Source organism: Barbus barbus, assembly GCF_936440315.1.
Source record: "Barbus barbus genome assembly, chromosome: 10".
In the NCBI taxonomy this organism is placed as follows: domain Eukaryota; kingdom Metazoa; phylum Chordata; class Actinopteri; order Cypriniformes; family Cyprinidae; genus Barbus; species Barbus barbus.
The window spans coordinates 11,899,776-11,960,723 of record NC_136738.1 but is presented as its reverse complement, the minus strand read 5'-3'; the positions used below and the strand labels follow the sequence as shown (position 1 = coordinate 11,960,723).

Genomic DNA, 60,948 nt, shown 5'->3' with positions numbered 1-60,948 from the left:
TGCGCTTGAAAGGGACCTCGATGATGGGGAGCGGTATCAGCGGGCTGGGGGGAGGCATTCTGGGCGAAGTCCGTTGCCAGGTCGGGCAGGCTTGGCAAAACCCCTTCACGTCGGCTTCCAAACCCGGCCAGTGGAAGCAATCGCGGATCCGTTGGATGGTGTTTGCGGCTCCGAGGTGCCCTGCCAGGGGATGGGAATGTGCCAACTCTAGTACCGTCTCCGTCTTTGTGCGGGGTATCACCAACAATAATTCTTCCTCCCCCCTCCGCTGAGCGACACAGTAGAGCAGGCCGTTTTGGACAACGAAATGTGGGAGTGGATGAGGGCCAGGCTGAACTTCCTTGTGGGAGTGGATGAGGGCCAGGCTGAACTTCCTTGCCCTCGATGACTCGTACTTGGGTCCAGCAGTGCTTCAGCGGGAGGGGGACAGGTCACACGCTGCTATCTGCGAGAGGAAATGAGACGGCGAGTTAGTGTGGGTTCTCATGGAGAAGATTCTCCCTGTATGCTGGGTCTGGGTCTATAAACAATAATATCCTGGCCAGAGGACAACTGGCCCCCCGACTGAGCCTGGTTTCTCCCAAGGTTTTTTTCTCCATTCTGTCACAGAGGGAGTTTTGGTTCCTTTGTTGTGGAGAAGAGTACGTAGCACTCGTTTATGTGTTTCTTTCTACAAGGGATGCATCTATTTTGCGGTTCACACCGTACCTTTGCTAATACGATGCTTTAAAAACACTCATAAGTTTCCCATCTAAATCCATCACCTGGCGGTCTGGTTTCATTTGTACACTGTCAGAAAAAAAGGTACGGTGAAGGTACAATTTTGTTCCTAGGGGGACAAAACATATAACTGTACCTTTAAAGGTACACAATAGGTTCTTAAGGTACCCAAAAAGAGTCATGATGGTACAATCAGATGTGAGAGGTACATTTTTGTACCTTTTGAAATTTTACAGACTTCTTGGCTTCAGTCAATTCTTAAGCAGTGAATTTGTGGAACTGTTCTGACAGAACTTCACATGAATTACAACGCAGAGTGTTTTTTGGAGTTCAGCTCATCAACAGCTTTTCCTGCAGTTTTTGATGTTCTAAAGTTCACTTTTAATGTTCAGGCTAAGTTGGACCTAAAGGAGTGCAGGATTTCAGCAGCACATAGGAACAAAATTATTAGAACATTGTATGGAAACATGGCTCATTACAAGAAGCAAGTATTCCTCATTAACTGTGCCAAGGTCTTAATGACTTGCATTGCTAGTTTTAAACATTTTAAGCTGTACTCATATATTTAAAATATTTCTGTAGGTCTTCAACTAATGAAGAGTATGTTCAAATGGCTAAGGGCCTGACTGAGCTGAGGTACCTCTGTTTTAAAGACATGGATATGTAAGTAGACAGGTTTCTTATAATGTCCTACTCTTGGTTCTGTTCATGCAGTTTATTTTGTGTAATTTTTTGTTTGTTTGTTTGCCCAAATGTTATTCTAAATAGCACACATGGTGCATGTCTCTGAAACACAAGTTTAAATTGAGGATGTTGAAGAAGGAAAAAGCCTACAAGATTTCAAGGCCTTTTTTTCAGTGCTAGGCCTACCTGCAACCAGTGTATTATTCTCAAATTTATTACAAACCTTTTAATCATTTTCATGCTTAGATATGAGAAATAACTTGCTGTCTGATTGTTTTTGTGTTTGTCTATGCACAAGGACATTGATGTTGTTGGGACAGGTAAAAGTCCTGCAAGACCAGTACAGAGAGACAGCCTGATACCCACTTTGTTGAAGAGTGAATAAGGAAGACCTTTGCCTGTAGGTGAAAGAAGATTACTAGTAAGATGACTGTTGAAGATGCTGTCAACAAAGGATACATCTTGAAGAGTCCATCAGAGGTTAGTGTAGAATTATAATTCTAAAATTACACAGTGGATACTGAAAACAAAAAAAAAATCTTCTGATTTACTTACGCTTGTGTTTTTCTTAACTATTTGTAGCTTCATCAAGAAATTGGTTTCCTGTATTAATCTGTTAATCTATGCCACCACTTTCAAGAAACATTGCGTCTAGTGTGCTACGGCTTGCTCAGGGGAAATCTCTATCAACGCTACACAAAGAGGCAAGAGAGGAATCTCTCAGTGAAAACCATCTTGGTAATTGACTTCAACTTTGTCCTCATTATCCGATTCTATCCTTGGATGGATTTCTACATATTTATTTGTATGTAATGTCTTGTGTTTCAGGAATCGTTTGAAAAGCAGCACTTCTCATGTTTCAGTCTTGTTCAGGGAGAAGCTCAAACACTGCATTGTACTTGAGAAGGTGAGCATATTGTTCTCTGTCTGATTTATATGCCTGTAATGTTTTTTTTTTATAATTCCTAATGTATTTAATGTGCCCACATACAAATGGTATACTGTAATAATTATCTTACACTTTATGTATGTAGAGTATTTTTGACTGAGCTAAAATCTGATTTGTGTTTTCTCATTTAGAGCAAACCATATTCACCAAGTTTAAGTACAGGAAGTCAGTGACTGAAGAACTTTCTGTGGATGTGACAAACCTCTACTTACTGCAGAAAAGAGTAATCAAACTCTTACATTAACACCTGCAAAAATGCCCTGCCTTTTCTGTTTCACTAAATGCTCTTGGACAATCTTCATGATTGTCCAATGAATATAGCACATTGGTCCTGTTCAAGCTTATGAGCTAAATTTTTCAACAACATGTGATCTGAATGACAGTCAGAGAACATTTTCAAATTATGAAACTTTAGATGTCATGTTTACCAAAAGCAAATACATACGGTGTTGCAATAGACTGTGTTTGATGATCCTCTGCTTGTGGAAGTTAAAGAAGAATGTCATAATGAAACTGTTGCTTTATGTTGTGATTATTTCTGTTTGCAATGTGAGAATGAATAATGGACTGTACTCTCTCCAGCTGAGGAGGATGATTATCAGGTATAAGATACCTACAGAGTTTTTTATAAGCACTAGGTATTCTTGCTGAAGACAAACAGCTTTATACTCTAAACCTGAAAATATGCTGTACTTGATGTAGCCTTTTTAATAAGGTTTACATCAATGTTAATCTGTAAAATTTTATTTGTATTTGTCCAACTGATATGGGTGATATGACCAAAATCTTACATCACGATATGAGTAATTTTATTTCACAAATTTTATTTCATAATTCTTGTCACCAGTGTCAGTATCACAAAAAACGTATAGTCTTTAAAAAAAAAAGAACAAAGCACAGAAATGTCACATGAGTGTGTAAGCGCAATAGAGACAATAGTCCAACATCTCTACTGGTTGTCAAATTTCTACCAGTTAATCATGTCTACCTGTATATCGCCTACCTTAGACAATTTCTTGTACTACTATTAAAGGTTTTACTGTTCTAAATGACTGCTTTATGCTTATGAGTATGTTTATTATTGATTAATGTCTGATGTGTTTTTCTGTGCACCGAACATCTGTTTTTTGAGACTTGCTGTACTACGGTGTGATGTAATTAATTCTCTTTTATTTAAAAGAGAATTCTCTTTTTAATTAAAAATAAATAAAACTGCATAACTGTAAGCCAATTTCTGAAGTTTTATTATTATTATTTTTTTAGCCTCCCCAAGGAAGAAAGGTACAATTTTGTACCTTTACAATGTGCACAAATGTTCCTTGGGGTACAAAATTGGCCCTTAAATGGTACAAAGTTATAAGGTACAATTTTGTACCTCACAGAAGAGGTACAAAACGGTACCCTTTAGGGTACCACCCCAGTGACGGCCACTTGTACCCTAAAAGGTACAGTTTTGTACTTTTCTTTCTGCGAGTGTAGGCGGTCCGGATTCAGTGCTAAGGCTTGTTTCATTTGGGATATCCAATATTTTTAAAGACTGATTGAGGTTTGTTGCACTATTTTCAAATTCAACATTATTTACAATTATTTTCAAGTCGTAAACATAAATGTGGGTGGGACATACTAACTGAAACTGACAAAGATCATTTCGACAAGCGTAGCCTATGCACCTACAGGAAGAAGGAAAATTAATGAACTGCCTGTAATTGACCATATACTCACGTTAAATATATTTTAAAGTAAATATATGACGTTATAGGGAAACTATACGTTTATTATTATTATCCTTTAATAAATATCATTAATTTGGAAAAGTACCAACTTCTGATTGGGTGGGTCACGGCTGAAAGTGGGTGGGCCTTAGTTTCGTCACTGAGCGAGTCTCCAGTGAACTGAATTCACAAGAACTGGTTGATCTTGTGCGCGTGCGACTGATGCTGCCAAAAGTAAGTTACTAATGTCGAATTTTAGGACTAATTATTGTAACTGAAAATCATGTTTAGATCATGTTTTCAAACTGTCAGTTTTGTGTGAACTTAATCTGATGTAAAGTGTGAACTATTTAAGCCCAATGAAATACTTGAATGCTGACAGATCAACATCATGTTTTAGGTAAAAAAAACGAAACATTAAAATAGCACAGATTATGTAAAATAACACATGCACTTCGTATTCCCCGCTGCTGTAACGTTAGAAGTTTTGTTAAAATGCTAAGCATTTAGCCTTGTGTGACGTCTGTTTTTATATTGTTTATCAACAGTATACATTTTGTATAGTTTAGATCATCTAGCCGAGTTGACACACATGGATGTTTATTCATAACCATACTGAAAATAAGTAAATATTGTTAGCTGATGCTAACTGTCTAGCTAACAAGCTTGCTGGTGTTAAGTTGAGGACATTTTTAGATATAAAGTCCAAATATTTTTATTCAACCACCTAATAGATTACATCTGAGGGAAAAAGAAAGGCTGTGACGTTCAGAACATAATTACAGTAATTAATCAAAGTGGGAAGTGATGCATTTGGCCAGAAGTGTTTTTACACCACAGACAAGGTTTGAGAAGGAAAAAAATCATTATGGAAATATAATTATATTTTCCTTAAAATGTTCTTCCTAACCACCAGGTCTTCCAGGGGCCTGTTTCAATAAGGAGTTTCAACCAACTCTGAGTTTAAACTTGAACTTACCGTGAGATGGGAAAATCAGAGTTTTCGGTTTCAGAACAGCTGAATTGTGTTAGTTTAGTCAACTCTAGGTTGACTCTGAGTTTAGCGCGTGCACCACGACACAGGCCTTATTCTCATGTCATATATAACTGTGACGTTATGCAAAGCAAAAAAGTTTTAAAACACTTTTTTTTTACTGGTGAAAATTAGATGGTCAAATCTGTTTTCTCTCAGGTACATCGCAGCGTAAGCTTCACATTGAACATTACAGAATTAGAATTAGAATGAGCTTTATTTCCAGGTATGTTTACGCATACGAGGAATTTGTTTTTGTGACAGAAGCTTCCGCAGTGCAACAGGATGACAGTGACAGAACAAAACACACAGATAATAAAAGAGTAACAATAGAACAAGTAAATAGGGAATAACAATATACAAACTGACAGCTGTATGTACAGGTATATCATGTGCAAATTCGAAATGTAAACCCATGTGTATTAGATAAATAAGTGTATAAGTGTATAATAGTGTTGCATGTTCCAAAATTATTGTCAAGTGTTCATGAGATGGATTGCCTGAGGGAAGAAACTGTTCCTGTGTCTGGTCGTTCTGGTTCTCAGAGCTCTGTAGCGTCGACCAGACGGTAACAGTTCAAAGAGGGAGTGTGCTGGATGTGAGGGGTCCAGAGTGATTTTACCAGCCCTTTTGCTCACTCTGGATAAGTACAGTTCTTGGAGAGTGGGGAGGGTTGTACCAATGATTCGCTCAGCAGTCTGGACTACCCTCCGTAGTCTTTTGAGGTCAGATTTGGTAGCTGAGCTGAACCAGACAGTTATTGAGGTGCAGAGGATGGATTCAATGATGGCAGAGTAGAACTGTTTCAGTAAGTCCTGTGGCAGGTTGAACTTCCTCAGCTGGCGAAGAAAGTACAGCCTCTGCTGGGCCTTTTTCACAATAGAGTCAATGTGATTGCTCCACTTCAGGTCCTGAGAGATGGTGGTGCCCAGGAATCTGAATGACTCCACTGCAGTCACAGTGCTGTTCATGATGGTGAGTGGGGGGAGAGCAGGGGGGTTTCTCCTGAAGTCCACGATCATCTCCACAGTTTTGAGTGTGTTAAGCTCCAGGTTGTTAAGACTGCACCAGACAGCCAGCTCATTAACCTCCTGTCTGTAAGCAGACTCCTGAATGAGGCTAATCAGTGTGGTGTCATCTGCAAACTTAAAGAGCTTGACAGAGGGGTCTTTAGATGTGCATTCATGTGCAGTGTGGAGAGAACGCAGCCCTGAGGAGCTCCAGTGCTAATCGTACGAGTGCTGCATGTATATTTTCCCAGCCTCACTAGCTGCTGCCTATCTGTCAGGAAGCTGGTGATCCAGCTGGTTTGGGCAGGAGGAGGTCTGGAATGATAGTGTTAACCCTCTGGGGTCTGAGGGGGTTTTGGGGGCCTGGAGAACTTTCGACATGCCCTGACATTTGTGCTTTTTTCAGTTGCTTATAAACATATAAATGGCTAAAGTCTAATAACACTGTAAACAGCACAAACTGATCTACAATAATATGTTAGCAGCATTTATGTACATGATTGTGTTTTTGAGATAGCAACGTTTATGCATGGTTAGTGAAAAATGACAATTTTGAAGTCACTGAAATAAGGCCATAAAACACATATATTTACACAGAATATTTATTCACAATAATTTTGAGAACTGGGTCTTGTAGCCTAGAATTTTTTCTTCAAAATGATCTGAAAATCATCTTACTCACTCATTCAGAGAAAACAATATATTGATTTAAAATTTCTAAGTGACTTTTTGAGTAGAAAGGGTCTATGCGAGAGGGCGTGAACTATCATTATCAGTGATTAAGCCTAATACTGGCTTAATCTAAAGCCCTGTCTGTGAAACCAGGCCTTAATATTTCTACATTCAAAATTGTATATTTAAAACATTAACCTCAACATGAATTTATGAATTTAATTGCACTTATGCAACCTCAATACACCTACAAGCCACTTGTGTTCTTCTGTGCCACCTCTGTAGTAAAAATGTATTTCTTAAATACTGATTTCATTTGATTGGTATCTTATTCTACTTGTTTTTATTCTGTTGTTTTCATTAGAAATGATAAAAAAGCTTATTAATATATATTTTTTTGAATTTGACAAAAGATCACATACTTTTAATAAAGTTAGAAAAATGCCGTTACAAAGGTAAAAACTAAATTCCCTGTAAATCACTTTAAGGAGTCAAATATCACCTCGTAATGGGAAGGTTAATTTTTGATCAGAATTTTTTTTTATTATTTGATGCGCTCCTGAAAAGAAAAGTAAGCGCACTTTTTACTATGGCAGGGCCTGCCATCTTGTCTTTTTGGCTTGTTGTTTCTGATTGCACTTTAACCCCAAGGGGGAAATCCAGATTAAATCCCAGAAGGGAAACTCAAAAAAATATGAAGTTAAAACTTGTTTTAAACAATTTCTTTGTCATCAGCAGATTGATTTTAAGTAGGGGGAAAATAATCAATTTAAATCGTAAATCGGGCAATCCTTCCTGTTGTCTGTAAAAACTGTACGGTCTAACAGAGATGTCACAGCATCATATGACAGTCCATGGCCTGTTGGAAAGTGGTTCTTTCCTGTGTACACAGCAAAATCTACAGTATATCCATTTGATGAGTCCGCAAGAACAAACAACTTGAAGCCCCACCTGGTTGGCTTGGCTTTCATGTACTGAGTCATTCCTGTGTTTGCTTTGCATGCCACCATTCTTTCATCCACTGCTAAATTTTTTCTTGGATGATAGATGGCCTTACATGCAAGCCTGATAGTGTTCATGAGGGGTCTGACCCTGAAAAGACAGTCGTGTTCAGCTGTGCCCCTCTTTCTGTCATTGTCCTGGTCTGCATCTGGGTGTCTCATGTGGAGATTCCATGAAATGGTGCGGTATCTGTCCCTTGACATGATTGTGGCTGGAAAAGGAACAGAGAAAAGACTGTCCTGCCGCCAGTAGTCGCTGATGGATCTCAGCTTCACCAAGGCCATGTAGAAGAGTAGCCCAATGTACCAGTACAGCTCACTGATGCTGACGTCTGTCCATTTATATTTATGGCCCATTGCACGTGCCCTGGCAGCCTGGGCATTGGTGTTTTGACACAGAATGGACACAGCGGTTTCAGAAAAAAACTGTTTGAATAGTCTCATGGGAGTGTGTGCATCACATGGTCTTAGCTGTGGTCCAGGTTCCTGTGCGGGCAGAAATCTCAGAGCCTGTGGAGCCATGTCAACATCAGTCTCTGTTTTCCATGATCAAGTGGGCTGTTTATTTGATTTAGCTCTCTTTGCTACAGGTTCTTTTGCACGGTTATTCTCACATCTGAAAAAACTAAGAAAAAACAAAAGCATGCCGTTTACACTAATAAACTACATTATTACCATTATTGTGTTACAATATAATGTACAATTACACAATTATTGAATGGAATTGAAAACTGAACAATACCTGTGTCCCCTTCCTGTGCGAAATGCAGGTGAAGGCGAGAGTGGTGTATTTACAGTCCTAAAAAAGTGTTGCAAACAACTGTTAGCATTTATTTTTCACAGTAGGCTACCTTAGTATTTGCATACTTGATGAGAAAACAGAATGCCAATAACAAATTAACTATATTTTAACACTATCAACCACATATAAAAATAATATTATAAAATAATAATACTATAATATATACAGTATAATCAACTTTACCATAGTAAATACTATAGTGTTTTTGAACCATACTATAGATTACTATAGTATTTTTTTCATGTGTGATACAGGCATAACAAAAGTACAATTTCTATAAACCCATACAGGAAGATTTTATTATTGTGTTATCCCAACGTTTCTTAAAAAAATTTAACTAACATCTGTAAAATACTGAATGTGCACTTACTCATTGTGATTTTCCAGCGAACTCAAAACTGAACGACACTTGCGTGCCTTTCTTGTGCAAGATGCCGGTGATGCAGCCACAGTCCTAAACGAAAATTGAAACGATTGTTAACAATTACCAGAAGATGCATAGCTGATAATTGATAAGAATGGACGTGCGTATATGTCTGTCGATGGTCCACTTATCGGTAACATTTACAGCTTTCTGATACATTTACACCTAGGACGATCGAGAAAGCCAATGACCGGGTATATCGCATTCAAAACAATTACCACATCAGATATTCGCGAACAAAAGCTAGTTGGTGAACAATGTCACCATTTGGAAACATATAGTCTAAACAATCCATAATGTGTAAAAAAAAAAAAAAAACTAAAACCACGGTTAAGTTTTGTAAGTAAGATATATATCATAGCATATATACCTATAGCATTATATATTTATCATTACATAGGCTATATATCGTTTATACAGATATTATATATCTTTATACAGGCCTAGTTATATACGCACTTTGTAGAACATAAAGAAAACCTAAAAACAAAAAACATGCAAATAAGTTCAAACATCTATTCCATATCTATTATTTCCTGAATATTACTGATGAACTGATCAAAAAGTAGGCTACTATAAGTGGCCTGTAAGGAGATAATAATTCATATTTCAACTAGGGATGTGCACGAGTACTCGATTAATCGATTACTCGAACGCATCAGCGACGATCGAGCATGAAAACGATGATCGATTGGCTCTAAAAATGCATAAAAAAAAAAAAATTAAACTACTTTCATTCTTTCTGATTGGTTATGCTGGTATTTGGGCGGTAGTCTGATATTTGATTGGTTATGGCTGCCAGAAGTTGCAGTCTAGAGACAAGACCAGAGCGAATATGGCTTCTAAAGCGCGCAGCGATGTCTGGCAACACTTTGAAAAACTTGACGAAAAAACAGTCAAGTGTAAGATGTGCAGCGCCACACTCGTCTACAACTCCACAACAAGTTCGATGCGTTACCATCTTGCACATAAACACAAAAAAGCAGATGATGCCGATGCCACTACCAGCAGTCAGACGAGCATGAGAGATTTCACCATCAGACAGAAATGCGACAGGCAGGGCAGAGAAGATGACGCAGCTAATAGAAATGACAGCAGAAGACTTGCTGCCTATTAGTTTTGTTGAAGGTGAAGGTTTTAAACGTTTAATGAATTACGTTGAGCCCCACTATACTGTCCCATCGCGCAAAACGGTCACTGCAGCGCGGGTGGCTATAACTACGGACTCGTGGACCTCGCTAACCACTGAATCGTATATGACACTAACCTGTCATTACATAAATGAATGGAAAATTCGCACAAGGTTTCGAGGAAAGACAACTTCTGTGCCTGCTGAGCGTGTTTTTTCCACCGCCGGTCTAATTGTAAATAGACTCCACACTCGGCTTTCATCTGAGCAAGTAGACCGACTGATCTTTTTGAATAAAAATATGTAGTCCTTATATTAAGTTTTATTAGCCATGCATGGTAAAATATTCAGGCTGTTTTTGTTTTAAGTTTAAGCAGCATAGTTAAATTATGCCGGCTTTATTTTATTTACCTTTACCAACTGATCATTTTGAAAGAAATGTTATGTTACCTAATCTTTAAGTTTTATAGCTGTGGTAAAAATATTCAGGCTATTTTTATTTTAAGTTTGCGCAGCCAAATTATGCTGGCTTCTAATTTTCGTTAGGCTATGGGCTACTTAACAGTCGTTTGGTGAAGTTGTATTAAACTTTATTTTTGCAAACCTTTTACAAAAAAACTTTTTTGATCCACAGCTGTTGTGATGCTGCTGAAGTAAAATATTGTTTTGTTAAAAATAACAGTTGAATAAAATAACTGAAAAGCAGAGTAGCTATCATGTGTGTTTTATTTGTTTTATAAAACATAGAAAAAGGTAGGTTATCTTTTTAAAAACTGATCCAAAATATTTATAAAAATAAGACACACACAGGGATGGGGATAATACTGTAAAATAACTGTGTTTTTTTTTTGTTTGTTTTTTTGCGGTTGCAAAGTTGCCGTTGTTTAAAGCGCCCTGTAATGGGAGAATCGCATCCACTACTTTCTGGTTGGCACGTAGTTCAAGCTCACATGTATTTTGTGTAGATAAATACAATTTGTAATATAACATTTACATATTGTATATCTAGGCTATGTGATTAATTTTATATACAATGCGTCATGTAGAAAAAGCGCTTCAGCTTCACCTCATGCTGTTATTTCTTTTAAATGTTTAATCGAATTAACCACTATTGATGGTGATTTTTAATAATCTCTGTTAATTTAATTATTTTCTGAATCCTGTCATAGTTTTATCAACAACGTTTTTAACAGGGCTTTAATTAAAATATTTTAATTGTCGCTATGACGCACACGCCCCGCCCCTTGCTTAAGCTCCACCCCCCGATTAATCGAGTACTCGTTTCTCAAACCTGTGGATTACTCGAAATGAAATATGATCAGAAATGCCCATCCCTAATTTCAACCAATTTTACTCTGAATAGCTGATTTTAGTCTGACAATATGTAATGTACTGTAAGTCTCGCCTCGTAGGGGGAAAATTAGAACATTACCCTGGAAGACTTAAAAGCAAAAGGATCTTAGTCCCTGCTTTAGTGCTTTGAGCCTCAGTATGCAATATGTTATGTATATGTTTTACCTTACACTATTTTATACTACAGGATAGGTAGTGTAGGCTTCAGGTAAGTATGTCGACACGGTGGCTTCCTGAAGTGTATGTGGTGAAAAATACATTTAAATTCACATCCCCACCCACCTGATCCTAACAGTTCAAGTGAGACGCCCCTACCCCAAGGTAAATTCAAAAATAACTGTCAAATGTCTTACGTTTTAACAATTAGTAATTTATTTTCCTTCTCTTTGTAAATTATATTTCTGCTGGAAGGATCTGTTTCAATATCATAAAATACCAAAAAGTAACAAAAAAATTTAATAAAATAATAAACAGTTTAGAGATTTTCTTGTTTTCTTGAAAGACCTTCAAATAGTTAACACTTTCAGAACAAACCTCTTTTAACACCTCAAAAGTGTTTCCCCAAAATTAATGTCAGTATTGGGCACAAACTTATTTACAGGCAACACTGGATGTATATGACTCTTATAGTTCAATCCAAATGATTCACTTCATAAACTCACTCCACCCAAATGACTCACTTCAAATAACTAATTTCAATATGTAGATAACCTTGAGATCACTTAAACGATTCCCATGAATCAATTTTATGATTCAGTTTCCAAACAACTCAGTTATCACACAAACAGTTCAAATCTGTGACAAATCAAATCAAAAAGACAGTTGAAACCCTAAGTTCGTTCAAACCAAGCGGCAACCTCCCGCTCCCTCTAGTGAAACCAACACGGAAGTGATTAAAACTGCAATTCATCGACTAGCCGCTGGAGGCTGGCTCCAAAAGGGAGTCAATCACATTGACTCTCCATGTTAAAATGCCCAACTTTACAGTAGAAAAAAACATGTTTACAGCCTGGTACAAAAATTTATTTTGGTCTATATAGCTAATTTTGCCCTTCGTGACAACTGTGAGGGGGGTGAATTTTTTTATAACTCATCCATTTAAATTATATTAAGCCTTAAACTTCTGCATAATTAAGGGCGTGGCCACTTGAGTGACAGGTTGATTGACGTTGCTGTCTCTATCTGCTGTCTGTTAGCCGTCACGTTACCTCAGCCGCTGAACTTGGCATCTCTGCCATGTTTCTGCTTTTGTTTTATACAGTCTATGGCTTTTTTCTTTATTATTTCTTAAAATTATTTAAGAAAATGGCTTGTTAATTGTACTAACAGACCGTCCAAGTCTAGGCTCCATTTTTTCCGGTGAGTGATATTGTAATGTAATTTTATTTATTAATTTATTTATTCTTTATAATTTTATTTAAAACTTAACTACACTCCAGAATCCGACAGACTGTGATTGGCTGTAACGTTAGGCCTGTAATTAACGTTACTGGTTAAGCGTTTTCCTCCAATAGAAAACTGTTAGGCTATAATACAAACTCTGTGGCTTAAAGAATTAAAACCGATTAAAACTGTTTTTAAAAGACGAAACTCAGTGAGAACATAATTAATAAAGCATACTACAGACAACCAGGCACCTCAGTTCCGCCCACGTCCCGCCTCATTGCCCATTTTGGATCATCCGGGAGTGACGCGCGGTGACGCGTTGCCAAGATGGCGGCGGTCGGCTCCGCCCACTTTAGGCTTCAAAAACGTTCTTCAGAAACCTACGAGTGACGTCACGGACACTACGTCCATTTTTTTTTACAGTCTATGGTTCAAACACTCAGTTCGGTTCACACTATATCAGTGAAGTGTCCGTGTGTGCGTGTGCGTGTGTATCGAACTGTTGTACCAGTCTGTGGCAACGACAACTTTGATGTGATGACTTGCGGTAACTTGAGATGACTTAATGAACAGCTGAGACAAGATAGTGAGATGTCGAAAGGATGGCAGGGCCATAAACAAAAAAACACAGAAAAGTTTCAGCGCGGCCCAGGAAAACTAAGGAACTTTCAACAAAATGGTGCAGCTCAGCCCAGCTCGCACGCGGCACGCATAAATCAAATGATCTGGATCACACAAAAAAAAAACGTCTTTCAAAAACAAATCTTCACCATTGACGATCGTCAGTCTCCCAAAAACGAATCACTCCTTCAAGATCGATCGATCAGCTCACATAAGCATTCTCGCGCACTGAAAAGTGCACTCAAATGATTCTCAGAAAAAAATGTCTCTCGTTCCAACACGGCCTGTAGATCACCCAGAAAAACAGCAGGACGCTCAAAAATATTTAGTCAGACTAACGGAAAAACAAGTGTTCTGAATGAAACTCACGGCTCTAGCAACTCTCTCTCATGCTCTCAGCCAGTCTCCAACACCATTCTTCGTCCGATGACGCAATCGACCGAACCTCTGTTTCAACTGCGTCTACAGTTTCACATGACAATGTTGATGTACACTAAACTCACGAAACTTAATCCAAACGTGCACCACTGTTTTACATTACAGCTTCAACGGAAAAATATCGACCTCTTGTACAGCAATCATGGCGTGTCTGCCTTGTAAAACTATTGCGCTCTCTTCTCCTTCCCAGACGTCTTTGCATCTCCCGCGAGCACGCCGGAGAAAGAAAAACCCGTCAAAATAAAAGTCCCCATAGAGAAAAATACCTCCGTTACATTCCCCCCTGCTAAACCCTGCCATACCATCGACATCTCCAGACAGCCTGCCCCTGGAACATAAACAGAACACAATTTAAAAGTGCAACATTGTACAAAATACATTCTTTTCAATCTCAAACAAGTTCAAACACAAGTTCATACATATTTCTCATCACAACCTCAGTTAATGTTTTTCTTCTTTCTACCTTATTTCATCAGATAATCAGCTCTATACCTCACAGGTAATTTACCACGATTTTGTCTTTGAGAGCGTCTGAGCTCTGGAACATTTTCACATTCCTCATCTGAAATGTCAGCATCATCAGAAACTTCTTGTACTCCCAACTCTACTTCAAGGGACCACATCTTGTACTACATTCTCCTGTTCTTGTGTTACACTCCCTCTTTGTTCTACATATTCTACACTATGTGTTCCTCCATGCTCCCATCCCATGTCTGAGCTGGATACACACGATTACTGTTTTGTTTGGGGGAAGAGTACGCGGTTCTGGCTATAGAGAAAGGCGGGTGCGAGCATTGTGACCAGTTCACAGTTAAGATGCTTCGCTCCCGTCTGAACTATTTCCAGTCTATTTCCTGCTTGACTGGCCACGTGAACAAGAGACCCCCAAACGTAGTAAGCTAGAGGATATGGGTAAAGCTTTCCAAGATGCAGGTCAGGCTGGTGCTGCGCTGCACACTATGGCACTGTTACAGGCATACCAGGCTGACCTGTTGAAGGATTTGAGTATGGGCAGTACCATCGACGAGGAAGCGTTCTCTGAGCTTCGTCGAGCCACAGATCTGTCTCTCCGTGCGACCAAGCAAACGGCCCGTGCCATCGGCCGTTCAATGAGTGCTTTAGTCAGCACGGAGAGGCACCTGTGGCTGAATCTGACAGGTATTAAAGAGAAAGATCGTTTGTTTCTGTTAGACTCCCCTGTTTCTCCCTCTGGTTTGTTTGGCGACTCCGTGAACACCGTAGTGGCCAGGTTTAAAGAGGTGAAGAAACACAAAGAACCATTCGTTCAGTTCATTCCTCGCCGCACTCAAGGGGAGGGGCCGTCTGCCACCCAGCCCCGCGCCGATCCTTCAAAAGCTAGGGAGGTTAAAAAGCAGAGCGTGGCGGAGCGTGCTCCCCCTCGTAGAGACTGGGGACAGGCTCGCCGCGCTCAGCAACCTCCCAAGCCAGACCTCAGGACTATTATTAACAAGAAGCGAAAGTCCTGATGGTCTGGCGCCCAATCTGGTGGGGGTAGTCCCCCGCGGGATGGGGCGCGTTCAAGATCTCTTCGCCCCTTCCCGCTACCCTCACGAAACCACTCCAAGCGTACCAATTTCGGGTTCTTCCATTCGGCCTAGCCTTGTCACCCCGCACATACACAAAATGCATGGATGCAGCACTGGCTCCATTACAACTCCAGGGCATTCGCATTTTGAATTACATCGACGATTGGTTAATATTAGCACAATCGGGAGAGATGGCGCTCCAACACAGAGACATCGTGTTAGCTCATCTAGTTTCTCTAGGGTTGAGACTCAACACCAAGAAAAGTGTTCTTTCTCCTGTCCAGAGAACGACTTATCTCGGGATCGTTTGGGATTCGATCACGATGCGGGCACAACTATCTCCCGCTCGTATCGAGACCATTCGGCAGACCATGAGCAAAGTCAGGCTAGGCCAAGATCGCACTGTTCGTCAGTACCAAAAGATGTTAGGTTACATGGCTTCAGCATCCACGGTGATTCCTCTGGGGCTGTTGCACATGAGACCGTTTCAGTTGTGGCTGAAAGCCAGAGGATTTCATCCAAGATCCAATCCTCAAAGGCAAATAAAAGTGACGCGCTGTGGGCTTCGTACACTATCTCTGTGGCTCAGACCCCGGTTCCTCGCCTTGGGTCCCACTTTAGGGGCGCCGTGTCGTTGCAGACTGCTAACGACGGACGCCTCCTTGATGGGCTGGGGAGCGGTCTTAGATGGCCGTCCAGCTCAAGGGGAATGGGAGGGCCATCAGCTCGATTGGCACATCAATTGCCTCGAGCTGATGGCTCGTATTTCTGGCTCTGAAATATTTTCTCCATCAATTGAGGGGCTGTCATGTCCTAGTGCGGGTGGACAACACAGCAGCAGTCTCTTATATAAATCACCAGGGAGGTCTGCGCTCACGCAATCTGAACAGAATAGCGAGGCAGATTTTTCTCTGGGCCCAGGACAAGTTCCTGTCACTCAGGGCAGTATACATTCCAGGGCATTTGAATGTGGGAGCAGATTTACTGTCCAGGCAGACACTACCGACGGGGGAATGGAAACTCCACCCGGAAGTAGTGAAACAGATTTGGACAAAATTTTACAAAGCGGAGGTGGACCTCTTCGCCTCACTACAGACAGCGCAATGTCCCCTCTACTTCTCTCTGAGTCACCTAGCTCCACTGGGTCTGGATGCGATGGCCCAAGATGCGCCTGTATGCGTTTCCTCCAGTTTCTCTGCTCCCGGGAGTTCTAGCCAGAGTTCGCCAACAAGGGTCTTGCCTCTTGCTGATAGTGCCACGTTGGCCGAACAGAGTGTGGTTCTCGGAGATAATATCTCTCCTCGGCGGCTCGCCATGGGCGATTCCGGAGAGGAGTGACCTTCTGTCTCAGGCGGAGGGCACGATATTCCATCCCAGGCCCGACCTGTGGAATATTCACGTTTGACCCCTGATGGGAACCAACTGAGGTACACTGGGATTTCGCCTGCCGTTATTGAGACCATTCTGAGTGCTAGAGCTTCCTCCACTAGACAAAGTTATGCCAATAAATGGGGTGTTTTTGAAAGGTGGTGTGTTTTACACAATGTAGATCCAGTAAACTGCCAGGTTGCTTCAGTTCTGGACTTCATGCAGGAGAAATTATCAACAGGCACATGCCCTGCTACTCTTAAGGTTTATGTGGCCGCTCTTTCGGCTTGCCACGCCTTGGTAGACGGGGCGCCACTCGGGAGACATCCTCTGCTCTCTCGCTTCCTTCGGGGGGCCAGGCGACTGAGGCCTCCTGTAAAAACCAAGATCCCTTCATGGGACTTAGCTACAGTTCTCGGGGGTCTGGTTGAAACCCCCTTTGAACCTATAGAATCAGTGTCTGATAAACTTCTGACTCTAAAAATGGTTTTTCTCATGGCAATAACTTCCTTGAAGAGAATTGGGGTGGAATGGTGAGTTATTTTGCATCCACATCCTGATTACCTGCCTAAGGTTCCATTTTCGGTTGTACATCCGGTCATTCTAGAGGCCTTCTGCCCTCCACCGTTCACAACGCCGGAGCAGGAGAAATCTCATAGACTGTGTCCAGTCCGTGCTCTTCAGGCTTACATCCACCGCACTAGCCAGTGACGTAAGTCAGAGCAACTGTTCGTCTGTTATGGTGGTAGTAACAGAGGAGCAGCTGCCACCAAGCAGACCATGTCTCATTGGGTCAGGGATGCTATTGCTCTTGCTTATGAGGCGCGCGGTCAAGCTTCGCCTATAGGTCTTAGGGCTCACTCCACCAGGGGGGTCCCCTCCTCTAGTGCTTTGGCAAGGGGTGCCCCCTTACAACAGGTTTGTGATGCGGCAGGTTGGTCCTCTCCGCACACATTCATAAGATTTTATAGTTTGGATGTTCATGCCACTCCGGGCTCTCATGTCCAGTACCGATACATCACTTAAAATGTACTCAAGTAAAAGTAAAAGTCCACAATTTTTAAACTACTCAAAGTACAATTACTGATAAAAACTACTTAATTACTGTAACGTGAGTATTTGTAATTCGTTACTTCACACCACTGATGGGGATGAACTCAGAAACAATGCGCACATTTCTGTGTGAGTTTGTTGTGATCGGAAGGGATTTAAAGTCTGCTAGTGGGTGATCCTCAGTCGTTAAGTGTATGATACCTGGTGTTTTAAAAAAATGTGTTCACATTTTAAAAGTCATGTAGTGTATTCCAGCCTTTAATTGCTTTTTGATCTGATCTTATACAGCAGGTTTCTGATGGACGACATGCCTCTTTCATCATTGGGCAAAAACAGTTATGTATAGATTGTTACATATAGTTATGTCTGGATTTTCTCATCTTAAAGCTGTTAAAATAAGTCATTAGACATTTTATAAAGATTAACTTAAAGTGATAATCATCAGTTAATATTTAAAGTCTATTTATGAAATATTTACATAGATGTTCAATGTGGAAGAGCTTAAAGAGAGCACACTGAGCTTAATTGGAGCAGCAACAATTTTTAATACCTTTCATGTAATATTTATTAAAATAACAAGATTTTGCTAAATAAATAATCTAGTTCATGTACTAAGTTCAAACATATTTTAATATGAACAACTATTATTAACGATATCTATGAAATTATTTACAAACCCTTTTCTTATTGATGTCACACTGAAGCTGTGTGATTTTCATAGTAGTGCACCCTTTAAGCTCACCTTAAAATAAAATGAAATCTTTAGAAATTACAGAACTGTAAAACCATAGACCAGCAATAAACTGTCAGTTTATAATATTATGGATGTAAAAGTACAAGCCAGTAATGCCTGTGAAGTAATATGTTAGCGTAGAGCACAATCTAATACAGCTAGTCAGTTAACTGTGTTCTTTAGCATCTGTGTTATGTTGCTAAAACTATCTTTTGGATATAATGTAATTATTTCCCACATCCAAGTTCCAGGTTATAATATGCAAAAGTCTAAACATTAATCTCTTAATTTTACAGTAAGTGGTGAAACTTACCCAAAATAAAGGCTTAAACATCTAAAATACGCACATTGAAAGGGCTCCTGTTTTGGTGAAAGTAATAGCTGCCAGACAGTGTGAACACATAGAGACCCATATCTCAGTGTGTAATGATCTGACTGACTTGAAATTACAGGAGGTACTGTATGTAGTAACAAACACATCAATTGGTTAAAATAGTAAGTAGGATAATAAATTATTTTTTCTTTTTATAATCCGAGCTCAAAAATGAATGTGCTTAATGGGTATGTGAGCTTAATAGGTACGTTTACCCTAGTGGTTATTTTGGGAAAATCTCAGGCATTTTGAGCAGTAGGATTATAAAAATATTATTATACTTAATATTTAAATTAAATTAAGTAGCCTATAAAATTGCAAGATAAATCTATCTATCAGTACTATTTTACTTAAGTACATAAAAAAAATCGAGTACTTTTTGTACTTTCACTCGAGTAAAAATTATTTTATTATACATATTTGTACTTTTACTCAAGTAAAACTTTGTCCACCACTGCTCTGAAGCTTGTCATGTTGTGGGTGGTGCTAATTTATCTGGGGGCAGTTGTGGCCTAATGGTTAGAGAGTCGGACATTTAACCCAAAGGTCACAGGTTCGAGTCTCAGGTCCAGCAGGGATTGTAGGTGGGGGTAGTGAATGTCCAGCGCTCTCTCCACCCTCAATACCACGACTGGAGATGAGACCCTTGAGCAAGGCACCAACTGCTTCCCGGGTGTAGCAGCATTGGCTGCCCACTGGTGTGTGTGTGTGCACCTGGGTGTGTTAAATGGGTCAAATTCCGAGTACGGGTCACTAGGGTTAGGTATCGTTTGGGGTTTTTTCGCTACCGGTGCCAAAACGGTACCAGTGCCTAAACGGTGCCTGAACCGATACTTATAAAAAAAATTAATAAAAAAAAATAAATACAAAAAAAGACCAATTAATAATTGGATTGGCCATTAGCATTAAAGAATTAGTTCACTTTTAAAAAAACTTTTGCTGATAATTTACTCACCTCCATGTCATCCAAGATGTCCATGTCTTTCTTTCTTCAGTCGAAAAGAAATTAAGGTTTTTGATGAAAACATTTCTCCATATAATGGACTTCAATGGGACCCAAACGGTACTCGGTACTTCCACCTACCTCAACCGTGACCTTTTCAACGCAATTGCGTATTACGTGACGTCACGAACGCGCATCACAGAACAGAGCAAGGCGAGCATTTGTGCTTATAAAACTTAAACTTTTTTATTTATTTTTGAAATGACCGATCGTTTCGCTAGATAAGATGATTCGCCTGATGATTCATCGTCTGGTATCGTTTAAAGCCCTTTGAAGCTGCACTGAAACTGTCATTTGGACCTGAACCGTTTGGGTCCCATTGAAGTCCGTTATATTGAGATGTTTTCATCAAAAACCTTAATTTCTTTTCGACTGAAGAAAGAAAGACATGGACATCTTGGATGACATGGAGGTGAGTAAATTATCAGCAAAAGTTTTTTTTAAAAGTGAACTAATCCTTTAAACACAATGTCTTTTTCACTCATACTGGATGCCAGAGGGCGCCCTCGCACAAAAAAAATCCACATATCCAGTCACAGAAGTAGCAGAACTCACAAAGCTCCAGGAAATAATAAACACTTGACTACGACAATGTATAGTTTATCTGTGTTATTCAAGCCATCTCTGGTATTTTCATGATAATTAAGTATATTTATAATCCATTGCTAATCAATGTATTTGTAGCTTATGGAACATTTTCTGCCTCATTCTGTGACAAGAATCTACATCAGATCACAAAAGAAAGCATTTAACTGGTTTTGTGGACTAACAAAATGGACTATAATGTTCTATTTTGGTGGACAACAGGTTTTAAAAATGTGAATACAAGAGAATTTTAGCTTTAGGCATTTTAATTTAAGCATGTTTAGCTAGGGCTGCTCGATTATTACAAAAATCATAATCACGATTATTTTGGTCAATATTGTAATCACAATTATTTAAAACGATTATTAGTGGGCCATATGACCAAAACTTTATATAAAAGATTTATTAAAAGATAGTGATATATATCAAATATTTATTTTCTGTAAATAAGGTTGCTATGACATCTACATTTTAGAGACCAGCGAAATGTCACAATTCTCAATACCACAGCACCAGAGTAACTAATATTAGTTAAAAAAACAACAACAACAACAAAGAAGGTCCTCAAAATTATTGAAAATAATTTAACTGCCAGTAATAAGAAAGCAAAGGAATACAATAGAATAAAAAACATACAAATGAAACAAACTGTGCTTTAAGGTTTTTTTAATGCTAGTCTAAAGTAGCTATTCAGTAGCTATTCAATAACCTAATGTAAAATAAAACAGCATAGTCTCCACTGTAAGAATTAAACTTCCTTTGTTTCTTATTAAAGCTACAAAAGTCCTTAAGTCAAGAGCAGTGAGTGATTTTGAATTTGTCTTTTGTTGTTTGATTATTAATATCATAAAGCACACAGTCGGCAGCAGGAATATAGCCCGCTGTCGCTTTAAGAGCCGCATGGATCCAATTTACTGTTATACAAATATTTTCATTCTCAACTCTTCACATTCATGTATTACATAACTGACGAGGGTTTAAATGAATAATCACTAAGCGCAGCATTTTGACACATTTTTGTGTGTACGTATTTGACCGTTTAGGCACTAAAAGATGACTACGTATCCGTGTTGTGTTTTGTCTCTGAGCGCATACACAGTAATCTTCCTGATCAAGTGCATGTTCTCTGTCATGCTTTTATAAACAAAAATAAATCTAGTCAACTTAAATCATGCACATCCCATTTTGCAAAAGTCTCAAAAGATTTGTTGCAAAAGATTTTACTGATTTGCACGTGAAATTGGCCTTATGGAGGAACAAAAGAGCATCGCTGGAAAGGGTGCGGAATGGGGCACAATAATAGTTTTATCTCGATTACTAATTGTTGGAGGCCGAAATTGAAATCAAATCTGAATTTCGATTAATTGCACAGCCCTATGTTTAGCTAAGCTAGCTAATGGAAGGCCACCAGAGCAAGTGCAATTTCTGCATTCACGCGCTCCTCGGATGCTCTCATTTACTGAGTTGTGCTTTTAAGTTGGAATGTGAAAACAGCACACTCGCGTTACTACAAAGATTTGTTGGACTTGTATTATTAGAGCTTTCCAACTTGAATTGACATGCATTTTCTCAGTTGGGAAATAATTTTTCACGTGCGGTGCTGCTGATGATGCTTCTTACATTCGTGCTTCATGCTTCATCTAACACTCAGGCATGGCACCGAAATGAGGCACCGAAATCTGCATTCTGATTCGGTTTTAGTACATACTAGTTACATGGGTATCGGTCAGGGTTAAGTTTTGTTATTTAGTGTAGGTGTAGTATTGCTGAGGGAAAATAAAATAAAAATTAAAGAAAAGTTGTTCCAAACCTGTATGAGTTTTCTTCTGAACACAAGATATTTTGAATGTTTGCAACCAAACAGTTGCTGGTAGCCATTGACATCCATTGATTTTTTCTTCTTCTTTCTTTATTTTCCTTCTCCATACTGTGGAAGTCAGTGGCTGCCTGCAACTGTTTGGTTTGCTTCAAAATACCTTTTTTTTTTTTTTTTTTTTTTTTTTTTTTTTTTGGCGCTATCCCTTTATAGTTCATCTATACAGTTATTCAAGTCCAATTCAAAGTCCAAGTCCAAAATTGTACGCGCCCTGTTCACACCTTTATAAAATCACCAAACTAGGTGTGTTGTAAGTGTAGAGACAGTTTGGGGCCCTGATGTGTAATTTAAGGGCCAACTAGGCACCAGCTGTGGAATGTTGCAAATGACAACCACACAATTGTACTGCTGCTGGCAATTGGATTTGGCCCCTTTGTACAGAGTACAAATGACAGCGATTTGAAGCCTTTAAATGACACTTGTAGTCAGTGTTCCCTACCACAACAGCATGCCCCTCACTTCATGCAACTGTCTCTAATAAACACTTGGACAGACGTTTTGGCCATTGGCAGCATGTCACCACTAGATCCCATGAATTTTATTCAAATTTTTGCTTGGAATGCATTGAGAGTCAAGGTTCTATAGTCATGGGAGAACCGACAAATCAAGTAATTTAGAGTGTAAATTCTATTTTTTATTTTTTTTTGGAGGGTCTTATTGGCAGTGTTGGGAAGGTTACTTTGGAAATGTAATGGGTTACAGTCACTAGTCACTGTTATTTGTATAGTGCTTTTAACAATGCAAATTGTGTCAAAGCAGCTTTACATCAGCTTGATATAATGCTGGGTGGCTTTATATCAGCTTTACAGTATTTAGACGGGGAAATAGTGTGGCGAAAGTGTAATTCTCCTCTGACCAGACAAAATCAGCAGTTTAAATCTAGGCTAAAGCAGAGTCAGATTGTGCAAAGGACTCAACTGGTTCCTGTGGTCTTGTCCCGATGGCTGTCTAGGAGACAGGGTCTTCACTGGGGATCAGTCTCTGGGGCTCATCTTGTTGTCCTGGTCTCCGCTGACGTTCTGGGCTGTAGAGGTCATCTGTAGGTGCTGATCCACCATCTGATCTGGATACGGACTGGATCTGGGTGACTGCAGTGACCATCTGGTCTGGATACAGACTGGATCTGGTGACTACAGTGACCTCGGAATAAGAAAGAAACTAATATTACTAATATTAGCGTAGATGTCATCCTTCTAATGATGTAACAAGTACATTGGGTGTTTTGGGAAGTGTTTCCGGTTCCGGCTGACCTAATTCAGGGGTGTCCAAACTTTTTTCACAGGGGGCCAGGTGCAAAAAAATGTGAGATGTTCTTCGGCCACATGGCTGTAAAAAAAAAAAAAAAAAAAGAACAACTACTATTAGAAAAGCTAACTGATTATTGGCATTAATTTGTCCTTGTCTGCTTATATGTTAAATATGCTATTCTCTAAAAATATTATGTGTGTGTAAATAAATATTTTTATATTATATACATCTTTAACCTAAGAATCATTACAATATATAGCTTTCAATATTTTTTTTTACTCACCATTTACTTATTAATGTGAACAGTGATGTTGTGCCTTGGATTTCAGAATTGATGTCAAGTCAGGAGTAAGTCATGTAGTAGAGAGACGAAGCAGATCACAGTCAGTCAGACTGACTCTTGTTCAGCGTCATCAGCGAAAATGTTTGCTCACATATGTATGTGGAGCCAAATGGACTTATCATCCTTTGTGCATGACGTTTGATTAAGTAAAACTTGGACAGGGGAAGAAGCTGGTGGCGGGAGAACCATCGCACTGAAGTTCTATGAATTCCAGCTGCACATTCTCTTGTACTTCTTCTACATTAACAGAGAAAGGGTTTGAGAACAGTTGATGTCGTTATCAATAGCGGAAAAGTCTTGAAAACGCTGATGAAATTCTGTGATTAGGGATGTGAGCACTGTCGAATATTTTTCCATTTTTCCAGGGATGTTGGAGTCTGACAAACTCGAGATGATTTCGGACAAACTAGGAAAGTGCACAGCATTGCGGTCACTGATTTGTCTTAGATTCACAGCAGAGGATTTCAAGTGTGCATACATTTCCGATATTAGCTGGTCCTTGCCTTGCAAGCTTTTATTCAGTTTGTTCAGGTGACTGCTCAAATCAACTAAAAAAGCAAGGTCTGCCAGCCAGTCAGGGTCATTGAGTTGATCAAGTGTCAGATTTTTTTCTTTCAAAAACTGGTCAATTTCAGACTGCAGTGAATAGAACCACTGTAGAGCAGAGCCGCGACTCAGCCACCGCACGTTAGAGTGATATATTATGTCACCATATTTTGCATCAATATCAGACAGAAATGCCCTGAATTCTCTGTGGTTGAGTGCTCTTGAACGAATCAAGTTTATAGTTTTCACTACAGTGGTCATCACATCATCCATCTGGATGGCTTTGGCACAGAGTGCTTCCTGGTGCCAAAGCCATTCCATTCTGCTCGCCGATCACGGTTGGTGCTCTATCCGTTGTATTGCCACAGAGCTTTGTCCAAGGGAGATTCATGTTTTCAATCGCACATGATACGGCTTCAAAAAGATATTTTCCCGTTGTTGTACTCTTAAGGCTCTTCATATCAAGAAGCTCTTCTGAAATGCAAAAATCACTGTCCACACCTCGCAAAAAAATCAACAGCTATGGAATCAGTGCTGTCATCGCACGCAGTTTTATAAAAATCAAACGTGGGTACTTTGTCTGTCACTTGTTCTTTTAGATTTGCCGACAAGTCTTCAATTCTCCGTCCGACTGTGTTTCTTGAAAGACTGATATTTTTAAAAACTTGCATCTTTTCTGGGCAAATTATAGTGGCACCGTTCATCAGACACTCCTTTATAAGTTCGCCTTCAGTGAAGTTTTTCGTGTCGCACTATTAGGTGAGCTACCTCATAACTAGATAATGTTGAATTTTCCTGTGCTTTATTAGCATGAAATTTTTTTTGTTGTTGAGCTAACAAGGCAGGTGACAATTGTTTCACCTTTTGATTGTGCTCGGCACCAGTGTAAGAATTGAAAGACTGATGTTTTGTTTCATAATGTCTTTTAATATTATATTCCTTCATCACCGCAATGGACTCCTGGCAAATTAAACAGACACATTTCCCGCTCACCTCCATGAAAAAATATTCATTTCCCCATCGTGTCTGAAATCTCCTGCATTCACTTTCGATTTTCCTTTTTTTTTTTTGTTGCGCCATGACTTAGCAAAATGTGACGAACAATAATTTCTAGTTTTTAGCCTCTTAATTTGAACGTAGGCCTACGTCTGACTAACTGCATTGGCTGCATGTGATAGCTACACCTGATGGGTATTTAGTGAATTTCATCTATTTCTTCTTATAAAGGGCCAGATTTGTATTATATTTTTAAATCACTCGCGGGCCGCCACTGCCACCCCTGACCTAATTAATGCAGTCTAACAATCCTTTAACAGATTTGAATTATAGAAATGTGATCGTGTATTATGTGTAAGCCAGGTTAAAGAGATGGGTCTTTAATCTAGATTTAAACTGACAGAGTGTGTCTGCTTCCCGAACAGTGTTAGGTAGATTGTTCCAGAGTTTGGGCGCTAAATAGGAAAACGATCTCCCACCCGCAGTTGATTTTGATATTCTAGGTATTATCAAAGGGCCAGAGTTTTGAGATCGCAGCGGACGTGAAGGACTATAGTGTGATAAGAGCTCACTTAAATACTGAGGTACCTTATAGGTAATTAGCAAGATCTTAAAGTGTTAACGATGTTTAATAGTGAGCCAGTGCAGAGTTGACAGAACTCATACTTCCTGGTTCTAGTAAGAACTGTAGCTGCTGTATTTTGAACCAGCTGGAGTTTAATAAACGTGCAGGACAACCACCCAGTAAAGTATTCCAGTAATCTAGCCTCGAAGACATGAATGCATGAATTAATATTTCTGCATTTGAGCATCCTGGGCCTCCATAACACCTCAGCAGTGCCACAGGCTGATTGCCTCCATGCCACGCCGCATTGAAGCAGTCATTTCTGCAAAAGGATTCCCGACCAAGTATTGAGTGCATAAATGAACATAATGGCCATTCTTTTATTGGTCGGATGAAATATGCAAATTTTTTGAGATTTGAGGTTTTCATGAGCTGTATGCCAAAATCATCAATATTAAAACAATAAAAGGCTTGAACTACTTCAGTTGTGTTGTAATGAATCTAAAATATATGAAAGTCTAATGTTTATCAGTACATTACAGAAAATAATGAACTTTATCACAATATGCTAATTTTTTGAGAAGGACCTGTAGTTGTGATGAGACTACCTTTTCTAATATCTTTGACAGAAAAGGGAGATTTGAGATCGGTCTGCAATTAATTAATTCTTTGGGGTTAAGTTTTGGTTTTTTTAATGAGAGGCTTAATAACAACCAGTTTGAAGGTTTTTGGGACATATCCTAATGACAATGATGAGTTAATAATATTCAGAAGAGGATCTAATACTTCTGGAAGGACCTCTTTTAGGAGCTTAGATGGAACAGGGTCTAAAATACAGATGATTAACAACCCAGGCTCATTGGAAATACGTGACTCTGCATACATTTCTGCAGAACCTGAAATGCGTATCTCCAGGTACAATTCACTGCACTTTTCGGGTGAAACGTCCACTAGAGGCGCTGAATTGTTTCAACTTTTCCCCGTTTCAGTTTCAGGTTAGAAAGCAGACAATATTAGTAACTAATGTTCTGTCGTCTCAGTTTACACTAATTGTAATATAAATTAATTAATTGTAAGCTTTTGAGTTGCCAAAGATGTGTGTCTGGGGATAAACGTGTTATTTCTTACTTTCAGAGTGGATCGCACTTTGCTGAAGTAAACACTAGGCCTATAGTTTAAGGCGGATATATAATAAAAAAGGGACTTAGTCTTTTGGTAAACAACTTAACTTACCTCGGACAATTGCCCCGTTAACAGAACAATGAAAGATTAAATATGTGTATGTTTTAGTATTTCTGTGATTTAGCCAAGTTAAAGTTTGGAATTCGCGCGCATATGACCATGTTGGTTACGTGACAAATGTGCACAAAACTTGTTGGCAAACTATTATTATACGCCAGCGATTAATTTGTATTTGTGTACTCTCTGTTGCCTCGAGAATGGGTTAACTGTAATTCGAACATATATAAGATGTAGAAATGATACGTGGAAAGCAATAATTGACTTTGTCGGAACATAAAGTATTTACGTCAAGTGGTTTTATTATGTAACATTACTCTGTGAAACGTACAGTAAGTCTACTGGCGGACAGCCGCTTAATTTGCCCCTAGTAAATTAAATATTACAAATTAACCCTATAATCTCAGTTAATATTAGGGGTGGCACGGTTCGCGGAAAAAAACCGAACCGCACGGTTCTCCACACACGGTTCGGCACGCGCTAGGACCGCGGTTCAACTGAATTCTGACAACGCATGTGGTTTGTTATAAATAACACAAATAGGGTTCGGCTAATGTATGTTTCTGTTAATGGATGCGCATTCTGGCTTCCCAGTACATTATAACAACAGCGATGAGAAATAAAAAATAAGTGGACAAATCATTCACTCTTGTTCAATGCGAGTGCGTATGCTGGAATATGAGCATTTATTCCGTCATCACCCGGGTGCTGATAGCGCGCGCACAGGTGAGACCTGAACAGCACACGTTGATATCGGTGTTTAGACTAAAGTCATGTAAGCTTTGCCAGCTCAAATATTTAAGAGCCAGAGGACGCGAGCTCGCGCGCGCAGTGAGAAGATTTGTGCGTGCACTCATCAGAAGCGCACAAACCTGCGCCTCAGAACGCGCGCAAATATGAAGCTCTCTCTGAAGTATTGTGTTTTAATGGATAAATTCACACAAAATTCTGTCAAAATACCCGTTTTGGTAAGTATCCTATAGCAGACATAGCCGGCTGGGCGTACAGTATCAGTGCTTTCTCTTAAAGTGACAGTTAATATTAAATAAACAGCAACAACAAAGAAATCACTCACTGCTCTTGATTGAATCGCTTTTGTAACTTTAATAAAGAGTAATCTTTAATTTATACAGTCAAATATGCAATGCTGTTTTACCTTTGATTACTTTAATCGTACTTCAATTTCTGTACCTAAAAAACCCTGAAAATCACTGATTATTTTATTTGTATCTTTACTCTATTGTATTTTTATTTGTGCTGTTGCTTGTAGTTAAAGGTCTGCTTTTATTTGTGTACACTCACAATGAAAACAAAACAGATTTTATATATATAACATGTAATAATATTTAGCATTTTCACATAAAAATAAAAGAAACTGAGCAAAGTAGATGTCTTTTTTTTCCCTGTTGTACCGAAATTGTATCGAACCGTGACCCCCGAACCGAGGTACGTACCGAACCGTGACATCTGTTTACCGTGCCACCCCTAGTTAATATGTTCTTTTGTTTTCATCTTGCTTCTCTGCAATTAGATAACTGGGACATTTTAGGACTTTTAACACAATTAAAAGCCCTACAAATAGAGGGCCTACTCCTCAAATGTAACCACTGAAAAAAAACTTCTACGTTACTGTACTTAAGTATCTGTACTTTACTGGAGTAGTTTTATTTTGAGTAACTTTTACTTTTACTTCACTACATTCCAAAGCATAAGATCGTACTTTTTACTTCACTACATTTCATAAAACATATTGTTACTCCTTATAATATATCACAAGCTCCGAGACGCAGAAGCCGTGTCACGAACAAACTGATTCTTTTCAATTAACCTGTTAAATCTGTTTGCAAATCTTAACAAACGATTCATCCACGAATCGGAATGATCCCATTGCAGCTGTTCTCGAGTCGAAAACTCACTGATTCAAATGATCCGTTTAGAGCGAGTCTTCAGTGAACTGAACTGACAAGTACCGGGAGATCTTGTGTGCACGCGCACTCGACTGATGCTGCGAAAAGTTACTAATGTCAAATTTTAGGATTAATTATTGTAACTGAAAATCATGTTTAGGTCAAAACTGACAGTTGTTTGTGAACTAAATCTGCTGCAAAGGGTGATCTATTTAAGCCCACTGAAATGCTTGAATGCAGACAGATCAATGTCAGTGTCTCTATGTTTTAGAAATGTTAAAATAACACAGATTAAATAAAATAACTGATGCACGTTCATATTCCCCGCTGCTGTAACGTTAGCACTTTTATTAAAATGCTACGCATCTAGCCCTATGTTTTATATTGTTTATCAACAGTATACATTTTTATATAGTTTAGATCATCTAGCCGAGTTGACACATTTTCAGTATGGTTATGAATAAACATCCATATAAGTAAATATTGTTAGCTGATGCTAACTGTCTAGCTAACAAGCTTGCTGGTGCTAAGTTGAGGAAATTTTTAGATATAAAGTCCAAATATTTTTATTCAACCACCTAGATAGATTGTATCCGAGGGAAAAATAAAGGATGTGACGTTCAGAACATGGTAAATACAGTAATTATCAAAGTGGGAAGTGATGCCCTCTGGGGGCATTTGGCCAGGGGTGTTTTTACACCACAGACAAGGTTTGAGAAGAAAAAAATCATTATGAAATTATAGTTATATTTCCTTAAAATGCCTAATTCTCATGTCATATATAACTGTGACGTTCTGCTAAACAACAAGTTTTTAACACTTTTTTTTCTTACTGGTGAAAATTAGATGGTCAGATCTGTTTTCTCTCGGGTACATCGCAGTGTAAGCTTCACAGTGAACATTACTACATCACTCTTTGCCCAGAGCCCGTGCTACCTGTGCTCAAAATTAACCCAACCAATTCTGTATTATTATCTTGGCCACAAAATAAACAGAATTGTTAAGATCAGTGGTGTAGTGGAGGGTATAAGATACACTAAGTGCTAGAGGCTGGACGAATAGTTGAGGTGTATGCTATCAGTTTTGAATCCACCTAATCAAATCAATCCGAGTCTCTACCATTCGATTCCATAAAAGCTAAATAAAATAAGAGTTAATTCTTACACTGGAATGACATGAAGAAACAGAACAAATCGAGACAGACTAAATCCAGAAGAACTGTGGCCACAATCTCCAAGATGCTTAAAGAGACCTACATTCTGAGGACACCTGAGACTTAAATTACATCTTGTAAAAAAATGGGTATAATAGGTCCTTATATTCAGATCACTGGGTTAACTGTTTTGAGAACAGTAATCAGAGTTTGATCAGAGCAATGTGTCAAATTGATTGAGGAAAAACTGTCAACGCAGTGAAGAGGTAGAAATGGAGTGATTAAATCTATAGGAAGTACTTTTTGTTGTTCAGTAATGAGAATATGGTTGTTGGATTCTACTTTCAGATAATTGAGAAGGCAACTTTCTTCTTTACTAAAAGCATGTCTAGCAAGTGCGTTCCCCCTGCCAGAAACAATGTTGGGACTGATGTCTACCACATAGGTGTAGAGGCACCAACTGTACAGTTTACTGCCAGATTAGTTACACCACCTGTACAGTACACCACTTGTAAGTATCACTCTGAAAGCTTGATACCACATACTACATTGTGGATTTCTGTAGTCACTATTTATAACTGAATTGTTTCTCATTCTCTACCTGCAGGTGACGATGTCTGGATCATTATTTGGTTATATGCGTTGATAGTGGGGGGTCTGGTTGGTGTATTCATATGGGTGTACTTCATGTTTTTCGAATGACCAGCAGAGCATCAAGGTAAGTATCAAAACATGTAACACCATTTTAACACTTGAGCCTCACTGAGACATTTTCCACAATTTACACAGTCTTTTTTACTGCTCTGCTTCCGTCATTCCATCACCTTTTGAAATTTTATATTATTAGCATTTCTTAAGTTAATTGCCTGCTTAAGAATAATCACTTTGTTGAATTTCTCATTTGTAAGTCCCTTTGGATAAGTGAAAAAAAATAAAGGAAAATAAATGATTAATTTAATTTAAAATATTAGTTCAACCAAAAAAATAAGGAATTGTGCAGTGGTGTTATCAGAGACCCTGTCTGGATAGATGATGAACTGATGCATGTGCTCTGGATCTTTCACAGAAACAGTAACGCAGACGGCCCGTCACCACTGTTCAGTCAGTTCAACCTAATACAGTTCTACCTAATTAAATATTATGTCATTGTAAAAAATATTATGTCATAACTGAATTGTTCCTCATTCTCTATACCTGCAGGTGACGATGGCTACGTCATGATTTGGTTTTTATGCATTGTTTGTGGTGGGTCTGGTTGGTGTGTTTGTATGGCTGTACTTAATAATGTTCGAATGACCAGCTAAGCATCAAGGTAAGTATCAAAACATGTAACACCATTTTAACACTTGAACCTCACTGAGACATTTTCCACAATTCAAACAGTCTTTTTTTACTGCTCTGCTTCTGTCATTCCATCACCTTTTGAAATGTTATATTATTAGCATTTCTTAAGTTAACTGCCTTCTTAAGAATAATCACTTTGTTTAATTTCTCATTTGTAAGTCCCTTTGGATAAGTGTCTGCTAAATTAATAATACTATAAAAGAAAGTTGGGACTTTTTGTACAATGCAATAAAATAGTAAAATTTGAAAGACAATTACAAATAGCATACTCTGACTAAAGTACAAAGAAAAGGTTTCTAAATTGTGTTTTCACTGACAAACCTAATTTTATTTTGTAAATAATAACAAACTTTAAATTTGATGGCTGCAACACACTCCAAAAAAATTGGGACAGAGGCATGTTTAACACACTTTTCTTTTAATAACATGACAGGTCTGCAGGCCAGTCATGTAGATCATGTCTATGAAACCACACTGCTGTAGCACATGCAGAATGAGACCTGACATTGTCTTGATCTAATAGCCATGGTCAAGTCAAATTTAAATTAAAGTGAAAAAAAATAAAGGAAAATAAATGATTAATTTAAATTTCAAATACAGGTGCATCTCAATAAATTAGAATGTCGTGGAAAAGTTCATTTATTTCAGTAATTCAACTCAAATTGTGAAACTCGTGTATTAAATAAATTCAATGTACACAGACTGAAGTAGTTTAAGTCTTTGGTTCTTTTAATTGTGATGATTTAGGCTCACATTTAACAAAAACCCACCAATTCACTATCTCAACAAATTAGAATACTTCATAAGACTAATACAAAAAACATTTTTAGTGAATTGTTGCCCTTCTGGAAAGTATATTAATTCACTGTATATGAACTCAATACTTGGTTGGGGCTCCTTTTGCTTTAATTACTGCATCAATTCTGCGTGGCATGGAGGCAATCAGCCTGTGGCACTGCTGAGGTGGTATGGAAGCCCAGGTTGCTTTGACAGCGGCCTTCAGGTCATCTGCATTGTTGGGTCTGGTGTCTCTCATCTTCCTCTTGACAAAACCCCATGGATTCTCTCTGGGGTTCAGGTCAGGTGAGTTTGCTAGTCAATCAAGCACAGTAACACCATGGTCACTGAACCAGCTTTTGGTACCTTTGGCAGTGTGGGCAGGTGCCAAGTCCTGCTGGAAAATGAAATCAGCATCTCCATAAAGCTTGTCAGCAGAAGGAAGCATGAAGTGCTCTAACATTTCCTGGTAGATGGCTGCAAAACACAGTGGACCAACACCAGCAGATGACATGGCAGCCCAAATCATCACTGACTGTGGAAACTTCACACTGGACTTCAAGCAACATTGATTATGTGCCTCTCCACTCTTCCTCCAGACTCTGGGACCTTGATTTACAAATTAAATTCATCCTTCCAGTCAACTTTGCATTTAATTACCCTCTTTGTGGAGGGCGTCAATGTTCGTCTTCTGGATCATTGCAAGTCAGCAGTCCTCTCCATTATTGTGGTTTCAAAGAACAAGAGATACCCGGAATTTATACTGTAGAGATGGTCATTAATTGAAACTCAAATGTAAATATTCTAATATTTTGAGATACTGATTTTTGACTTCATGAGCTATAAGCTCTAATCATCAAAATTAAAACAAAAAAACTTTTGAAATATATGAAAGTTTCACTTTTTGAAATAACTTACAAGAAAAAATTTACTTTTTCACGACATTCTAATTTATTGAGATGCACCTGTATTAGTTTAACCAAAAAAAATAAGGAATTGTGCAGTGGTGTTATCAGAGACCCTGTCTGGATAGATGATGAACTGATGCATGTGCTCTGGATCTTTCACAGAAACCGTAACGCAGACGGCCCGTCACCACTGTTCAGCCTATTATTTTCAGTTTCTAAAGAGCCCAAACATGTTGTGTTGTTTGAAGCTGCTTTGTGAAATTCACTGTTTGAGATTGTCATTTGACCCAGTAAAATCCAATATACATACATTTTGTCTTGTAAAGCCTATTTTTTTGCTGTTTGCAACAAGCCCAACACATTGCTGCATGTTATTCAGAGTTTGAAAGAGCAAAGTTCAAATTGTCCTCATTTAGGCATTCAAAATCAAGGGCTTATTTTGAAATTACCTGTACAGAAATAATTCTCCTTTGGCAAAACCTAAAGCTATGTTCACATGTTTTGAAGAGTAATAACATGGATGTCTTATGGATATCTTGTATGATGGATGGATGCACTTTTTGGGCTAATATGAACTTTTGTAAATGCTGTGATACATGTGATGCCCAGATACTATTATTTCCTTCTCACATTGCTGATTACACCATTATCTCATTCTGTATATGTATCATTGTATTCCTTGACCATCAAAACACAGGGATAGACATCACCTTTTCTGTGTTATGTTTGGTTCAGGAGATTCGTATGGACTTCATATCGTAGTGGTGGAAAGTAAAATGGTCACCATGGCACAAGGTGTTTTTGCTATGGCTCCAGCTCTGAAAATGTTTAGGGCCACAAACTACACAAGTGTAACAAGTTTCATGCTTTTATGAAAAAGTGAACATTATTTTCAATATTACCTGGACTAATACAAATCATCTTGTTTACTTTACAACACGGCCATATCTAATTTTTCATCATCTAAAAGAGAGTCTGGAGTGATGCTTAATGCACAATCACACCACTACCCCAGAGTTTAGTTGATCAAGGGCCTTGCAAGTGTCAAATCTGTATTCTGACATTGTGACTGAGGAGTGAAGTTTACAAATGCTTCAAGAGTTTAAACTGAATACCATGACTAAAATACTGCACTATTAGTAGCTTTATTTATTTTAAATAACTGTAAAAGGAAATTCTCATGCAAAACTATTCAGGAAACAAAAAATGTTAGCTAGGTTGCCAGTATACCTTCACTTGAAAGCAACATGAATTGCTTTTTCAAATGTAAGGCTTTGAAGAGATTCTAGATGTTTGATTAAACTGACAAGTCTACACCTGTATTTGACACAGCCATCTAGTTTGCACTTGTTCATCAAGTGTGATATTGTTTTTATGTATGTTTTTATTTTATTTATATTGATACATTTATATCTTTTTAGCCTTTTCAGTGCTTTTTAAAGCTTGTTAAAAGGATAAATATTTAAATAGTCATTTTCTCATCCTCAAGTTGTTCCAAACCAAAACGATTTTCTTCATTGTCACTAACATGCCCTTTTGTTGTTCCATGGAAGAAAGAGATTGTATGAGCCCCAGTGCAAAACTGATGTCGTCCTTTCCACCCCCACAGCTTGCAAGAACAATATTAAATACACAGCTGAATAATAAAAAAAAAAGTTTTACAAGAAAGATATTTCAGTTCTACTTCAAAATGTCATGTTTAATTCAATTTGATACTTCTCATCTTGTAATTATTTGTGAAATTTACTATCCATTTCTAAGTAAAAAATATATTTCAAAGGAAACTCTACACTACTTTTTTCTGTATAAATTAAAATATAGCATTGCACTTTCGTTTACAATCTTGACCAAGCTGGTGTTCAAGGCATCATCATAGTTTAGCAGTTTATAAATTGCACTACTCAGCTGTGTGCACTAGAGGGGGGTCAGAGTGTAAACAGTTAGTTCAGTACATTCTTTTTAACCCTCTGATGGTTTAAATCTCTGCACATTTTCAATGTGTCAGTGTCACCAATTTATTTTTGTGGTGGTACTGCATTTTGGATGATTTTATTTTACAAATGATAAGAGAACAGTTTTTATAGTCTCAAAAATGTGTTCCTCTATGTGTGTGTGTGTGTGTTGTGAGCAATATAATTTAGCATTGTGGATGTTTTTTGCATTGGTGGAAGTGTGCCACTTTATTTGTGCCATTTCTGTCGATGTGTTCTGCGTTGTTTCTGATTTTGATGATGAATTTTGTCTATTTTGATTGCGGGGTGACCCCGAAAGCCACGAGTCTCACAAATTTTGTCACGCTAACATAAAATCAGATATCATTCCAATTTTTTTTTTTTTTTTTGTAGATCTAGAAAGTGTTGAGAGCCGTAGAAGGTTTCATACCATTTGGACAAAGGGAACATTTTTTAAAAATTGAGCAAAAGTCATTTGGGGTAAAAAAGACCCCGTAAACAATCAGAGGGTATGAATCCACTGAAATAGAACACTTGGTGTTTTCTGCAACTTTTTTAATAAGAGTACAGTGGAAGACGTAATAATAATATAAAATAATAAAAACAACAATGAAGATGAACAACTTACAGTACAAAATTGGAATTTTTTTTCACCGGGCTGTGATGCCACGTGCATATCCCCGCTATAATGGAAGAATGTTAGTGGTAGGAGCGATTTGTCAGCTGATCCCAGCACTATGCCTACATGGCCTGACTGAACTATCGCTGTGCTTGATTTGGGTGAATGGTTTGTTAAAGCCCACTCATTCACCCGTGCACAGCCTCCTGTTTTTAAAAGTGCATGAAATGTGTTTGTAGCAGCAGACTGAGGAAGCCTTGGTAGACACACATTAGAGAACCTGGCCTACTCGTCCAGCCATTCCAGATCCAGGCCCTCCCCTCTGAAAGACTTTCTTTTCACACCATAGTCAAATTTCAGCTGTGTGTCCACGCTGATGTCCTGCAGTGCCTTGAAGAGGACAACAACCTTGTCCTCACCATTCACCTTCAGCACACAGTGAAAGGGTTTCAGATTTGGCATCTTAGAAGAATGGTTAATCCTTTTTCCAATCGTGTCTGCGTCAGGGTGGCACTCACACGGGAAGGTCTGAGCATAGATGCACAGGTCTCTCTGTCCAGCTTTAAAAAAGAACAGGAAGCCTGCCTCGTCGTGGATGTCCTGCATCATGGCTCTCCCTTCGACAGCTGTGATTACCTTCACATGATAATCACAAACAATGTCACCCTTGGAAAATCGTCTGGTTGCAACCACTCCTGCGATCAAAAGTGAAATAAGGCTTTTATTTAGACCTGAACATTACATGTTTAATTGTAAATTTTGCTGCAGCTTCTAAATCACAAAAAGAAAAAAGAAAGAAAGAAAGAAAAATATGAAGATGATCAAACCTAGTCCTTGCTCAGGACCAAAGTCCTTAATGACAAGGCCCTTCCAGGTCTGCTCTGAGACACACTTGATGAGAGATTCATCCGTCTCAATGGTGGTCTTGGAAGCTGGCTTCCACATCCTGACAATATCTTCGGGCTTAGGATGATTGGCTGTCCACCCTTGCTGTGCAATCATCCTGGCCGCCTTTGCAGCTGAAGGCTTCCGGTGTGTGAATTGTGCTGAAAGAGAGAAAGAAAAATCACCATCACATTCAAGGTAAGCCCAGGTTTGAGTGAATGACTGTCGTCAGTGTTGTGTTACTTACACAGCAGATATTCCTGTCTTTGGTCAAACTGAGTGTTTCGCCACTTATCATAAAACAAGCGGCCTCTGGGAAACCCAGCACTGACCCGCTGTCTTTTGGTCGGTGGCTGACCATCACAAGACACAGGAAAACTTGACAGGAATGCAGAGAAGTCAGAAGAGGTGGTGGCAGCACTTTGGCTCTCATCATCTGAAGTAAATCTGTAAAAAAATAAGGTTAAAAGTTAATGAAAATGAGAGAAAAGGATCTCCCCAGCATGTCAGCAAAACAGAAGAGTTTTTATATATATATATATTTTTTAAATGTATAAAAAATAATAATTGTATTAACATTAGGTCAACAAAAAAGAAGAGTTTCTATTTATTCGTTTATTATGAAAGTCTGGCACTAATTTGATGGCTGTATCTTATTCATATTCTTTAACAAAATATTTAAACACTATGTAACAAAGCAATTGGTTTAACAATTTTACAGACAAGCTCAAAGAAAATGAGGCTGAGTTGTATTGAAAGAAACATAATTAAATAATATTGAAATAAATAACAATGTAATAAATGAGACCCACCCTGCCAAAGAGTCCAGCAGCACAGCCGTCTCCACAACGTCCTGAGGCTGGGGCTTTCTGTAATGTTGCTGCAGCATATAATCAGATATGGCATCTTGCTGGTGGGCTGGGAGAGTTTTTGCAGAGACCTGAACAGCCTTCCGCACAACCGAGCTCTTGACCAGGGGTAGCTTAAACCTGAAGTGAGGAAAAGGAAAATGTTAATTATGAAAGGGCTGTGACTGATACTATAATTTGAACAACATTTGTAGGCGTGTACATTTCATGGAGGCGTTCCATGTCTTTTGAAATGCTGGTAAGTGCCTCTCCAAATGAAGTGATGAAAAAATAACTGCAGGGATTTTCAGGCCGAATGTTTTCCGGCCTAATCTGTCTGAAGTACATCTGAAACCACTGTGGACATAGGAAAGACCATTATAGACTATGAATGTGTTTCCACATCATTTCTTATTGCATGTTGTCTTTTAATTTTTCCTAGAGCTACAAACTCTTTCTGCCTGAGAGCTTGGTGAACCATTCGCACCCCTGACCCCCAAACCTCACTGCCCATCCCCCACTGCAGGTGAGAGAACAAAGACACTCAGCTGGATTACACACACACAGCATAGTATGCCTGACATTTTAGATAGAGTTTTAAGACACAACTTAGTTACATATTAATAGAAAAATGATAGCAAGCAACATTATTTTAAAAGTATATATAATAATAATAATAAGAATTGACCTTACTGCTTCCTCTTTGGCTGTTAAGGCAAATTAAGCTGTCTGCTGCCTCTTTGACTGTGGCTGTGAAAGCCAGTCAGAATCCTGCCACCATGATGAATCCTGCCCACCCACTCTGCATCCTGGAAAACATTGAAATTATGTCATTTCATAATGCAAAATACATCACAGCATATCACAAGTGCTGATTTACTAAAACAGAATAACTTGCTGTGAAGCCTTTCACTGTTCCTGTGCTCTGGTGGTGACGGTAAAGCAGGAGGGCCTCACAGTAATAGCGATACAGCACCTTTTCACTGCCAGAGACCACAACGCCTGTCTGTAGGTTCTTGAAGATCCTCAGGAACTCAGCCTTGCCAGCTCTCAAAACATTTTGCCAGTCTGTTTTGCTGGAAAGAGTGGCAGTTGTGGTGGCCTCTGCATGGCCCAAGACCAGTTCTGATTCTTCAGGCTGGTTCTTGATGAAAAAAACCACGCTGAAGCAGCTCTTTCACCATGTTCAGACGACAGCTTGGATCAGGCAGGATCTCACAAAGCTTGTTGTAGTCCCAGGTCCTGCCAGTGAGCACCCAGCCCCTGTTTGATGCTTTTGCTTTTTTCAGCTCTTCACCTCTTTCAGCTTGTGTGCTTTTCTTCATACAGACTCTGGCCAGGTGAACCGAAAGCATTTCCTGTGGCTTCAGGCACAGCAAACAGTAGATAATGCTGCGTTCAGGAGACCTGTAAGAAACACATTCATGAAGCCAAAAACAGCTTAAAACAGTTTACACAATTATAAATTAATTAAACAAAAAAACAATTAAAATTAAATTATTTATAAATTAATTAAATAAAAAAAAACAAAATTCTTACTTATTCTGAGCTTTTTCTGCCATAGTCAAAGCAAAGGAGTATCCAATACCTGAATGTAAAAATGTTCTGCAGCAACACAGAGTGTAAGAGCCTTGTTTTGGGTCCTGTATTTGTCAGTTTATGCCAGGGTGAGTGGCCTCAGCTCACCTGGTGTGATGTCATGGAAGCTGAGCCAATAAGCAATAAAAACGAATTTTAATCAATACTTTCTTTGAAAAGAAAAAAGCAAAAACATCTTAAATTTAATTTGTATCAAAAAGCTTTTCTTATTTTTTTCATTTAGTGTAAATCAAATGTAGTATGTGAGTAAAAAGTAAGTTTAAATTAAAAATGTATCTTATTTTTTATCTTATTTTAAATTACACTTATAATTATTATCTTTATATAACATATACACACACAAACACATTGTAATTTATAATTAAATATATATATATATATTATATTCTTATAAGTATATAATGAATCAGAAATTGTGTGTCTGTGTGTGTGTAATATTTCAGTACAGTGCAATATATAGGAATAATTGTATTAAAAATAGGTCAGCAAAAAAGAAGAGTTTTTATTTTAATTTAATTAAAAAAAAAATGTTGATAAAAGTCTGGCAATAATTTGAAAGAGCTTAGTCATTCTGTTGATGTGATATTAAATTGGGCTATTAGCAGCAATACATGGCCAATATAACCCTAACAGCCATTAACAGTCCACCTGAGAATTAGCAATACGTAAAAACAATAACCTGCCAACGAGACTATTGATATGCTATTTTCTTACTATGTGTAAGTTGTTGTTGTTCTAAAACGTGTGTTTGGCTCATTGCTGATGTCTGTATAGGTTGTTTATTCAGTTTCAGTTTCTGAATTTAGTTTTAATACTACATGGAAATGAAATAATCTATATATTTAATTTATTTCTGATATGTGTGGGGTTGTACATACACATGTAGTTGTTTTTTGGTGTTTGGCTTAGTGTTACGTTAGAACCATTATTATACTCTTACCTTTTGTTGTTTCACTATTTTGAATTGTTTTTAGCTTTATTTTTTTCATTTAAATGTTTAGTATTGACATGTTGTATACAGGTAATGTTGTCAATCATCAAAAGTAAGCATTATAACAACAGTTTTATTTTTTTCATTTACTTTCTCATTGTGTAGTTTTATGACTTTCATTTTCCTCTTTCTTATTTATATATTGAAACTATTTATTTACTTATTTTACAAATAAAAATGTAACTAACTCAGTTGTAACAGTGTTTTAAAGTTTGACCTAAAGAGTTTGTTTCACACCTGTTGGGCCATTAACACCTGGGGGTTGGGCTGCTGTAGGATGCTGTGTCCTCATTGGACACTGACCTGCTGTAACTTCAGGTTAAAGAGGCCTATTCGTCTTACTATTTTTACAGTTCCTTTCAGCAACAGCTTGCTGCTTTTCAGATTTGAAGAGAACTCATTATTCAACAATCAGCATGGCTTCTGAAAAGTAAGTACATTTTGTCAGTATGCCTTTTATGTAGCAGTCCTCTGAAATTAAGTTTTTCTTGTTTCATTTTTTTCAGTGGAGTTAGCTAAATTTGTGCATGCCAAGACAACACAGTTTGTATACTAATTGTGTTGTCTTTTGGTATTGATTTGCAAATCCAATCAATTCTTTAACAAAGAATTGAGAGAATTAAATAATACTAAAAACTTGCTTTAAGATTAAAAAGTTGTGACCTCTGAACAAGTCTTCTTTCATAATAAATGTAATCTTACTATTAAATATACTTTTTTAAATAATGTTGTTTGTTGATTGTCAACATTTTTATATTAATATAAAATTTAGTTTTGTCTTAAAACACTATTTAAAATGTTTTACACTTTTTGTTGTAACTGTTTGTGTTTTTGTGAGTTTCTCTGTTCTTTTATCTGGAGTGGGGGAAACAATTGAAATGTTTGGTATGAAATGCATACGTTGCTCTTTGTCTTGATTCTATAACACTGCTTTTATTGTCCACACAGATCCTTCCACAGCAGGATGTTTTTTCTCTGCCCGGTCTGCAAAAAGGCTCCTCACTCTCTTCCTGGCCATCTCAGGAAAGTGTGTATGGCACAGAGTCAGAGATCCAGGCTGTCGTCGTAGAGGCCAAGAAAGAGTTGTCCGAATTCAGTCACAGAGGACGTTTCTGGGAATTTGAAAATATTTGTGACATACTGGACTCTACTAATCCTCGTGCCAGGTTTGTAACTCAGTTATTCTTCTCTGATTTGAAATATCACGTTTCAAACCAAACATCTACAAATATTTATATATTAAATATTCATTTTTTGTAGTGTTTATTTTACCTTATTTTATGTTCCTTGTTTTAGGATGATTGAGGAGATGCAGTCAAGAGGCTTGGTGATAAATAACCTACCTCCAGTCCTCCCCGATCCAGCTCAGTCTTCTACATCATCTGTGCCTGGAGAAAGTGCTCCAGCGCAGCCTCCAAGTGAGCCCGGATCCATCTGACGAGAGCTCTGGAGACTACTATCAGAGGTACAGTTTGAAATCAGCATTCCCAGAGAGTAAATGTGGATATGATTTCACTTCAATCTACAATCGGTTTGATCACCTGCGTTTTTTTTGTTCTTTGTTTGTTTATTTCAGCACTGGGGGACCGATGTGGACCACTGAAGTTAGGGTGGAAATGGCCAAGAAAGGATTATACATGAAGCACTCCATTGACCACCCAGTTCTAGCAGGATTTAATAATTACCTTCACAATGATTTCGGAAACAAAAACAGCAAACAAGAAGTGAGTGAATGAAATGAGTGAAGGTATAAGTGAAAAAAAAGTGTGTGTGTTGCTCTTGTTTTATGCAGTGCAGTTTATTTTAATGTCAAATGTGTAATTTCAGGTGGAAGAAGTGTCCAGGTTCATGTACTTCGTGGACCCCACTGAGCCAAACCTGATGTTTGTCCGGCAGGTGGAGAAAGTGCGAGAGTGGTTTCCTTTTTCTCAGGAGAACTAATATGAGGCAACAAAAATTCCCTTAAGCATCCATCACAAATTAGCAAAATCAAAGAATATAGTTCTGATGTGCAGCAAAAGATTGTTGAGCTTCACAAAAATGATTATTGTAGTATTATTACAACATAGAATGTGACTGTAAGAAAATGGCTAAAGCTAAAAGAAAATAAGCATTTCAACCATTAGAGCAATAATTTAAGATCACCTAGAGATGTTACGAATCTGTCTGGAAGAGAACATGTTCATATTGTCTTGATGCAAGGCGAGAAGAATAGTTTGAGTGGCCATAGACTCTCAACGGCTCACAGCTGGACAATGTTTTGAGAGGCAAAAAAAAAAAAAATCCAGCATATTCACAATAAAATTTTAAACAGACCAGATTATATGGTTTGATGAACTTTTGAGCATGGCTGGATATTCTATCAGGACACTGATACAAAACAAACATCTGGCAAATGTTGAATAAAAAGCAAGGCAATGACTGTAGCCAGCGTGAGCTAAATATTTATTCCATATTGAGATTTTCTCCCAGCCCCCCCCCCCCCTCCCTTTTTAAGTATTAAACACAGACACAATGTTTTGTATACATTTAACTGTTTATTTCATTTAAAAACGTGCTTGCATTATTTTTATACTAAACTTATTTACAAAGAAAATCCCTAGTTATTGCTCCATCATGTGTGTGTTTAATTTGTTACGTTACATTTTTACAGTTAAAATCTGAAGTACTGAATAAAAATAACTAGTTATAATTATTAAGTAAGTAAATAGATAGTTATATCTAAGTTAGTTTCAATATATAAATAAGAAGAAATAGAGGAAAACTACAGGCATAAAACTATACAATGAGAAAAAAAATAAAGCTGTTGTTGTAATGTTAAGCATTGTGCCAAATTTAGTTAAAATCTTAAAGCTTCTAACTAAATTCCATTAGCATTATGACTTTAAGATATCTAATGTGCCTCTTTAATTTCACATTTATTAACATTTGTAAAATTGTTAATTTCACATATAAACCCTAACAACTTTATTTAAAAAGTATATTTAATAATTATAATTATTTAATTCTCTTAATTCCTTGTTAAACCAATATTATACCAGCAGTTTGGATTTCCAAGTCAAATAAAAAAAAGTCAAGACAATTTAGGAGATATATCAGAATAAATACTTTTATCCAAAGCGATTTACAAATAAGAAAAAGTAACCAAAACCAAAAATTCAAAACTCTGTAAATTGTATAAAAGTGACAAATGCATACAACATTTCGATACTAAACATTTAAATGAAAAAATATAAAAAAAAATAAAGCTAAAAACAATTCAAAATAGTGAAACAACAAAAGGTAAGAGTATAATAATGGTTCTAACGTAACACTAAGCCAAACACCAAAAAACAACTACATGTGTATGTACAACCCCACACATATCAGAAATAAATTAAATATATAGATTATTTCATTTCCATGTAGTATTAAAACTAAATTCAGAAACTGAAACTGAATAAACAACCTATACAGACATCAGCAATGAGCCAAACACACGTTTTAGAACAACAACAACTTACACATAGTAAGAAAATGAATTATAAATATAATTTAAAATAAGATAAAAAAATAAAAACTTTAAAACACTGTTACAACAACTGATTACCCTAAACCCACAGGAGATTTATACCCTGCAGGTGAGGGGTAAAGAAAGATATGAAATGCTAAAAAAATAAACGCTAGTTTGGAATTACATCGGCACTATCAAGGGACAATTTAACTTAGCGGGGGGTGTTTACTTTGAAAAAATTAGAGTGTTCAAAGCAGGCCGCCCAGAGATTACCAGATGAAGGTAAAAATCCACACGTCAAACCCAGCGCACACAAAGTGGAAACTTAAAGGAATTGACGGAACGACACCAGGTCTCTTTAAATTAAATTATTTGTGTTAAACCATATACAACATATCCATTAAAATTAAACTAATTTCAGTTTGGGTACTCACAGACAACCTCGCCATCTGAAAAAGCCTTTTGGTGAAGACATTGTAGTTCTTGTCGGGGACGGGCCTGACAGTCAGTCCTTTCCAGCACTGATGCAAAATCATGTTCTGCACAAAGCTGCTGCCGATTACCAAGTCCAAGCCCTGCTTCAGAATCACTGAAGCCTGTGGGACGTTTGATGTCCACCCTTGTTTCTCCAGCCAGGCCTGTATTTTGGACTCCGATGGCTGCTGTCCAGCAAAGTGTTCTAGAAAAAAAACAAACAAAACACAACATCATTATTTAACTATTTTCACAAAACTCCACTATTTGTGTCATTAAACACATGTCTACTCACCAAGGGCATGCTGTGTTTAAAACTAGGAATAATGGAATAGGACTCCGGTTCTATTTTGTGGGTTTCTGGAACCATGATTAAGAGGGACGGCCGGAAGCGAAAGCATTTGCCACGAATGTCCTCATTATCCAAGATCAGAAGAGGAACAAGAGAATCTTTGGGTTCCGGGCTGAAACTTAAAGGAATTGACCGAAGGGCAACGCCAGGAGTGGGGCTGATGGCGTCCAGTGAGCTCTCGTCGGCCCTTGAAAATCCAGGGGAAACACGAAAATAACAACACAGGTCTCTTTCAAGGCCCTGTAACTGGAATGGGTGCATCTGAAACCCCCACATCGGTGTATCAGTTGAAAGTAAAAATCCACACATCAAACCCAGCACACACACAGTGTTATAATATCTGCAGTTGAACATAGGTCAGTCGGTTCTAAGGATACCGGCAGAAATTATTCACCAAAGGCAAGGAGGAGAAGGATGACACCTGAGCCCAAAAGAGGCAAAAAAATAATGGTTAAAGATTCAATAGGATAGCAAAGTCCACTAAAGGAGGTAGAGCTTTTTCTGAACGCTGTTTTGATGGACGTGTGTTTTGGAAGCGCTTCGGTTCCGGTGGCATCCAGTGAGTTCTCGTTGGCCCTTGAAAATCTGGGGGAGTCAACAACACAAAAACACGAAAGAAGTATATTACTATTATTATATTATTATAACATGTCTACCACTGTACTGTTATTTCATATTCTTATTATAATATGTAATTTTCATTATAATTCTATGTAATCTCTGAGAGCATTGATTTGTTATGATGTTGGTTCAATATAAAAAAATATCATCATTTCCCAGGGCTGTAGCTTTAGTGTAGTTAAGCTTCATTTATTGAAGAGTAACTGTTAGCTTAGCTCACAATGTTTTCCAAGTAGCTTGCCCAACACTGCATCCATCTACAGCTGCCATCATCTGGAGTCTTCATGAACGCTGGCATCATCTGACGTCACCAAAAAATATAAAAAAAATAAAGCTAAAAACAATTCAAAATAGTGAAACAACAAAAGGTAAGAGTATAATAATGGTTCTAACGTAACACTAAGCCAAACACCAAAAAACAACTACATGTGTATGTACAACCCCACACATATCAGAAATAAATTAAATATATAGATTATTTCATTTCCATGTAGTATTAAAACTAAATTCAGAAACTGAAACTGAATAAACAACCTATACAGACATCAGCAATGAGCCAAACACACGTTTTAGAACAACAACAACTTACACATAGTAAGAAAATGAATTATAAATATAATTTAAAATAAGATAAAAAAATAAAAACTTTAAAACACTGTTACAACAACTGATTACCCTAAACCCACAGGAGATTTATACCCTGCAGGTGAGGGGTAAAGAAAGATATGAAATGCTAAAAAAATAAACGCTAGTTTGGAATTACATCGGCACTATCAAGGGACAATTTAACTTAGCGGGGGGTGTTTACTTTGAAAAAATTAGAGTGTTCAAAGCAGGCCGCCCAGAGATTACCAGATGAAGGTAAAAATCCACACGTCAAACCCAGCGCACACAAAGTGGAAACTTAAAGGAATTGACGGAACGACACCAGGTCTCTTTAAATTAAATTATTTGTGTTAAACCATATACAACATATCCATTAAAATTAAACTAATTTCAGTTTGGGTACTCACAGACAACCTCGCCATCTGAAAAAGCCTTTTGGTGAAGACATTGTAGTTCTTGTCGGGGACGGGCCTGACAGTCAGTCCTTTCCAGCACTGATGCAAAATCATGTTCTGCACAAAGCTGCTGCCGATTACCAAGTCCAAGCCCTGCTTCAGAATCACTGAAGCCTGTGGGACGTTTGATGTCCACCCTTGTTTCTCCAGCCAGGCCTGTATTTTGGACTCCGATGGCTGCTGTCCAGCAAAGTGTTCTAGAAAAAAAACAAACAAAACACAACATCATTATTTAACTATTTTCACAAAACTCCACTATTTGTGTCATTAAACACATGTCTACTCACCAAGGGCATGCTGTGTTTAAAACTAGGAATAATGGAATAGGACTCCGGTTCTATTTTGTGGGTTTCTGGAACCATGATTAAGAGGGACGGCCGGAAGCGAAAGCATTTGCCACGAATGTCCTCATTATCCAAGATCAGAAGAGGAACAAGAGAATCTTTGGGTTCCGGGCTGAAACTTAAAGGAATTGACCGAAGGGCAACGCCAGGAGTGGGGCTGATGGCGTCCAGTGAGCTCTCGTCGGCCCTTGAAAATCCAGGGGAAACACGAAAATAACAACACAGGTCTCTTTCAAGGCCCTGTAACTGGAATGGGTGCATCTGAAACCCCCACATCGGTGTATCAGTTGAAAGTAAAAATCCACACATCAAACCCAGCACACACACAGTGTTATAATATCTGCAGTTGAACATAGGTCAGTCGGTTCTAAGGATACCGGCAGAAATTATTCACCAAAGGCAAGGAGGAGAAGGATGACACCTGAGCCCAAAAGAGGCAAAAAAATAATGGTTAAAGATTCAATAGGATAGCAAAGTCCACTAAAGGAGGTAGAGCTTTTTCTGAACGCTGTTTTGATGGACGTGTGTTTTGGAAGCGCTTCGGTTCCGGTGGCATCCAGTGAGTTCTCGTTGGCCCTTGAAAATCTGGGGGAGTCAACAACACAAAAACACGAAAGAAGTATATTACTATTATTATATTATTATAACATGTCTACCACTGTACTGTTATTTCATATTCTTATTATAATATGTAATTTTCATTATAATTCTATGTAATCTCTGAGAGCATTGATTTGTTATGATGTTGGTTCAATATAAAAAAATATCATCATTTCCCAGGGCTGTAGCTTTAGTGTAGTTAAGCTTCATTTATTGAAGAGTAACTGTTAGCTTAGCTCACAATGTTTTCCAAGTAGCTTGCCCAACACTGCATCCATCTACAGCTGCCATCATCTGGAGTCTTCATGAACGCTGGCATCATCTGACGTCACCACGGGCGAGGCTGGATTCAAGCTGTAGTAACTGGGACGGGCAACCTGAGAGATATAAACAAGAAAACAAGAGGAGAAGGATTGGTAGCTGTTCATATTATTTCAGGCAAAAGAAGATCATGTGCATTTATTACTGTTCTTCAATCTTATGAGATATGTGAATGCTTGGCTAAAAACAATATTTTTTATCTAGATTTAAACAGAGAGAGTGTATCTGAGCCCCGGACATTATCAGAAGGGTATGCGATATTACAATTCAAAGAGAGCTGTTTATTATTTGAATGTGTTAAAATTGTAATGTATTGTTTTAGCATTACTCGTCTTCAGTGTCAAATGAGCCTTCAAACATAAATCTGATGTCTATTTGCTGCTCAAGAAACATTTTGATTAAGAAATGTATATTTCTATTCAGCAAGAATGCATTCAATTGATGAGAAGTCGGAGTAAATATTTTTGTTTCAAATAAACACTTTATTTCAAAAGAATCCTGAAATGAAAACAAAAAAACGTATCAGAGATATTTTCTGAGCAGCAAATAAGATGATTTCTGAATTAAAACAGGCGATGCTGTAAATTCAGCTTTGATCACAGAAATAAAATACATCTCAAGTTCACAACTTCATTCTTTTTTTTTTTTTTTTGCAATTGAACAATCAAATAACAAATAATACACTTGAATATCCATAACAATGAAATGACAGTGGATGACAAAAACATAAGGAAGACAATAGAAACAATTTAAGTAGTCCTACAAAGACAAAAGACATATTAATCCAATTACACTTCGCTCAACAAAATGTCATATAATTTCAAAAATTTGACACTTTTTTTGTTGTAAATTTTTTTCATCGTCTTAATTAAGTAGTTAAAGTCACACAAAAAATTATATAATTTGGGTACTTTAAGAGAAAACTTACACTTATGTATAAAATATTTTGCTAATAAAATAAATATGTTTACAATATATTATGTTTTATGATTACGATGAGAAAAATAACAAATTACATCACCCAATACAAATTCAATATCTAATTTTAGTTTTGAAACAAGGAGATTTGACAAATCCAACCAAAATTCTTTAACAAGGGAGCAATTAAAAAACAGATGATCAATTGACTCAATACTACTTTTACAGAAATTACAATTCAAGTCACCATTACCAAATTTAGATGTGAGTTTGTTGGTGGGATAAATATTATGTAAAATTCTTAAGTGTAATTATTTCACCTTGTTGGGGATACAAAATTTGTAAGGTAAAAGCCATGCTTTTTCCAATTAATATTATCTATCAAAGAATTCCAAAAAAATTTCCCCCTCGGGGTAATTCGTTTTCTTGACTGAAACACATTTCTTAAAATTTTATTATTACATTTTGGGTCGTAAATACTCTTATCTTCAATCATAAATTTCTGTTCACTCTTTACAATCTCTTCAAATGATAAATGACATTTCATTAGATGAACAAGTCCATTTGGTATAGCTTTTACCATTGTAAGAAATTCCTTATGAATAACAGGGAAATTATATTTAGACATGAAATCATAATAAGAGTAAACATTCCCTTGTGGATCTAAGAAATCACAAAGATAATCAATACCTTTTTCATGCCAATTCTTAAGAAAAATCGACTTGTTCTTAGCAAGTATAGTTTCATTGTTCCATAGCTTAACTTTATGTGGGGAAAAATTGTGAACAAAGCAAAGTTTCCATGCCAAAAGAGCTTGTTCGTGGAATTTAGAAAGCTTTATAGGAAGCTTAGAAGGAGAAAAATTACAGGTGAGCAAAAACTTAAGCCCTCCCACTTTTTTATAGATATTATGTGTTATATAGATATTAAAGTAACCTTCTCAAAAATAACTTCACATTTTGCGGAGAGAGACTGAATAGCGGCCATAACCTTATTGATGTCAGAATCAGGAGATGTAATCTTTCCTTTTTTTGGTGCTGGGCTTTTAGCTGGAGTACAAGGTAGAGGAGTAGCTAATAATTTCTCTGAATCGACGGTCTCAGTAGACACCTCTGTCAGCATTGCATCGTCGGGATATGAGGCGAAGAGTTGGGATGGAGCAATTTTTTCATTTTTCTCCATGCTCGTCTCGGAGTGATGTTTCGCTTTACGTTTGCCCATATGACCGAATTTTCAAACAAAAATAATATTAATCCCTAATATGTCATTAGCAAAATAAGAAGAAAAAAGTAGTTTTCCTCACTTATTGCATGTAAATCACGATGATGTCTGAGGATTAAAAGCGCAGCGTGTCTGCTTGCAATAGCGCCATCTTGGCCTCTTCACAACTTCATTCAATTCATTTACGCTCCCTCAAGTGACGTCAGCGATTTACAGAACAGCACACATTTTAGGCAGACAGTTGAGATGGTTGTATGTAATATGTTTTAGGGATTAAACTCACCTGAAAACGGTGAAAACAGCAGCAAAATAGTTTTTTTTCCCGCTTCCATAGGAGATCGCACACTGCACCCAAACACGTCTTCTTCTTCTTCTTCTTCTTCTTCTTCTTGTTTAATGGCGGCTAACTCTTTATGAGCACTATCGCCACCTATCGTATCGGATGTCAAATAAACTTAGAAAGGTGACGAGCCTGAAATTTGATAAGAGGAATGATTGGGGAAGAGAAGGGGAAGGCAAAAATAAATAAACAGATAAAAAAAAAAACTACTGGTGTAGTTTTTCCCATTTTTCTTCTCATTGATTTGATTGATTTATTTAAAGTCCTATTATGAAATTGCAGAAAATGTCTGCAATATCAAAATTTATCTTAATATATTTCCATAAAATCTAACCCAGTCAGCAAGCAAACTTGGCCCAGATTTGACCTGCATCTGGCACAGCTGGCATTCATCCAGCACTGGCATACAGTATGTGGGCCAAACATGGCCCAGGTTTGGCAGAGGTGGTACCGGGTTTAAGACGGCACACAAGACATGGGCCAGATGTCAAATGTAGTATTTGGCCCAGATGTCAAATATAGATATGTGGGCCACATAAGTATGGCCGATCTTGACCCACATGTAAAATCCATTTCAAATATTTTTGACTAAAATCCCAATGTTTTCCCATAAAGAAAGGTAATATATGGGAAGTGGGAAGTCGTGGCCTAATGGTTAGAGAGTCGGACTTGTAATCCAAAGGTTGTGGGTTCGAGTCTCGGGCCGGCAGGAATTGTAAGTGGGGGGAGTGAATGTCCAGCGCTCTCTCCACCCTCAATACCACGACTGAGGTGCCCTTGAGCAAGGCACCGAACCCCCAACTGCTCCCCGGGCGCCGCAGCATAAATGCTGCCCACTGCTCCGGGTGTGTGTTCACGGTGTGTGTGTGTTCACTGCTGTGTGTGTGTGTTCACTGCTGTGTGTGTGTTCACGGTGTGTGTGTGTACACGGTGTGTGTGTGTTCACTGCTGTGTGTGTGTTCACGGTGTGTGTGTGTGTGTGTGTGTTCACTGCTGTGTGTGTGCACGTTGGATGGGTTAAATGCAGAGCACGAATTACGAGTATGGGTCACCATTACTTGGCAGTATGTCACTTCACTTCATATTCACATATATGTGAAACACTGTTAAATATATTGAAAATAAATTTTTAAAATGCATAACATGAAGCTCATATTGTGAGATTAATTATGTGTTTACATGTGAAATTACATTCATGCCTCATTATATCTTATATTATGGAATAGGCTTTATGTTATGCATTTTCAAAATATATTTAAATATATTTAACAGTGTTTCACATATATGTGAATATATTACCTTTCTTTATGGGAAAACATTGGGATTTTAGTCAAAAATATTTGAAATGGATTTTACATGTGGGTCAAGATCGGCCATACTTATGTGGCCCACATATCTATATTTGACATCTGGGCCAAATACTACATTTGACATCTGGCCCATGTCTTGTGTGCCGTCTTAAACCCGGTACCACCTCTGCCAAACCTGGGCCATGTTTGGCCCACATACTGTATGCCAGTGCTGGATGAATGCCAGCTGTGCCAGATGCAGGTCAAATCTGGGCCAAGTTTGCTTGCTGACTGGGTTAGATTTTATGGAAATATATTAAGATAAATTTTGATATTGCAGACATTTTCTGCAATTTAATAATAGGACTTTAAATTTTGGAAAAAATCTCTCACACAGACCTGTTCCTCACATAGGGCCTAAAACCCTTTTGATTTAACTGAAGTGACCTGATGAGAAAAGATTTATGAACTGCAGAAACACATGCTTAGAAGTGATCTATACTTCCGAAACTCTGGCCCCCGTGTCGGGGGCCCCTAGGCTACCACCGTACCGAATTTTGAGGTCCTGTGACGTACATGTCCATTTCAGGGTGATCTGACCTTCCTGTCTCACTGTTCGCAAAACACCTAGGAAAAGAGACAGCTTCCTTCTGAAGCCAAGATAAGTTTATAAAATAATTTGGGACCCAGGATTGATATTTGATGTCTTACATTGTCTTACATCTGATTGATATTTGATGTCTTACATTGTAATAAAAATTGTTTCTGTTTATTTTATATCCTGTTTGTGACCTAAAAAAGTAAATAACAAAAAAATGAAACTTATGTGCTACATAAGTTGTGAAAAAATGTTAATTAACAAATCGAATACACACGCACACACAAACACACACACATAATCTATAAAAAATCTAAAAATAACTAAATAAAGACAATAATAAGGGGTTTTAAATTGAAAAAGTATTTATTAAAAAGTATTTTTTTTAAAATCACTGTTATTGGTGCTGCTGTTGCTCCTCCTGAACCTCCTCTTCCTCCTCCTCATCATCTGCGAAATACTGCAGAGACAGACAAAAAAATAATAAATGAAAAATTAAACAAAACGTTTACAAATACACTACATAGTTAAAGAGGGCACAATAATTCTATACATTACATCTTCATGATCTTCCAGAGGAGCAGGATGAGGGGCGGGAAGTGGTGGAGGTGAAGGTGGAGCAACAGGAGGAAGAGGAGGGGGAGGAACATTTGGGGGTCCCTCGTCTCCTGAAGAGCTTGAGTCTGTGTCCTGCAAAATAGCACAACACAACACCTGTTAAAAACTTAAATCATTTAATTATCACAGTCTAAAAATGTATGCTTAGCTAAAAGACAAGTATAAACTTACTGTACGGCTTATTATTTCAGTAGTGGCCTATGGAAAATCATAATAAATAATAAATTATGAAATATGAATTACTATCTTTATATTAAGAATAATTTTATTGAATTTCTATTAGTACTCACAATATCGCTGGCACCATGGACCTCAACCCCACTGTCCACCCCACTGCTCATTTTTCCTGTGGGTCAGAACATAGATACATAAATATCAGATATTTCCTGTATGTCCTACAAGGCCATCTCGTTTAACTCTGCACTGAGGACACTACATACACCACAACCTACAGAGGGGTCCATCATAATTTTGAAAAAAGACAGATGATAATAAAAAAGTTATTTGAAATTAAAGTTAATAACGGTAAGACAGAACCAGAGACAGCCAGCAGTGTCGGCCCAAATCCGGCCCGCACACTATGTTCCTGTCTGGACTGTGAACGTACCTCACTTTAAACTGTAACGGTCTGCATGTATATTATCTCCCAAACTTTAAATGTTGTGAAGTTTTTGTTCAAGCAAACTTTGTTGCTTGTGGAAACCTTACATGAGCCTTAAAAGGACTTAAAACTGAAAATCTTATTTGCACTCTTGAAGACTATTCACCAAAGACTGAATTTCAGTTCGGCAGATTTTTCTGTACTCTTCACCATTGATGCCAAAATGAGCATTCACAAGAGCCTCACACTACATTGTTTGTTTGAGTTGTATTTCAGGACAGTTCGTGAAGACAGATAACCTGGACAGATATCAGTTCCAGATCCAGCCTCCACACCAGACTTCTCACTCACAAGGATTGCTGTCTACTAGATATTATGTGTACTCTTCAGAGTTCGGTGCATGCAGATATTATTCAGGGACACGAACACTTGAATATTGCAAAAATAGAGAAAGTACCTTATTTAAGAATTTTGTTAACTGAGTAAACATTACATATATTAGTGCTGTCAAACGATTAATCGCGATTAATCACATTCAAAATAAAAGTTTTTGTTTACATAATATATGTGTGTGTACTGTGTATATTCATTATTTATATATAAATATAAACACATTTATGTATATATTTCAGAAAAATATGTTGTTTATATATTAAATATACTTATGTATAATATAAATGTATATACATGTAAATATTTTCAAAATACATATATACATGTGTTTGTATTTATATATTTGTATTTACAAAATTAATATACACAGAACACACAGACATCTTTATGGCATAATCTTACTGACACGGGGTCCAGAGTTTCGGAAGTATAGATCACTTCTACGCATTTGTGTTTCCGCAGTTCATAAATCTTTCTCATCAGGTCACTTCAGTTAAATCAAAAGGGGTTTAGGCCCTATGTGAGGAACAGGCCTGTATGAGAGATTTTTTTCCAAAATGTGCACAAACAACTTGGCGTTCGGGTAGAGGCTCATCCTCTCAATATGGTATTCGGGGGCCCCTAGGCTACCAGCACGTGAAGTTTGGGGCCCCTAGGACCCCCAGGGGCCGAACGGGAGCCGTTGACACACGCAACTTATTCCATTCATTTTCCTAGGTGTTTTGCGGACAGTGAGACAGGAAGGTCAGATCGCCCCGAAATGGACATGTACGTCAATGGACATGTAATTTATCTTATTAATAAAATATGACCTATTAATGCATTGTCCACGGAAAGCCTGTGGAGGCCCCGTCAAATAAGTTACAGTTGTCACTTTCTGATGTTGGAATGCATTAATAAGTCATATTTTATTAATAAGATTATTTTATTGCATATCTGGTATCTTGGGAAAACAGAGAATATGAGCTTTTTATTAATGTTAAGCATTTAATGATAGCATAAAGATTTCCAGGATTATGAAGAAAATATCTGTTGCAATTTGGCCATATTTAGGTTGAATATTGGTCCACTTGCAGCACATGTGCTGCGTTGCATTTTTATGCAAATTAAGCCATTTTAATAGCCACAATGTATATGAAACTGCTGGACGATGTTTACTGAGCACTGTACTGTAGATTTTATGCAATAAAATAATCTTATTAATAAAATATGACCTATTAATGCATTGTCCACGGAAAGCCTGTGGAGGCCCCGTCAAATAAGTTACAGGTGTCACTTTCTGATGTTGGAATGCATTAATAAGTCATATTTTATTAATGAGATGAATTATGATGGATTAATAGAAATGGAGAAAGCACAGGTCAAATAGAGCTGTTTTATTGAATGCAGTGCTTAAATTTGACAGTAGCTTTTTGTTAATATTTCAGGACATCCTTGTGCTACTTTTTAAAAGGTCACCATCAATGGAAAGCTCATTATTTCGTCTTTCCAAAGATATATGATATGTTGGTATAGCCTGTTTATAAATGGAGAAAGCACAGGTCAAATAGAGCTGTTTTTATTGAATGCATTGCTTAAATTTTACAGTAGCTTTTTGTAAATATTTCAGGAAATCTTTATGCTATTTTTAAAAGGTGACCATCAATGGAAAGCTCATTATTTCAGCTTTCCACAGATATATGATATGTTGGTATAGCCTGTTTATAAATGGAGAAAGCACAGGTCAAATAGAGCTGTTTTTATTGAATGCATTGCTTAAATTTTACAGTAGCTTTTTGTAAATATTTCAGGAAATCTTTATGCTATTTTTAAAAGGTGACCATCAATGGAAAGCTCATTATTTCAGCTTTCCACAGATATATGATGTGTTGGTATAGCCTGTTTATAAATGGAGAAAGCACAGGTCAAATAGAGCTGTTTTATTGAATGCAGTGCTTAAATTTTACAGTAGCTTTTTGTTAATATTTCAGGAAATCCTTGTGCTATTTTTAAAAGGTTACCATCAATGGAAAGCTCATTATTGCAGCTTTCCACATATATATGATATGTTGGTATAGCCTGTTTATAAATGGAGAAAGCACAGGTCAAATAAAGCTGTTTTTATTGAATGCAGTGCTTAAATTGTACAGTAGCTTTTTGTTAATATTTCAGGAAATCCTTGTGCTATTTTTAAAAGGTTACCATCAATGGAAAGCTGATTATTGCAGCTTTCCACATATATATGATATGTTGGTATAGCCTGTTTATAAATGGAGAAAGCACAGGTCAAATAAAGCTTTTTCTATTGAATGCAGTATTTAAATTTTACAGTAGCTTTTTGTAAATATTTCAGGAAATCTTTATGCTATTTTTAAAAGGTGACCATCAATGGAAAGCTGATTATTGCAGCTTTCCACATATATATGATATGTTGGTATAGCCTGTTTATAAATGGAGAAAGCACAGGTCAAATAGAGCTGTTTTATTGAACGCAGTGCTTAAATTGTACAGTAGCTTTTTGTAAATATTTCAGGAAATCTTTATGCTATTTTTAAAAGGTGACCATCAATGGAAAGCTCATTATTTCAGCTTTCCACATATATATGATATGTTGGTATAGCCTGTTTATAAATGGAGAAAGCACAGGTCAAATAGAGCTGTTTTATTGAATGCAGTGCGTAAATTTTACAGTAGCTTTTTGTAAATATTTCAGGAAATCTTTATGCTATTTTTAAAAGGTGACCATCAATGGAAAGCTCATTATTTCGTCTTTCCACAGATATATGATATGTTGGTATAGCCTGTTTATAAATGGAGAAAGCACAGGTCAAATAGAGCTGTTTTATTGAATGCAGTGCTTAAATTTTACAGTAGCTTTTTGTAAATATTTCAGGAAATCCTTGTGCTATTTTTAAAAGGTGACCATCAATGGAAAGCTCATTATTTCGTCTTTCCACAGATATATGATATGTTGGTATAGCCTGTTTATAAATGGAGAAAGCACAGGTCAAATAGAGCTGTTTTATTGAATGCAGTGCTTAAATTTTACAGTAGCTTTTTGTAAATATTTCAGGAAATCTTTATGCTATTTTTAAAAGGTGACCATCAATGGAAAGCTCATTATTTCAGCTTTCCACAGATATATGATATGTTGGTATAGCCTGTTTATAAATGGAGAAAGCACAGGTCAAATAGAGCTGTTTTATTGAATGCAGTGCTTAAATTTTACAGTAGCTTTTTGTAAATATTTCAGGAAATCTTTATGCTATTTTTAAAAGGTGACCATCAATGGAAAGCTCATTATTTCAGCTTTCCACAGATATATGATATGTTGGTATAGCCTGTTTATAAATGGAGAAAGCACAGGTCAAATAGAGCTGTTTTATTGAATGCAGTGCTTAAATTTTACAGTAGCTTTTTGTAAATATTTCAGGAAATCCTTGTGCTATTTTTAAAAGGTGACCATCAATGGAAAGCTCATTATTTCAGCTTTCCACAGATATATGATATGTTGGTATAGCCTGTTTATAAATGGAGAAAGCACAGGTCAAATAGAGCTGTTTTATTGAATGCAGTGCTTAAATTTTACAGTAGCTTTTTGTAAATATTTCAGGAAATCTTTATGCTATTTTTAAAAGGTGACCATCAATGGAAAGCTCATTATTTCAGCTTTCCACATATATATGATATGTTGGTATAGCCTGTTTATAAATGGAGAAAGCACAGGTCAAATAGAGCTGTTTTATTGAATGCAGTGCTTAAATTTTACAGTAGCTTTTTGTAAATATTTCAGGAAATCCTTGTGCTATTTTTAAAAGGTGACCATCAATGGAAAGCTCATTATTGCAGCTTTCCACATATATATGATATGTTGGTATAGCCTGTTTATAAATGGAGAAAGCACAGGTCAAATAAAGCTGTTTTTATTGAATGCAGTGCTTAAATTTTACAGTAGCTTTTTGTAAATATTTCAGGAAATCCTTGTGCTATTTTTAAAAGGTTACCATCAATGGAAAGCTCATTATTTAGTCTTTCCAAAGATATATGATATGTTGGTATAGCCTGTTTATAAATGGAGAAAGCACAGGTCAAATAGAGCTGTTTTATTGAATGCAGTGCTTAAATTTTACAGTAGCTTTTTGTTAATATTTCAGGAAATCCTTGTGCTATTTTTAAAAGGTTACCATCAATGGAAAGCTCATTATTTAGTCTTTCCAAAGATATATGATATGTTGGTATAGCCTGTTTATAAATGGAGAAAGCACAGGTCAAATAGAGCTGTTTTATTGAATGCAGTGCTTAAATTTTACAGTAGCTTTTTGTTAATATTTCAGGAAATCCTTGTGCTATTTTTAAAAGGTGACCATCAATGGAAAGCTCATTATTGCAGCTTTCCAAAGATATATGATATGTTGGTATAGCCTGTTTATAAATGGAGAAAGCACAGGTCAAATAAAGCTGTTTTTATTGAATGCAGTGCTTAAATTGTACAGTAGCTTTTCTGTAAATATTTCAGGAAATCTTTATGCTATTTTTAAAAGGTGACCATCAATGGAAAGCTCATTATTGCAGCTTTCCACAAATATATGATATGTTGGTATAGCCTGTTTATAAATGGAGAAAGCACAGGTCAAATAGAGCTGTTTTTATTGAATGCAGTGCTTAAATTGTACAGTAGCTTTTTGTTAATATTTCAGGAAATCCTTGTGCTATTTTTAAAAGGTGACCATCAATGGAAAGCTCATTATTTCAGCTTTCCACAGATATATGATATGTTGGTATAGCCTGTTTATAAATGGAGAAAGCACAGGTCAAATAGAGCTGTTTTATTGAATGCAGTGCGTACATTTTACAGTAGCTTTTTGTAAATATTTCAGGAAATCTTTATGCTATTTTTAAAAGGTGACCATCAATGGAAAGCTCATTATTTCGTCTTTCCACAGATATATGATATGTTGGTATAGCCTGTTTATAAATGGAGAAAGCACAGGTCAAATAGAGCTGTTTTATTGAATGCAGTGCTTAAATTGTACAGTAGCTTTTTGTTAATATTTCAGGCAATCCTTGTGCTATTTTTAAAAGGTGACCATCAATGGAAAGCTCATTATTTCAGCTTTCCACATATATATGATATGTTGGTATAGCCTGTTTATAAATGGAGAAAGCACAGGTCAAATAGAGCTGTTTTATTGAATGCAGTGCTTAAATTTTACAGTAGCTTTTTGTTAATATTTCAGGAAATCCTTGTGCTATTTTTAAAAGGTCACCATCAATGGAAAGCTCATTATTGCAGCTTTCCAAAGTTATTTAATAAGTTGGTATAGCCTGTTTATAAATGGAGAAAGCACAGGTCAAATAGAGCTGTTTTATTGAATGCAGTGCTTAAATTGTACAGTAGCTTTTCGTTAATATTTCAGGCAATCCTTGTGCTATTTTTAAAAGGTGACCATCATTGGAAAGCTCATTATTTCAGCTTTCCACATATATATGATATGTTGGTATAGCCTGTTTATAAATGGAGAAAGCACAGGTCAAATAGAGCTGTTTTATTGAATGCAGTGCTTAAATTTTACAGTAGCTTTTTGTTAATATTTCAGGCAATCCTTGTGCTATTTTTAAAAGGTCACCATCAATGGAAAGCTCATTATTTCAGCTTTCCAAAGATATATGATATGTTGGTATAGCCTGTTTATAAATGGAGAAAGCACAGGTCAAATAGAGCTGTTTTATTGAATGCAGTGCTTAAATTTTACAGTAGCTTTTTGTTAATATTTCAGGCAATCCTTGTGCTATTTTTAAAAGGTCACCATCAATGGAAAGCTCATTATGTCGTCTTTCCACAGATATATGATATGTTGGTATAGCCTGTTTATAAATGGAGAAAGCACAGGTCAAATAGAGCTGTTTTATTGAATGCAGTGCTTAAATTTGACAGTAGCTTTTTGTTAATATTTCAGGAACTCCTTATGCTATTTTTAAAAGGTTACCATCAATGGAAAGCTCATTATTTCAGCTTTCCAGAGATATATGATATGTTGGTATAGCCTGTTTATAAATGGAGAAAGCACAGGTCAAATAGAGCTGTTTTATTGAATGCAGTGCTTAAATTGTACAGTAGCTTTTTAAAAATATTTCAGGAAATCTTTATGGTATTTTCAAAAGGTCACAATCAATGGAAAGCTCGTTATTTCAGCTTTCCACAGATATATGATATGTTGGTATAGCCTGTTTATAAATGGAGAAAGCACAGGTCAAATAGAGCTGTTTTATTGAATGCAGTGCTTACATTTTACAGTAGCTTTTTGTAAATATTTCAGGAACTCCTTATGCTATTTTTAAAAGGTTACCATCAATGGAAAGCTCATTATTTCAGCTTTCCAGAGATATATGATATGTTGGTATAGCCTGTTTATAAATGGAGAAAGCACAGGTCAAATAGAGCTGTTTTATTGAATGCAGTGCTTACATTTTACAGTAGCTTTTTAAAAATATTTCAGGCAATCCTTGTGCTATTTTTAAAAGGTGACCATCATTGGAAAGCTCATTATTTCAGCTTTCCACATATATATGATATGTTGGTATAGCCTGTTTATAAATGGAGAAAGCACAGGTCAAATAGAGCTGTTTTTATTGAATGCAGTGCTTAAATTGTACAGTAGCTTTTTGTTAATATTTCAGGCAATCCTTGTGCTATTTTTAAAAGGTGACCATCAATGGAAAGCTCATTATTTCAGCTTTCCACAGATATATGATATGTTGGTATAGCCTGTTTATAAATGGAGAAAGCACAGGTCAAATAGAGCTGTTTTATTGAATGCAGTGCTTACATTTTACAGTAGCTTTTTGTAAATATTTCAGGAAATCCTTGTGCTATTTTTAAAGGGTCACCATCAATGGAAAGCTCATTATTTCAGCTTTCCAAAGATATATGATATGTTGGTATAGCCTGTTTATAAATGGAGAAAGCACAGGTCAAATTGACCTGTTTTTATTGAATGCAGTGCTTAAATTGTACAGTAGCTTTTTGTTAATATTTCAGGAAATCCTTGTGCTATTTTTAAAAGGTGACCATCAATGGAAAGCTCATTATTTCAGCTTTCCACAGATATATGATATGTTGGTATAGCCTGTTTATAAATGGAGAAAGCACAGGTCAAATAAAGCTGTTTTTATTGAATGCAGTGCTTAAATTTTACAGTAGCTTTTTGTAAATATTTCAGGAAATCTTTATGCTATTTTTAAAAGGTGACCATCAATGGAAAGCTCATTATTTCAGCTTTCCACATATATATGATATGTTGGTATAGCCTGTTTATAAATGGAGAAAGCACAG

The 60,948-nt window shown here is 37.2% G+C and overlaps 2 long non-coding RNA genes across 2 annotated transcripts; one reads left to right on the top strand and one right to left on the bottom strand.

Annotated features, from left to right (window-relative positions):
* Positions 1-3,968: 3,968 nt before the first annotated feature.
* On the top strand, positions 3,969-35,279 carry LOC306876556. Its single transcript, XR_013784839.1, has 6 exons — positions 3,969-4,299; positions 30,818-30,980; positions 31,077-31,187; positions 31,536-31,570; positions 31,670-31,781; positions 33,661-35,279. It is a non-coding gene; the product is annotated as an uncharacterized lncRNA (long non-coding RNA).
* Positions 35,280-45,723: 10,444 nt separating this feature from the next.
* Positions 45,724-50,168, bottom strand: LOC306876016. Its single transcript, XR_013784793.1, has 4 exons — positions 50,081-50,168; positions 47,579-47,714; positions 46,681-47,322; positions 45,724-46,590 (listed from the first exon to the last, which is right to left on the bottom strand). It is a non-coding gene; the product is annotated as an uncharacterized lncRNA (long non-coding RNA).
* Between the last annotated feature and the right edge of the window lie 10,780 nt (positions 50,169-60,948).